The sequence below is a fragment of the Dama dama genome, chromosome 15 (genome assembly GCF_033118175.1).
Source record: "Dama dama isolate Ldn47 chromosome 15, ASM3311817v1, whole genome shotgun sequence".
Classification (NCBI taxonomy): Eukaryota; Metazoa; Chordata; class Mammalia; order Artiodactyla; family Cervidae; genus Dama; species Dama dama.
This window is the reverse complement of record NC_083695.1, coordinates 68099502-68171590: the sequence shown is the minus strand read 5'-3', so window position 1 is coordinate 68171590 and position 72089 is coordinate 68099502.

Genomic DNA, 72089 nt, shown 5'->3' with positions numbered 1-72089 from the left:
GGGACAGTTGCGGGGCAGGGAGAGGATGTCCAAGAGTCAGGGGAAGGCTCAGAGGGTCCTAGCTGCTGGGGGCTGGGGAGAGAAGGCAGCTGGCCAAAGAAGCCCTGGCTGAGTGTCAGACATACTCTTGCCCTCAGGTTCTCTTCTATCTAATGGGAGAGACCCACCATGGAGGTAGGAGGAAAATGGGCTGTTTCCTAGGAATACAAGGCTTGCAATTTGGGAATAGTCTCCATGGAGGGGGATTGTGTGTGCATGTTTATGTGCATGGAGTGAAGGGCCTGTCTTTAATGATAATAGTAGAAGAAAATATGATCTAAAACTATAGCATAGAGATAGTTGGATAGCATCACTGACTCAATGGACATGGATTTGAGCAAACTCCAGGAAATAGTGAAGGACAGGGAAGCCTCGTGTGCTGTAGTCCATGGAGTTGCAAAGAGTTGGACATGACTTAGCAACTGAATGATAAGATTGTAGAAGACCACACAGCTTCCTTCATTCAGTCAACAAATATTTATCAAGCATCTGCTTTGAGCACCTATTGAGGCCCAGTGCTGGACCCAGAGAACACAAAGGTGAATAAAAACACAGTCCTTGGCCTCTTGGAACTTATGGGTTAATGGAAGTGACAGATATTTAAATAATCACACAACTTGCAAACTGGAATCATTGTGCTAAGAATTTCTGAGCTGGAGGCAAAGTACATCCCTGTGGCTTTCAGGGATCCTTCAGAGGCTGGGGGGAGCAAATTGACCACAGGGCTTGATAAGAGCTCCAGAGCCTCTCATCTTCCTCCTCCCACGCCTGCTCCTACTTTACAGAGGGCACTACTCCCCCAATTCATGTGAGTTTTATCAGCTGGTCTTCAAGAAGTCACCCCATCAGATTTCCCTAGGGACTCCCAGATCTGACCACTAAGGTACTCTCCTTCCTCGTAATGCAGAGGGGAGTACTGCCCCACACATGAGAACAGAGATGCCCAACATCTGGAAATCTCAGCCCCAGCAACCGCCGAACATCTGGAGCGCTAATCACAGGAGCCGCGATCGGCCCCGGAGGTGGGGTTGGAGAATGGGACGGGAGGTGGGATAGCTCAGCAAGCGGGGAACTCGAATCCCAGCTCCTCGCCTACTCCAATTTGTACCTGGCCGGGAATGCGCCACAAAGCAATGCTGAGGACCTCCCCCTCCCCGCCAGTGTCCCCGCGTGTACCGTCACCGGCGTAACCCCAGGTCCGCTAGCAAGGGTTAACGGCCCGACGCCTCACTCCCAGCTTCACGTCGGACCAGGAGCATGCAGGTGAGGAAATATCTTTAAACCACGACCGGGGGTTGCGGGGAGAAGAAGAGGGACCGGAGGGGGAGGAGTGGGGCGGGCGTGGTGAAGCGGGGTGGGGGCGCCCCGCGCGCCTGTGCGGAGCGTGGAAGCTGCGAGCGCCCGCGACAGTAAAACATCTGTAATGTGCCATTCGCCGCTGCTCGCTGATTGCTCATGGATTAAAGATTAAAATCTCGGCTTTGGCAGATGGGGAGAGAGAGGAAACTCTTACGAGCACGTTTTGCATCTGCATTTCATTCTGCTCGGTTCCCTGCGCCACGCCTGGTGGCGCCCGCCCCACCCCGCCCACTCCGCTCCCGGTTCCCCCTGCGCCGCCCGCCTGGCCCGGACCTCTCAGACCATTGGTCCTCTTCCCACCGTCTCTGTCGCTCCGAACCCTAGGCGCTTGCCCCCCTCGTCTCATTCTCATTCATTTGGAGTTCTCATCTCTGATCCAGTGTTGGTTCCCCAGCTTCCACCGGAGACTCCAGGCAGGGCAGAATGAACTTTCCACAGAAAAGGGGTACCCTCTCTTCCACTTGGGGGCACCGCCCACACGCCCACCGTACCTGGCTGCCTACCCCTGGGAGAGGTACACAGGCCGAGGATGGCCGGCGTGCGGAAGGTGGATTCAGTGGTGGTACTCCTGGCCCTTGGAAATGGTGAAACTTGATTGCGAGGTGGCCAGGTGGGCTCACCAGGGTGGATGTGTCCCCTCTGTTTTTCACACTGAGCTGCTCTGGAGGCTGGGAGATAGAATAGACAGGGACAGGACGACTCTTAGGAGCTCTTAGGGTAGGGAGGGCTACTCCTGGAACGGGGTCTGTTTTGGTTTTAGGATAATCCCTGTAAATCAGCCTGGTTCTGGACCACAGAGGAGTTGAAACGTGTGCTGGTGTTCTCCACACGCAGAGCAGATCCACTGGCTTCCTCATTTCCCTCTCTCTCCCAGAACGTGTCCCTGGATTAAACTTTGTCTTGGTGGGAAATCCAGGCAGAGAGAACTAGGGACAAAGGGCTGTTAAAAAGACAGACAGGTGTTAAAGAAACAGAAAAAGGAACAAAAAGCTGCAGAGTAGGATGGCAGATGCAAGCAGGTGCATCTGGTGGTGGGGGGAGAAGGCTGGGGAGATGGTGGGAGGGAGCCCTGCCTAGGTTCTCAGGACTCGACTGGGAGGAGGAGGTTGGTTCAGAGTGAACAGAAGAGACGCTGAAGAAGGATGAACGAGAGGAGGGTCGGTGTGGCAGATGTAATTAATTACTGCATATTAAAATGTTTGTTTGCAGAGATGAACAGCGGCCAGAGGTCTGATGGTAATTAATTCACAGCATTTCCCAGCCCTGTTTGAGTCCAGACCCCTCTTAGGGTCTGGGAGTGGACTGGGGTGGATGAGATACTGGCTTGTTCCTGTCCTCCTCTCACCAGGAATTGGAGCCCTGATTGCTGACACTGGAGGGAATCTGAGACAGCATCTCAGTCAGTCTACACACTCAGGGAAACCCAGGCCAGAGTGAATTTGTGACTAGTGATTTGCTCAAGGCCACCAGCTAGTTAGTGATGGAGCTAAGGCTGTAGTCCTTGTTTTTTGCTCTTAGAAATATGTTCAAGGAACACTGAGGAGATGGTGATCTTGGGTAGAGATGATAGAACAGAGGGCAGAAAGGGGGATTGGGGCTGAAGAAAGGACTTGGGAAGAAAGAGACAGACTTAAGACCATGGTGGAGAGGGGACCATAGCCCCTCACTCTGGATAGGTTGGGCCAGACAGCCTGGTTATCAAAAATCAGCTCTATCCCCTCACCCCCCACCCCTGCCACTGCACTATCTTGGGCCATGAGGAAGGAGGCAGGTGCAGCTAGCATCCTGGTCTTAGAGTCTGCCACTCCCAGCCTTGTGACCTTTTGGAAATAATGTAATGTCCCCGAGCCTCTGATTCTTATAAAATGGACACCTCCCAGGTTGGGTAGTTGGGAGGAGTACACTGGTTGTTAGTAGAGAGGGATTGGGAAGTGGTGCTTACTCCATGTAGCTGCCTCTGTGCCCACTTCCTCTTCATTCACACACGATCACACTCTCAACACATGTTCACCCACACCCTTTAACTCATCTATTTGTTCATTAAGATATTGGCTGAGGGACTGCTAGGCAGGTATATGGGGTGAAGGGATGCAAGATGAAGCCAGGATTTGCCCCTGTTTTTTAGGAGCTCATAAGATTCACAACCATGAAGAGAGAATCAAAAGTGAAGGCACAAAAGGAATGTCACCAGAGTGAGGGGTAAGGTCAGCAGATAGGAGTCCCTGGGGGCAGCCAGGCTGCAGGAGGTAAGGCTTCTGGAGAAATCTGGGCCCCAGGATAGCCACAGAGGAGAGGTAGGAAGGAGGTGGGAGGAGTAGGAGTGGAGGAGGAGAAGGCTCTGTAGTGGGACTGGGCAGGTCATCAGTTCATAGGAAGAAGGCAGGAGCCACTGCCCACACCCCACACACACCCCAGCCCAGAGCCCACAGGGATTCCACATAGGCCTCTTATTTGAGGAAGCAAAGTAGGGGGATCCCTCATTTCCCGCCTCAGACCCTGCTCCTTCTGTACCAAATAAAGGGCTGAGGTCAGGTTGTAAAGTGAGCAAAATTTCCGTTGTATCTCAGAACCATGAAATGACAAGAGTTTAAGAGAGAGGGAAAGGAGACGCCAATGGTGGGGAGAGAGAGGGGTTGAGGTAAGTCGCTAAAGAACTGGAGAAGGATGAATGAGGGTGTTTGAGGAGAATAAGGCCTTTGCTCCCTTCTGAAGGGCCAGGGCTGGAGGAAGGATGCGAGTAGGAGGCCATGACTGGTGGTGTGTGATGGGGGCTGTGAGGACAGGCTGTGTGTGAGTGCTCCTGTGAGCGCATACCTGTGCATGAGTGCATTCTTGGGTGTGTGGCTGTGGCTGCAAGGATATGTTTATAGGTGTGTGAATGCGTGTGTGAGTGAGTGTGGCTGTGTGCCAGCATGTCAGCATGCCCCTGACTGTCCCTGAGTGTTCACGTGTGAGGACATGTGAGGCTCCTTTTGTACATCTGGGCCTTTCTCCTATAGCCACCGCCCATCCCCACGCACCCTCAGCCTCGGCAGGTAAAGTGGGAGGAGGGTAGGGTTCCCCAGGGAGGGGTCTATCACCCAGGGCCCTTCCAGAGTGCACTGGCCTCCCTCCCTGTGGCTGAATCAGTGTCAGAGCCTGGGGTCTGGGCCAGAGCGTCCCTCCAACAGCCCCTCTGTCCTTGTGTGGCTTTTATACCTCTGGAGGTGGGGGGGGGTCACACATGATATGTTTATTGCAAACACACAAAGACAAAAGAAACTCAGGAGATGCAGATAAGTGAAAAGAAGGAAAAACTCACCTGTCAACTTACACCCAGGGAAACCCACTCTACAAGTTGGTATATTTCTTTCCGATCTTTTCTATGTGAACAGGGTGAAAGCAGAAGCGGGGTCGTGCAACCCAAACTGTTCAGTTGGCTGCTTGCCCCCTGCCATCGTGGCTGCCTCGTGCCTCTCTGGGGCCCCTCTCGCCCCCATTCCCCTCATCCCGGCTCTGAGGTTGCAGCGAGGGAGATGCTTCTCCCGCCTGCCCCCCCCCCCCCCCCCCACCAAACCCCAGAACGCATGGGAGGACTGGGTGACGACTTGTCCTTGTCGGGCGGGGGTGAGGGGGCCGGGGGCACCTGCTGGGCGCCCAGCAGGGGAGTGTTGGGCCTGCAGCTGGCGGTGAGCGAGGCGCGGGGGAGGAGCCGACGGAGGGAAGGGAGCGGAGGGAGGCGGAGCGGGGCTGTCGCTTCCCATCAGGCGGAGGATTGTTCCCGACACGCGCAGGCCCCGCGGCGTTTCTGTGTCAGGGAGTTTTGCCGGCGCCGTGACCCATGCGAGGGGGGTCGGGCTGCGCGCGGGGAGCGGCCAAGAGTGACCAGCGCGGCCGGCCGCATCATCACCACCTGGCCGGGTCACTGCTTCCCTCTCCAGCCGGGAGCGCCGCCGAGTGGGGGCGGGGCTGAAGGATGGGAGGGGGCGTGTTTCTCCCAGTGTCCCTGACCCTCCCTCTCCCTTGGGGAAGGTCGAGTGGGAGAAGCATTTCCCACGTGGATAGAGCATCGGGAGAAGTCACCACGCAGGGTCTCCGTGTCTTCCTTTTGGAATGGAGGGGAGGTCTCTCCTAGTCTTGAATTAAGGATGTCCTGTTCCCTGAGAAGTGGATGAGGCCACTGGCTAGAGAATGGAGTGCCTGAGGGTGAGAAGGCCCTCCGATAGGAGGGAGGAGGCCCAGTCAATCCCAGGTTGGCCCCAGAGCCAGAGCTGCTCAAATAGAACTGGAACCTGGACTCTTAGTGGAGTGAGATCAGGGACCAGGAAGGCTGGGGTGGGGCATCAATGCAAATAAGATGATAACGGGGGTGTGGGTGGCCGAGTTTCCCAAGCGGGGATGGCGGGTGGAGGGATGGAGCGGGGCTGCAGGGAGAGCGGGGCAGGCTCCTGACCTCTTCCCCCCACCCACGGGTCCCATCTGAAGTCTGCTGCTCCCATCTTCGGCACTTAATGATTTTGACGGGCCCCACCCGCGTACCATCCGGGCCTTTGTGTCTGCCAGACCAATGGCCCCTCTCCCGGGCCCACCCATCAGTCACCCGGAGCTCCAGCTGTTCCCAGTCTTTGGAGCAACCTCGGCAGTCACCACTACAAATTGGCTCTCAACAGCCGCTCAGAGACCCCTTCTCTGCCATTGTCTCGGGACAAATGGCCCTTCCCCTGCACACCGCCCCTCAGGCCCAGCCCAGGCTGCCTGCTGCTCCTGGGAAGGGGAGGGAATGCCCACAGAGCTCTTCTGGGAAGCCTTCCTCCTTCTTTAACCCCACCGTTCTAGCTTGGCTGGGCTGGTAGTTGGGTCCCCACAGCCCAGTTCTGGCCTAGACACCCTGTGGCCTTTCCCCAGACAGATATGGGCTCCATGCTGTTAAAGACTGAAACTCCTCCTTCTGTTTCTGTCACAGCCCCCAGAGCTGAAGAAGTCTCAGTAGGGACTTGTTGACTGAGGCTGAAGAGAGGCGTAAAAGGGCAGGGAGGGAAGGACTGATGGAGGAAGGCATGGAAACTGGAAGCCAAGGTTCCCAGGAGCCACCACAGCCAAGCACATAGCCAAGACAATTACATGCCTAGTTTTGCTGATTGCATTAAAATCATTAGAATGAGGGATCTGAAAATCATACATTAAGGGGTAGAATTAGAAAGGGCTTTAGCGACTGGCACAGGCATCCCCAAAGTGAATCTGGTACAATTAGCTCAAATTGTGTTACACGGATACTTCCGCATACTACCTCAATGACCTTCTCAGGACACCATCTCAAACTCCCTTCCCCTCTTTCTTTCTGTTCCACCTGCAGGATCTCAAACTCTCTCCTCACTCCTCCTCCTCTTTGGCTTTCCTCTCTCACATGCCACGTTGCTTCTTCAGCTGCCTACTTTGTATGCATTGCAGTGAGTTAGATGAGAGGATACAGTAGGTGGGGTGTTTGGCTTTGAGGGTGGGAGACAGACAGACCAAGACATCCCCTGTGGAGCTCGCCCTTAGTCAAATGCCCCTCCTAGCATCTGTCCCAGCATCAGTGCCAGGGTGGCAGGAGAGTTAAAATGCCCTGGTTTGGGGCAGGGAGGGGGTGGGCCTGTCTGCTAGTGTCTGTGTGAGAGGTGGCCTGAATATCAGAGTCTGGATGGAATTGAGTCTATGGCTGCCTTTGTGAGGGTATCTGTGTGTGTGTGTGTCTGTGTGTGTGTGTGTCCTGGCTATGCCTTAATCCTGTGGGTAGCCAGACTTCCTCCAATGGGCGTCTGTCAGAGTTCTGGGGAAGGGAGCCAGAGTGCCTCTCTTGTGATCTCATGGAGCAGCGGGCTGGGGGCTGGGCTGGAACCGGCCGGGCTCAGGCCCGGCCAGACCAGGCTGCCTTGTGGAGAGTCTGATGAAGTACTGGTGAATGGGCCTCTCTGGCTAGGGGAAGGGTGGAGAAAGGATGGGGCGTGAGTGGGGGTGGAAAATGGAATTGCCAGCCTGGAATGAATGGATGGTGGAGTTTCTCTTTTGTAACCAGGAATAATTAAGATAGATGTGCGGATGGATTAGCTGTCCTGCAAGGTCAGGAGCGCATTGCCGGATCACTCTATTATTTCGCTGCGCCACAGCTACCCGGCTAACGCCTTTTTCATGATATTTTGAACATCCGCACAGAAAAAAACCAAGTGAGTGCACGAGAGATACAAATGGATCGTTTGGTGGAGAAATCCGTCTTCGTCACTGCCGCCAGGCTGGGATTAATGCGATTGAAGGCTCCTCCAGGCTCCGCCAGGGAGCCGGGCTCTGGAAAGCAAGAGAAATTGGTTTGTACCCCTGGGAGCACGATTGATGGGCTGGGCCGCCAGGCCGGGTCGGGCCACCGAGTTCTCTGACTAGTCTGGGGGCAGGGAATGGGTCTGGGCCCTGGCCTTGGCTCTGATGGGGCCCTGTCCTGGAGGAGAGGCCTAAACAGGATGGAACCTACAGGAGCTTGGAACCTAAAGGAGAGACTTTAGGTTTAGGGAAAGAATAATAAGGTGGTGGTGGTGGGGCTAGTCCCCAGTGACATCCCTCTTCCTAGAGTGGTCAACAAGGCTGCTAAAGTATTAACAGGACATAGGATTGGCAGGGTGGGGGGGTTGGGGGGGGGAAGAGGTGAGGAGTGGGTTTTCTGGAAGAGGGCATGTCCTTTTACTCTCAGAGAGTATTTACTGAGCTTGAACCATGTGGCAAGCACTGTGCTAGGTGTGAAAAGCCCTGTAGGGTTCCTGTCCTCAGGGAGGCTGTAGTCTAACTGGGAAGGGAAACACTGAACAAATCATGCCAACCAAGTGTGATGGGGCTTGTGACAACATTTAATCTCCTTGACTAAGAGATCAGGGAGGTTTTCCTCCAAGGGTGACATGAAAACTGAGTCTTGAAGAATGGCTGGGAGTTAACAAGTTAGGGGAGGGAACAGTATTTTATAGGCAGAAGGGTCAGACTGTTTGAAGATCTTGAAGTTAGGAGGCTGATGGAGAACTCTTCACCTACCTGATAGAGGAGACAAAACTTACCTGCAGAGAGGTCCAATGACTTGTCCAGGGTTATAAAGCTAGCAGCGAATGGCAGAGCCAGGGCTAGAACGAAAGTCCTTGGCCTTCAAGTGACTACAGAATCTGCTATTCTGGTGGAAGAGACCAGGTCTTCTGTGTTTGAAAATGGTCCATGGGTTAGGCTTATTTGAGAGGTCCCTATCAGAAGAGGGGAACCGGGCACATACCTCTGTACCCCTAGGTACACACACACTTTCACGTAATAGAATGAAGATGGGCTCAGGGAGATGATCAGAGAAAGTCCAGAAGATTTTGTTTTTGTTTTTGTTTTTACTTGTTAAGGGTGTGGGTATGGTAAAAATTTAAATATTATACATGGAAATACAGTGAAAATTACATCTCTTTTTACCCTTCACTTTTCATTCCTATATTCTCCTTTCTAGAAGAGGCTACTGGTATTATTTTCTGTGCAAAAATATTGTACACATGTATTGTAGAAATATTATCTACTTTCACAAATGATGGCAAACTATACCCATTGTTCTACATCTTAGTTTTTTTTTAACACATTATTTAAGGGGTTATTCCAGAACAATACATGAAGATTTCCCTTATTGTTTAGAAAAGCCATATAGAATCCCATTGTGAAGATGTACTGTCACATTTTTTATTTTTAAAATTAAAAAAATTATTTTTTTCTATTCTTTTTCAGATTATTTTCTCATTTACATTTTTTCAGAATACTGAGCAGTGTTCCCTGTGCTAAACAGTTGGTCCTTGTTGGTTATCTGTTTTAAATATAGCAGTGTGTCCATGTCAGTCCCAACGAGTGTGAAGGGAGAAAGCTCTGATGTAAAAGGAATAGGAGGAAAGGGAGAGGGAAAAGGGCCAGGATGGATGGTGAGAGTGAGGGGCTCTGAGCTGGGGAGGCTGGAGGCTTGTATCTCCATCTTGGTCTGTTTTTTTTCTTTTTTTTTTTCTTTACTGGTTCTGTGTGATCTTGAGCAAGCTGTTGAACTTATCTGAACTCTTTTTTAAAAATGAGATTTTGTGTGATGTTTAAATATCTTCCATGATTATGTATGAGAAGAAGAGTAGATATACTCTACAATAAAATTAGCAACTACTGCTGGGGAGTAGTATTTGAAATGTTTTTATTTTTTCTTTTATATTTTTTGCATTATCTATGTTATCTAAAATGTCTACAATGTGCACACATTATTTTGACAATCAGAAAGGAGTCATACAAACTTAGATGCTTATGATGGAGAAGGGGGAGGAATGGACATGGAAGACTCTGCAGGCTCATGTATTGGGCAAGATTACTTGGCAGGACTTTCCAGGAGTGGGTTGGATTCGCAGGAAGCAGAGTTGGCAAGAAAGTATATCAAGTGGAGGGACATAAGTGAGTAAAGGTGTGGACGAGAAAGCATCTGTGGGAAAATCAATCCAGTTGGGCAGATTATACTTGTTTCTTTCATTCAGTCATTTAACATGCATTTATTGAGGTCAGATTCTGGGCCAGACACGGCTTTGCCCTTTGGACATGATGATGATCAGAAACAGAAACAGTCCCACATTTTGTGGTGTGGGAATAAGTACAATGAAGAGGTATGAGTTACCTTTTTATTATTATTATTTTTTGTTGTGCTGAGTCTTCGTTGCTGTGCATGGGCTTTTGCTAGTTGCAGAGAGCAGGGGTTACTGTTTGTTTCAGTGTGCTGTGTTCTCGTTGCAGTGGCTTCTCTTGGGTTGTAGGCACATGGGCTTCCGTAGTTGCAGCACACAGGCTCAGTATTGTGGTTCCCGGGCTTTGTTGTTCTATGGCATGTGTAATCTTCCCGGACCAGGGATCGAACCCATGTCCCCTGCATCAACAGGCAGATTCTCATCCACTGTGCCAACAGGGAAGTCCTACATCTTTTTTTTTTTTTTTAAGATTTTTTGATGAGGATCATTTTTAAAGTCTTTTTTGAATTTGTTACAATGTTGCTTCTGTTTTCTGTTTTGTTTTTTTGGCCAGGAGGTATGTGGGATCTTAGTGTCTCGACCAGAGACTGAACCAGCACCCTGTACATTGGAAGGAGAAGTCTTAACCCCTGGACTGGCAGGGAAGTCCAAGTTACCTTCTTTTTTCTCTTTTTTTTTTATGAGAAAATCTACAAATAGGCAGGCCTTTGCAGCTTCTAATAGAGAGGTTTGGCCTCACCAGGGAGGTCAGGGAAGGCTTTGTAGAGGAAGCGCCCACTAAATTATGGATTGGAAGGACAAGTAGGTGTCAGGTAGGCAAAGAGGAAAGAGAGTAATATTCTAGGAAGAGGGAACAGCATGGTGGGTTACCCAGTGTCAGCAGGAACCTAGTGAGTATGAAAGACAAGGGCAGAAAGCAAGGGAAGGGGGCTGGAGATGTTGGCATGTCAGGCTGTCCAGGGCCTTCCCAGCTGTGGGAAGAATTTTGGATTTATATATTAAAGGCAACGAGGAGCCATGGAAGGATTTAAACCTACAAGTGACAGGGTCAAGCTTGTGTTTTCAGCAGTCCCTGCTGGCTGCAGAGAAATGGAGGTCAGTGAATATGAGGAGACCACTCAGAATAGAAGGTGATAATGTATCAGAGGGGAGTGATGATGAAGATGGAAGGAAAAGAGTGGGACTAACAGAATAAGTATTCTTGCCTAGAGAATCCTGTGGACAGAGGAACCTGGTGGACTGCTGTCCACAGGGTCGCATGGAGTCGGACATGACTGAAGCGACTCAGCGTGCATGCATGCATTGGAGAAGGAAATGGCAACCCACTCCAGTATTCTTGCCTGGAGAATCCCAGGAACAGAGGAGCCTGGTGCGCTGCCGTCTATGGGGTTGCACAGGGTCGGACACGACTGAAGCGACTTAGCAGCAGCAGCAGCAGAAGCAACAAAATAAGAGTGGGAGAAAAGGCTGGAGAGATTGTGTGTGTGTGTGTGTGTGTGTGTGTGTAGCCTGTGAGGTGTGAATGTAAGGCCAAGATGAAAAGTTTAATCACTTGGCCACCTGGAGTTTTTTATAGTCTTTGATCCATAGAGTGAAGTACCTACCTTTTCTGGGCCACACATAACTAGTTTTCACATGCATGTCTCATTTAATCCTTGCAGCTACCCTATAATGATGGTGCTGTTATGCCCAAGTTATGGACAGAGTTAAGTGATTTTTTAAGTTTTTAAAAAAATTTTTATTTTGGCTATGCTGAGTCGTCATTGCTGCAACAGTTTTTCTCTAGTTGTGGCAAGCAGGGGCTACTCTCTAGTTCCAGTGCGTGGGCTTCTTATTGTGGTGGCTTCTCTTGTTTCAGAACATGGGCTTTAGATACATGGGGTCAGTAGTTGTTGCTCACCGGCTTAGTTGCTCTGAGGTTTGTGGGATCTTCTCAGACCAGGGTTTGAATCTGTGTCTCCTGTATTGTCTGGCAGATTCTTCACCACTGAGCCATCAGGGAAGCCTTGAAGTTAAGCAATTTGATCTGGGTTACCTGCTACCTAAGGGACTTCCCTGGTGGCTCAATAGTAAAGAATCTGCCTGCAATGCAGGAGTCACAGGAGATGCAAGTTCAATCCCTGGGTCAGGAAGATCCCCTGGAGGAGGGCATGGCAACCCACTCCAGTATTCTTGCCTGGAAGATCCCATGGACAGAGGAGTCTGTTAGGCTACAGTCCATAGGGTTGGAAAGAGTAGGACATGACTGCAGTGACTCAACGCGCACACGCACACGCACACACACACTCCATGCACCTGCTACTTAGAGGTGGAACTGGGCCTTATATCACTTAACTTTGTCCTATGTTCTGGTTTTCAGAGTGTAATGAACAGGCTCTACTGTCATGGAAGCTTTTTGAGCAAAAGAAGGATGTGATCAGGGTTGTAACTTTGGAAAATTAATCCGGTGGCAGTGAGTTGGACAGATGAGTTGGGGAGAGAGGTCCAGAGATTAGTATTTCAGTTGAGCAGCAGTGCGGTCATAGAGTCTGAGCCATAGTGAGATCAAAATATTGGAAAGGAAGGAATGACAACAAAGGTTGCTATGAGTAGTTGGGATTTAAGTTGGTATTAGTTCAGTATTGCTGCTGTAACAATTTACTGTATACTTAGTGATTTAAAACAACATTCACTTTAAGATCTCATAGTTGTATAGATCAAAGTCTGAGTGGGTTGGATTGGTTTCTTTTTTAGAGTGAGAAAGCTGAAATCAATGTGTCAGCTAGTCTAGGTTCTTCTCTGGAGGCTCTGGGAAAGAATCTGTTTCCATGCACACTCAGGTTGACAGAATTCAGTTTCTTGTGGTTGTAAGACTTAGGTTCCTGTTTTCTTACTGGCTGTTAGCTGGGATTCACTCTTAGTTCCTGAAACACTCACCAGTCCTTGCATGTAGCCACTACATCTTCAAAGGCAGCAACAGTGCATCGTTCTTGTGCTTTGAATATCTCTGACTTCCTCTTCAGCTAGCAGCAAAATTTTAAACTCAGAAACTTCTTCAACTTTAAAGAGCTCTGTGATTAGATTAGCATCCCCTAAACACTTAGTTTCCCTTTTGCCCTATAACATAAACACAGGAGTAACATTAGTGATGAAAGTCATGGGGCCATCTTAAAATTTTGTATAACCATGGAACCACTTGTGTTTACATGCCTTGGAAAGCTAGGTGAGGCAGGATAGACAAAGGGGTGGTATGGGGACAAGATGGTGCTAAGGTTTGGAAACTAAATAATTGGGAGCACAGTGGTGACAACACTGGGAAGGGGAATCAGGAGGAGGGCTGATCTGGGAGGCTGGGAAAGGTCATGAGGTAGACATCTAGGTGTACCTACAAAGCAGTTAGAAATTAGGGATTCCCACTCAGGAGAATGGTGGTATTGTAATTTTTTCCCCTTTTTATTGAGTTATACCATTATCACATACAATAAAACTCGAGGCTTAGAGCTCAGTGAGTTTTTACATATGCAAATACATGTGCTGCCACCCTCAGATCAAGATTTCTAGTCCCTGTGAGTTCCCTTGAGCTCCTGTTCAGTCAGTGTCTCCCCACAGGCAGCCACTCTTCTGACATTGATCACTATAGAGTCTTTCTGTGTGCTCCTAAGCTTCATATTAACACAATCATACAGTATATAGTGCCACCAAATAATTTACTGGGTGCCTGCTGGGTGCCAGGCACTATGCCAACCCCTGGGGATGCAACAGTGATGAGACAGACAAAATCCCAACCTTCGTGGAACTTAAATTCTGCTCAGAAGGGAGAGATCAATAGTGTGGGAGGCAACAGGATGACCAAGGGGGAGAGTGCGGACAAAGAAGAAAGAGGATGAAGACGAAACAATAAGAAATATTTAAAATGGGGTGGTGGGAGGGTGGAGTTGTCAGAGGATTGAGAAGCCTAAGCAAACAGCCGCACAGAAGCCTGAGAACAAGGAGGGAATGATCCACAGTGTCACATGCTGCTGAGAGGTTAATCAACACATATTTATGGAGCACCTGCTTGGTACAAGGCTAGGCATGGAGTGGAATGGAGGGTGGCATAAAACTCCCTGTAATAATGATCTCTAACATGTCTATAGAGAGAAGGGAAGGCCCTGGCAGGGGAAAACACCATAAAATTCCAATATGATCATGTCACTGCCCTGCTTAAAATCTTCCTTTGGCTTCTCACTGCGATTGAGATTAAGATCAAAACCTCACCACGGCTTCCTGGGCTCTGGTGATCTGACTCAATGGACTCCTCCAGCCTCAGCTCTCTTTTCCTGTCACTCTGACTCTCCTGGCATCCTGGCCTTCTTTTTTCCTCTTGTTCTGCTCCCTCCTGCCCCAGGGCCTTGGTACACACCATTCTGCAGCCTAAAACACTTTTCTCCTTTGCTCTGCCCCTAGATAGATCTAGTTACTTCTACTCACCATTATTCACATCTCTGCTCGATGGTTGCCTCTTCAGAGAAGCCTTCCCTGGTTTTCCAGTTTAGAATAGTTCCTTGTGTTTTGTTTATTTCCACAACTCACTTTATACCTTCTTTCCTAGCACTTATCATGGTGAATGATGATATATCTGTGTGGTTATTGTATAAATGTTTGTTTTTCTCCAAAGCAGAGCCCCCTGTGAGAGCAGAGACCTTTATCTGCTTTTGATTGTCAATGATTCCCAGCACCTGCCTTAATGCTGGGCCCATCGTGAGGGCTCGATAAGTATTTACTGAATGAATGAGCTTATGAATTTGAAGTCAGAAGACTGTCTTTAAGTCCGAGCTATGTGACTTTGGATAAGTGACTTTTTTCCCTTCCTCAAGCCTCAGTTTCATCATCCATAAAATGAAGGGATAGACTCTCTAAGGGCCTTTCCTGCCTTATGTCCTCGGATTCGATGATTCACACTCATAAAAATGTCACTGGGCTGCCTGCCAACACATTAGCACCGATATTAGTGCTGAATGAGAAGGTGCAAAACATCAAGTGCTGTAGAGATAAGATAGAGCACTGTGATCCACGATGATCAGAGAAGACTTCCCGGAAGAGGTGGGTAGAAATGACTTAAATAGATGGGGAGAAAAGAGATTTTTTGATGAACCAGAGAAGCACAGAGGCATGAAACATGATGGAAGACCACAAGGAGACTGGTCTGGCTGTAGTCTATGGAAAACATCCAGCTTCTTTAAAATGAGAGAGGCCCTCTGTACTACTTTTCTAGTGCTTAGTGGCTTAAAATAACACATTTTATTATCTTACAGCTCCAGAGATCAATAGTCCAAAACAGGTCTCACCAGGCTAAATTCAAGGTGTTGATGGAGCCAGTTCCTCCTGTATGCTCTGGGGGAGGATCTCTTTCCTTGTCTTTTCCAGCTTCTACAGGCTGTCCTCATTCCTTGGTTCATGGGCCTGCCTCCCCTCACCATTTTTTCTGACTTTGACCCCGATGTCTCCCTCTCATGAAGGTCCTTGTGATTACACTGGGCCCACTCAGATAATCCAGGATAATCTCCTGATTGCACAACTGTTAACATAATCACATCTGCAAAGGCCCTTTTATCATGTTCATGGGTTCTGGGGATAAGGGTGAGGACTCATCTGAGGGGCCCTTTTCCAGCTTATCACACCCTAGTGGTTATTCCTGAGGTCTTTGGAGTCAGAGTGCCTCAGCTCAAGCCTTGGCCTTGTCACTCATTAGTGGCTAAACCCTATGTGATTTATTTTATCCCTCTCTGCCTCATTTTTCTCATTTGTAAAATAAGTAACTAGTATTATACACCTTATTTGTTTCACCTATCTACTGCCATATGACAAACCATGCCAGATCTTAGTGGCTGTAAACAGCAATGATTTAAAAAATTTTTTTTTCATGATGGAAGGTTCTTCTGCTCTCCGTGGTTGCTGCTGTGTTCACTCTTGCAGATGCATTTATCTGGAAACTCAGCTGGGATCACAGCATCTAAGTTGGCCTCACTAACACATCTGATGCTTGACGTTGGTGATTGGCTGGAAGGCCTTAGTTCTCCAGGGGGCTTTCAAACTGTGGTACTGGAGAAGATTCTTGAGAGTCCTTTGGACCGCAAGGAGATCAAACCAGTCAATCCTAAAGGAAATCAACCCTGAATATTCATTGGAAGGATTGATGCTAAAGCTGTAGCTCCAATCCTTTGGCTCCCTGATGTCAAGAGCTGACTCACTGGAAAGGACTCTGACTGGGAAAGATTGAGGGCAAGAGGAGAAGACGGTCGCAGAGGATGAGCTGGTTAGATAGTGTCACTGACTCAATGGACATGAATCTGAGCAAACTCCAGGAGATAGTGAAGGACAGGGAAGGCTGGAGTGCTGCAGTCCATGGGGTTGCAAAGAGTCAGACACAACTGAGCAACTGAACAACAATGGGGGCCTCTCATCCCACAGGGCCTCCCTCCCTCCACTGGCCTCTCCAGCAGGACAGTTCAGACTTTTTTACATGGTAGCTGACTTCCAAAGGGTGATTATGGAACTGCAAGATTTTTCAAGGCCTCAAACCAGTGGTCACAAGGTGTCACTTCTGTCAAAGTCTATTGGTCAAATAAATCACATGGCCAGCCCAGATTCAAAGGGAGGGGAAATAGACTTCACCTCATGTGAAAATCGCATTGCACAAGTCTTGTGAGATATGCCATTTGCCATGGTAACTGTGAGGATTGTATGAATTAAAACATGTAAAAGGACTTAGAACTTTGGCTGGTATTTAGTAATTGCTCAATGTTTTTAAAAAGGAAGGATCTGGTGTTCAGCTGCCTAGGTTTAAAACCTAACTCCACAGCTTATGGTTTTGTGACCTTTGGCAAATTGCTTAAGCCTCAGGGTCCTCATCTGTAAATGAGATTAATGGTAAAGATTCCTTTCCAGGGTTGGTACAAGGAGGGAATGCAGTGATAAATGCAAACTCTCAGTTCAGGGCCTAGTGTATAGTTAATACTCAATAAGCATTCACTTTTGATATTACCAAAGTTCTGTCAAGTACAATATAAGGATTTTTTTTTTCTGCACTGCATGGCCTGTGAGATCTTATTTCCCCAACCAGGGATTGAACCCTTGACCCTGCATTGGAAGTGTGGAGTCTTAACCACTGGACCACCAGGGAAGTCCTATATATATATATATATATATATATATATATATTTTAAGCCTAATGTCAACCCTATATGTCCATGTATACACACACACACATATATATATTTATACACATATATATGAGGAAACAGGCCCAAAGTACTTCAGAAACTTGGGACTGGAATCTAGGTCTTTGTGACTCTTTCCACTTTACTAATCATTTACTAATGATTTCAAAATTTTCTTTTTAGTAGAGTACCTCCCCTCCTCCTTTTCAAACAAACTCAATTGATAAAACTGGGAAAGACAGTATTTTCCTAGCACATATTATAAAGGCTCACATTTTAGCTTTCTAGACATTAGAGGGAAAACATGTTGGTTAGCACACACATTGTCTAATGTGTTAAAATTCAATTCATAACACTTCTGTGAACACGTGATCTGTAATTGAAGTTTCAAAGAGTTTATCCTGATACAAAACTTAAATCAAAACTCTGTGGACCCTCTAGATACCTCAAGGGAACTTAGGTTTCCATGGACCCCAGATTGAAAACCCCTCCATCAGATGACATTCTTCCACATGAGGGAGGAGTAGATGGAGCATCTGGGTTCTAGCAACTGGGGTCTCAAGAACCTGACAAAGGAGCTTCAAGTCATTTTGTAAGCAATATTGTATCATTTAATGTCTTGTAATCCATTATTTATTGGATTTTTGAGGATTCGTGATCAAGAAGAATAAAAGCAGGGGCAAACAATCACGCCATTATTTATTAAAGGCTTACTGTGTACCATGTACTACACTCTTTCCTTGTTTCATCTCATTGACTTGTTACGGTGCTATGAGGTATGTCCTTTTATCATTTCTGTTTGACAGATGATGAAACTGAAGCTCAGACTGAATAAGTAATTTACCAAGCTATTAAATAATGGAGCTGGATTGCAAACCTATAAGAAGTCATTGGAACTTTTTTTTTTTAATCAGGAGATCATCAGTGACCTGGTGAGTGGGAGCTGAGGGGTCAGGGAAGGAAGACATGGTGGCAGGCACCCTCCCAGGCATTTCTCTCCTTAGGAAGGCATCCTTGTTTGTGCTAAGCATCTCCAGGTCTTCCTACTACTACTCCCTACCCACCTCACAATATTTTGACTGACAACTGAGACCTAATGGGTCCATTCCTATTGCTCAATCCCTTTTCCAAGGAAAAGTTCATTTTCCAATTGCCAACGCAGGTTTCCTCAATTGATATAAACAGCAGGAAACTGTTTTCCTCTGCCTATTAATATGTCAGATTAAAGAGTCAATCATATAATCAGCACAGCATTTCTTACTGGCCCTTGAATAAGCTCAGAGACCCATCTGGGACATGAAGCTCTCCTTGACAATAAGCAAGCTGAAAGACAGCCCAAGGAAGCATGTGGGTAAGCAGCCAAATGTGGGGGAATCATAGGAATAAGAAAATGTTTCCTCAAGAGTTTCTGCCTTATAGAACAATTGCAAACCCATTATCTCAGGTGACTCTCATAACACTCCTGTCCTAGTTATCTGCATTGGGCAGATGGGAAACTGAGGCTTGGAGAGGTGAAGTCACTTGCCAATGTTGGATAGCCAATAAGTGACAAAACCAGAATGGAAGGAGTGACTTATTTGGGAGTCTTCTGCTGGCTGAGTCCTGGCTGTGAGCTGTGGACTCTGCAGTTTGTGGGTGCACTCCCCCTGGCCCCACCCCAAGCCCTCCATGAGAATCCTTCTACCCTACTGCCAGGGTTCTGGGCTGGGAGGACAGGAAGGGCTCTCAGGCCCCAGGCCACTTCCCAGCTTCCCCTGCTGTACCCCCCACAATGATCTCTATTGCTTTTTGAGCCAAAGGTGCCTTCAGAATCCTGGTGCCTCCCTCCTGGTCCCACAGGCCAGTCTGCACCCCTTGCCCATATCCTGAGACCCTGAGAAAAATCCTTAGCCATCCATCTGGGTCCCCTCCCTGCAGGTCAGTGCTCCCCCCGCCACGGACAGGCTCCTGTGATGATGGATCGCTGGCCCCAACGCACATATTATTATGAAATGGGTTTATTACACTCTAAATCTCTCACTAATGTGCGCTGTTTAATCCCTTTATCCAATTCTCAGTCTCTCAGGCTCAGCCACAGCTCTCTCCACCCAGGACTAGGTTTGAATGGTTTATTGGATGATTTCTGACTTGAGGGGACTAGGGTGGGGGCTGTTTAGAGGAGGGGAAAGACAGAGAGCCATGCAGCCCTTGAGAGAAGAAGTCCCAGGGCTTGTCTGGGGGCTTCTAACCTGGAGGCTTCGTGGCCCTGCTGTGGGTCTGTTGGCCACTTCCCATCTTCTCCATCTCAGTCTCTCTGACTTGGGGCCTCCCTCCATCTCCACCTCTTGACTCTCATCACTTTCTCACCTCCTCTCTGACTGCCTCTTTTTGTCACTCTGTCTTCTCTTGAAGCCAGACGGTGGTTAGGGTGATGGCATCTAGTTACCTTCTGCCATGAGGAGGGCAATGATCCCCGGGCTTTCCCACTCCACCTCCAGTCCCCTCTTTTCCAGAAGTTCCTTTAATTCTGCTGGGTTTCTGTCCTCTCAGGTCACGTCTTTACCACAGCTCCACCGACCAGCCACCTCCTACTTTTGACTTCTGCCACTGACGTTCCCCTCAGGCTATCCTCTCGTACCCCCAGCTTCTCCATCTGCCCTGCTCCTGGGCCCACGCCCAGGTCCCTGCTCACACCTCAGCCTCCCTTCCTCCTCACCCATCTTGAGCCTCTGCCTCCCCATGGTGGTTGACACTCAGCTCCCAAGGCCTTCCCGTCCCTCCTCACTCTAGCTCTGGCCACCTCTGGGATGGCCTTCTCTCCCTCCGTCCGCCTCTATCTCTGTCTCCCCCAGTATCTCTCTCTGAGCAGTCCCTCCCCGCTCTGACACACCAGCCGGTACAGCAGCCAAGGCTTCCTGCTGTCAGCTGGGGAATAGATAAAGATAAATGATATTATGTTAAATTCCACTTAATGACAAATTTTTAATTTTCTGAACATGGTCATTTTCTGGCTAGTGAATCAAGTGGAGGGAGCTAATTACATGAAGATCTGAACAAAAATAACTCCTAATTTTCAAGGATAATGGAAGAGAAATGTTGGAGATTAATGGCACTATTTATCTTTTTTAAATTTCTATCTTTCTCTGTGATAGCCGTGCTCCCCAAGGAAAATATTCATAAAATGAAATTGAAGTCGTAACTTAATAGGTTATTAAAATTTTTGAGTGCATATCACTTTCCTTCCGCAGCACTGTAAATTTAAATTGAAGTTTGCGGCTCCCCGAGTCACCAGCGGAGTTTTTTTTATGATGGCACAATAGAGAGAAACATGCATCTTTGTCAGGAGGTATTTGCTAGTCTAATTTTATGGCAGGCCGGATTATCAGACGGGAATGGCAGCGCCGGGGGAAGCTGACAAGCCCGCAGCCGGCAGCCATGTGTTTCCATTAGCGCCCCGAGCCGTCCGGGGTTTCTCTGGACTCTCATTTTCCACTTCAGTCTTTTATCTTGATTTAAAGTGAGGGCGCCCAATATTCAGGGCCTGTCATTTTTCTCTCTCATACACTCTCACGGCGCTTCCTCACTTCTCCCCTCCCACTTCCTCTCGCCAGGGCCTGCTCCCTTTCATCTTGAGTCCTCCATCGTGGGTTCTGCCCCCCCTCACCCAGCCTCACCCAACCCTCTGGGCTCCACCCCGGGAGAAAGAAGAGAGAGGAGGCAGGAAAGGCTGGCAAAGCAACCGCTGGAGTTAGTCGTAAATTTGAGTGAAGCCTTCTCCCCAGGGGCCCATCAGAGGAACCCTGGAATGGGGACTGTGTGTAGGAGGTGGGGAGGGGCTCCCTGGCTTGAGCCCATCAGGCCCTCTAATTGAGTGTTAATGGAGTTTCAAGGGGGAGGGGGCGCAGCTGTTGGCTCCAGGACCGAGGGCAGGGAGGATTGTGGCCAGTTCCTTTCCCAGTCCCTGTCCCTGTTTCCCTGCCAGTCTCTGTCCTGGCTTTGTTTCTGAGTCTCAGAACCCTCCACACAGAGGGAAACTTAAAAAAACCGAGACCAACCACCACATTTTAGAGACGGACAAACTGAGGCCCCGACATGGGGAGCTTCTTGCCCAAGGTCTCATGGTTAATTAGTGGCTAAGCCTGACAAGTTGGATATCACAGATGCATGCACTTTCCACTGGACCACACTGTCTCGTGTACCCCTCTTTCTGCCCTGTTGGATGGAAACCAACATCTCCATGTCTGCCTCAGCGCCCATCCAATGTTGCCCACCTTGTTATTGGTGCTAGTGTTTTCCAAAGAGCTGGCCTCAACACTCCAAGGTCATCATTTAACTCCCGTCCTACCCTCAGCCCCCAAACCATGTCAGTTACCACGTTCTGCCATCACTTTCCTATCTGATACTTTCTCTCCTCTTCCCTGAGGTTCACCCACCCTATCACATCAGCCCCTCCCTATTCACTTGTTTCCATGTTCATTTCCCAATCCTGTTCCATAATGACCTTCCCCAGATCCCCCAGATCCCCAAACACTCTCCTGCCCTTGTTCAGAAACCCCTATACGCCCTCAACCCTATGTCTACAGGATTGAGGTCCAACTTCTCACTCAAGCCTCATAGCCCTGAGTGACCATGGCCCACCATTTCCCCTGTTCTCCCTCCCTCTTGCCCACCATATACTCATGTATATAACTAGAACCAGGGTAACACCTTTGCTCCTGGTGTCCTCCCTAGGAGCATCCTCTACCCTTCAGCTCTATCCACCATTCATGAGCCCCCCCTCAATCCACCTACTTGCTGGGCCTCCCTAGGCCACACCAATTTACCCTCTTCTCTGGCCTCAGCATCCAGACATTCATCTATCTGCTCACCCACTACTTGAAACTCACTATACTTATTGACTTATACCCTGCTGGGCCAGGGACCCTAAATTCAGTTTGCGTAGCTTATGGTCACAGATGCTTGCTGAGTCACACACCTTGTACCCTGAACCCCAAGCACACAGCAGAGAACCTGGGATAAAACCTCAGACAGGAAGTCTGCCTACATGGCGTCATAGTATATTGGAGCTGGAAGTGATTATGAGACCTTAGCTCTCTCATTTTATTGATGAGGTAACTGAGGCCCAGCAAGAGGGGCAATGCTCAGGGTTCTGCCAGGAGGTAGGAAGGGAGTTGAGACTCACATCCAGGTCTCCAGACTCAGGTTTCAGTCCTCTCTCCACCTTACCATTCAGCTTCTAAGGTTCAGGTCATCATTGTCATTCAGGTGTAAACTGGCAATAGTTTTCTTTTCTTTTCTTTTTTAATGCAATAGTTCTTTTTATCTCGGAGCTTTGGTTTCTCCACAATGGAGAAAAGGAGTCCTGGACCATGCTTCTTCCTAAAGCGGGGTCAGGGATCATTGGAGAACCCTGTGGCAGTGGCAGGACTTTTCAGTGCGGTATCTACTTGTCCCTCCCACCCTCCCCTGATCCCAGACTGCTCAACCCTGCCCCATGCCCCCTGGCCTGGCCACTTTCAAGGACTGTGACCCCTCCTCCCCTCTCTACCAGTCCTCCACTGGGCAACCCACCATTGTGTCCCATGTCACAGCAATGTTGTAGGCATGTTGCAAGCATGGTCAGGCATGTTTCAGGCATGGCCATTTCCACTTGGCTGCCTGTGCCACACAGGTCAGGTGGCGAGTGGCTCCGGCCACCCCCACGCCGTGTTTAGCAGTGGAGCTGAGTGGAGGCGGTGCCTGGTTCCCCAGCCACAGTCTCTCGTTAGAAAGAAATTAAAAGCCACTCAATTTTGGCTAATATCCCTCTGAAGGCCTTTAACTCCACCTGTGACTAACCCATTCATAATCGCTCAGTTTTAGTGGCTCAGGCTGATGTAGCCTCAATTAATTTGGGAGGAGAGATAAACGGCCATTCCTCTTTGTCTCCCATCCCTTCCTCCCTTCCTGCCCTCTCTGTCATCTCCCCCACAGCCTCTCTGTCTCTCTGTCTCTCTCTGCCTCTAGCTCAGTTTTTCTTTCTCCCTTTCTCCATCTCACCTTTTTCTCATCCTGATCCTGTGACTCTGCTTCTGTCTCTCTAACTCTCTTTTGTGTCTCTTTCAAAGTCTGTCTTAGTTTCTGTTCTCTTTCTACTTCCTTCTCTTTTCCTCTTTCTGCCTCTTCCTCTTTCTTCCTGCATTTCTCTGTCTGGGCCTCTGCTCTTTTGTCTCTGTCTCTTGCTCCTGTTTCCTTTGGTCCCCTGCTTTTGGTCACTTTGACCATGACTCTCTCATCTTTGAAGCTACCTTGCTCGCCCACCAGTGGGTTTCTGTTGCTGACACTGTTTCTTTCCGGTTCCCTCTGCCCATCTCTGTCTCTGTTCTTTATTGTCTCTTTGTCTCAACCACTATCTCTGCATCTCCTGTCAATCACTTCCTTCCCAGCCCCTACAGCGTCCCTTCTTTCTCCCTTTCCCTCTTGCTTCCTCTCCTTCCTTTTTAAAAAATTCTGCCTCTGTCTCTCCATTTGTCTGTTTCTGCTGTATTTCCTGAGTTTTTCTGTCACTGAGATGACTCTTCTCTCACCCTCCCCCATGGCTCAAGCACCTTCTCTCCTGGTGCCTCAAACTACCCCCACCCCAAGCCCAGGAGTCCTTTTGTCTTCTTCTCCCCTCTCGATTATTATTAATGATAAAAGCTCAAACATCACATCAGTAATTTCTGAGTGAGTTTTGCAATGAAACTGGGGCCTTCTCAGCCCCTCCCGAGTCCCACAAATTTTACTTTTGTAATTTCACGCCTCTGGTTATCACCACGCAGCTCCGTCCCTCTCTGCCTCTCAACTCCCCTCCCCTCCCCCCACCCCCCCGGAGAGAGCACTTAAACTTGTTTTCATTCCCTTATTCTTTATTTTTTTAATGTCCACTCTCTCCGGAGTCAGTAATGTTCTTCCTCTCTTTCCTCTCCCATTTTCTGTTAATTCTGCGCCATCTGCCTTAGCATCTGTTAAAAATAAAATTTCCCTCACACAATGAGAAGCCTCCCTGCTCCTCCCTCCCCTCTGCAGCCCCCCAGGTTTGGTGCTGGGGCCGTCAGATGCCACTTCCTCTCCTGGGATGTTTCCCCCTCCCCCCAGTCCCTAGTCTGGTTTTCAGAGGAGAGATGCAGCACTGGGTGAGCAGGCGGTGGGAAGGAGGGGGCTGCCCAGGGGGCCTGGAGCCGGAGGGGGCAGCTGCAGAGGGAACCAGAACGGGGTGGGGGCGGTGGGGGACGTGCAGAGGATGGAACCAGGCTCCACCCACTTGCCTCCGGGACCTTGCCCAGGCTGGAGCTCTGACCTGCTAAGACTGAACACCTGGCGCAGGTAGGTGACAACAGGTGGGGGAGAGATTTGAGGAGAGAGTCCTTTTTCCCCAGGGAAGGAGGTCACTGATGAATCCATTTACTCTTTCCCTAAAGCTGATGCTGGGGGCCTGAGGCTGGGACGGTGGTGGGAGTGAATTTAGGAGATGGGAGAACTGCCCCCAAGACCCAGTGGTTGTCCCCCGCTTGGAATGAATATGGTGTTGGACAATGTATCCTCAAGATTGGCTGTCCAGAAACCGCCCCCCCAACTTATGTGCTGAAGGACTTTGTCCCTGCTGTCCTGGGCTCAGCTGGGAGAAGGGAGAGAAAGGGAATCAACTGACCCCCAAGCCCTGAAGACTTTAGGAGGCAGGAAACTCTTGGCTTTAAGCCAGCTGGCCAGAGGATTTGGGAAGAGACTCAGTGTGTGTCTGCTTGTGAGCATGTGTGTGTGTGTGCCTGTGAGATTAGTGTCATCACTGATCTGTGTAGGTGTGTTTGAGGAGTGTGTCTATATGAACTGGGTTATGATTGATTTTCTTTCTGTGTCATACTATGTCTGGCTACGTCTCTCAGGTATGAGTGTATTGTGTATGTTATAGTGGGTGTGGAGCTATACTGCTCTATAGATGGTGTGACTGTATGGTAGTGGATATAGTGTAACCATGTATTTTTGTGTGTATTTGTATAAATGGTGTCTTGCAAAAAACTATCTTCCTGTGTAGGTGATGATGTATGTAATTGTTCTTGTCTTTCTATCTTGGTTTATTTGTATGTGAAAGTCTACATACTTTGTTTATTTTGTACATTACTTTCTCTCTCCTGTGATGCTGGATGTAACTCTTTCTCTAGGCAGTAATTCCTTTTCTCTTGTGATGGGGTACTCTGTATGTGATCAGTGCCAGGTAGGTACCTCTGTGAGTGTTGCTTAACTTCTGAGTGATGTGAGTATGGGAGTATCTTTCTGATCACCACCTGGTAGGGTGATCATGTATGATTGACTCTGGCAATACGTGCATGTGTGTGTGTGTGTGTGTGTGTGTGTGTGTGTGCTGTATGCTTCCTTTTACTCATCGCCACACAAAGATATGGTTATCAGATACGGGCTTGGTTGTGTCAGGGAGGGTGAGGCAAGGCATGCATGGTTATGTTGGTGGGTCTAGTGAGGTCAACTGAGATAAAAGGTCACAGGTAGGGGACTGAGGCAGCTCCGCAATGGGATGGTGAAAAGGTACAGGCTTTAATATCACAGTCCTGAGTTCAATTCCTCGATCTGTCCCTGATCAGGTCAATGGCATAGCAAGTTACTTAAACTGTGTCTCGCTTTCCACATCTGTAAAATGGGGATAATCATAGCTATGGCATATAGTCGTTGCAGGATTAGGGACACAGGATGTTAGACAACTTCCCTGGCACCTAAGAGTAATAAAACAGTAGTAGCAGTAACAGTAGTAGTAGTAATAATAATAAGAAATTACTAAGTGCTTACTATTACATATTTAATCCTTTACTTCTCACATCAATTCTAGAAGGGTTCTTACTCTTTTGGAGATGAGTAAACTGAGGCACAGAGTATAAATAACCAAGATCAGACAGCTAGGAAAGGCAGAGTACCTGCTCAGCAAACGATAGCTTTATTTGGATAGTAGATGCTTCCTGCAACTACTGCTGTTATTCATGTGAGCATTGGAGGGGAGGGCGCATTAGGCCCATAGCACTTCATTCCTACTTATAGGGGCATCCTTCTCAAGTCACCCCTCACCCTCGGTGCCCCACAGCCCAGCGGAGTTGTTGCCTCCTGGGACTGTTTTGGGGGCTGGACAAAAGGGAGAGTCTGAGGAGGAAGCAACGCCCCCACGCTCCTGTCCGCCTCTTTCCAGCCTTGATCGACACCAAAGACTCTGTAATCTCTCTCTGCCCCGAGGGGAGCAGCAGCGTTTGTGAAACAGATTTTTACAAAATGTTTTGACCCTGCTCTCCCCTACCGCCTCCCCCTTCCCCCGCATCCCTGCCTGGCACCGTGTCACCTAATTAAATCAGCCTTCGCGGGCGTCTCTGCTCCCTGCTAATTGTGCCCTGGGCCGGCTTCCGGAGGTCGCTCTCCCCATCCCAGTACCCGCCCCCGACAACTCCCGAGGACAACAGGGGCTGGGATAGGCGCCTGCTGGGGGCCGTGTGGCGGGCAAAGATCTCCTAGGGGCCTCCCGTGGCGATTTCCGTGATCGTCCCCTTGTAACTATTCTGCAACTCTGGAGACTGAGTCATCGGTTCTAACCCCCGCCTAGCCCTGCTTCCTGATCAAGGACAGGGGCCCAGTCTGAAATGACCCGGGGCCTCGGGGAGGCCAGCCGGAGCGTATCCGGGTAATTGTCCCTGCCAGACACATTGCCGAAGCAGGCGGCTTGGAAAATCCCGGATTTCTTTCCCCTTCACCGGCGTGCCGGGCCGGCCGGAAGCCAGGCGGCTTTATTTACAGATCCTCTCTCAGGCGGTGGTAGAGGCTGGGCTGGGAGGATGCCGGCCGTCGTCACCTCTGTCCAGGGTGCTGATCGCACGCAGTGCTGAGTGTCTCTCCTGAGTTTGCCGGGATGTTAACAATGACTAAAAATCATTATAGGCGACTGTTATTGAAAGATTACCAGAAGCCAGGCACTGAGCTAAGGGCTTCCAAATTCTGTATAACTTAATGCTCACAGCAACCTTAAAAAGAAAGATTTTCCCATTTTAAAGATGAGAAAACTGAGACTTCTACAGGTTAAAGAGCTGGAGTTGGGGATGGTTAGGGGAGAATTTCACTCTCTGTCATGTCTGATTTCTTCCATTATTTTCTTCTTTTAATAACCAAAAATATGTTCATGTAATACTTGTGCATTAAAAATAAGCTTAAAAAATTTGAAATTTTTTTTCTTCACTTCAGATATTCTTCTGGGCAAATGACAGGTTCTTCAAAGAGAAGGGAAAGAGAGAGATAATAATCAAACACATTGTGGGTGGACCTTGTTTAGTTCCTTACTGAACAAGCTAAATGTAAAAAAAAAAAGAAATATTTGAATATGGACTGAGTATTTGATGATTTATGAAATTATTGCCAGTTTTCTTAGATATGATAATAACATTTTGTGTGTGTGTGTGTGTGTTTTAACTCATTCTGGGGAGGAAAGGCAAGAAAACCTCTTTAACTGTTAAATTTTTGGTTAAAAAGAGCTGTTAAGTGACCTGCCCAAGATTACTTAAGAGTCCCTTCTCTCAACCACTCTGGCAGCTCACCATCAGCAGATCTGAGCAGATCTACAGCTTGGTGTGTTATACAAGTCTGTCTACAAGTTTGTGTGGTCATTTCTGCTTGGGTTGACATAAGTGTTGGTGTTGTTTCTTTGTGTGTGAGATCTCTGTGTGGCAAATTTTGAGTGCCAACTGTATGCCAGATTTTCTATAATAATATCTTATGGCACTTTAAACTCAGAACAATCCTGGGAGGGAAGACTTGCTATTCCAATATTGCAGATACAAGGAACTGAGGCAGAGAAAGTAATCTTCCTGTGGTCTTATACTAAGAGATGGAACTGGAACCCAGGTATTTTCACTCTACTCCCTAATGTTCTTGGTAATTGCTTAAACCACAGTGGCCTTAATAGTGTATGCAAGACTTGTGCCTGAGTATGACTTCATCTAGTGGGTGGAAGTAAGGAACTGTGTATGTAGTCACAGCAGGACCCCTCTTCCTGTGATGCCCTGGGGTGGAAGATGCAGGGGATTACAGATTAGCAAGAAAAGAGAGTTGATTTGAAATGAACTAATCAATGGGAATGATCAAGTCCACTAAAGATGATATGATCTGAAGAATTTATCTGGTGACAAAACAGATCTAACTTTGATTTGGAAACTGGAATCTTTCTCTCCATAATGATAAAGTCATCTTGAGCACCTGCCAGGCCCCAGTCTCTCTCATCTATAGATACCTAGAAACTATGTATATATAGCACAGCATCTGGGACAGAATAAGAATTCAGTAAAAAAAAAAAAAATGACCTTTGTTATCAATGAAAGAAGCACAATATAATTCATGGGGTCAGAGAGGGGATAATCTCAAAACCCACTAGTTGAGTGACCTTGGGCAAGCAATTTAACCTCCCCAGGCCTCACTTCCCTTTTCTGTGATAAAGAGATAATCACACTTAAAGAGACTGTAAAAATTAAATGAGATAATGCATAAAGTGCTTGGCATAGTGCCTAGCACATAGTAAGTGTCCAATAAATGTTAGCAGTTATTACTCTGTGCTAGGTGCTTTACATACATTCTCTCTGAACCCTGTCATCACCCCATAAGGTATTTGATATTCCAATTCAGGCTTCTTTGTATTCCAGATTCATACTTGTTCCATTCACCCAGCTGCCTTCCTCCTTAAGAGCTGTCTGTTTTATTTGAATGTCGGTCCGTCTAGTCAAAGCTATGGTTTTTCCAGTAGTCATGTATGGATGTGAGAGTTGGACTATAAAGAAAGCTGAGCACCTAAGAATTGATGCTTTTGAACTGTGGTTTTGGAGAAGACTCTTGAGAGTCCCTTGGACTGCAAGGAGATCCAACCAGTCCATCCTAAGGGACATTGGTCCTGAATATTCATTGGAAGGACTGATGCTGAAGCTGAAACTCCAATACTTTGGCCACCTGATGTCAAGAACTGACTCATTGGAAAAGACCCTGATGCTGGGAAAGATTGAAGGCAGGAGGAGAAAGGGGATGACAGAAGATGAGATGGTTGGATGGCATCACCGACTCAATGGACATGAGTTTGAGTAAACTCCAGGAGTTGGTGATAGACAGGGAGGCCTGGCGTGCTGCAGTCCATGGGGTCGCAAGGAGTCAGACACAAATGAGCGACTGAACTGAACTGAACTGAGAGTCAGTGTTGGGGACTGGCATAGGGGATTGGAAGGGGGACTAAATGGGGGGGGGCACTGGCATTGGAGAAAGAGCACTAGGGTGGGAGTCATGAGATTGGAATTGACATCCTAGATTTGCCATTAACTAATTGTGTGACCTTGGTCAAGTTTTTCTTCTCAGAGTTTCAGTTAACCCATCTGTAAAATTAGATGGGTAGACTGGATGAGCTAAGACATTCTAAGACTGGTAACTGGATGTGTTCAAGAGACTTTGAGTAAGATCTGAGAGTATGACTGAATTTTGTGGGACTCTGAGATAGTGTGAAAGGGGAGTGTTGGGCAGAGCTGTAGGGTATGGAGTTGTGGTTGCAATTATATAAATGACAATAACTAGGAGGGACATGTGACTAGGCTTCCTTAGGACATGACAGTGTGAGACTGTGGGGGAGTGAATATTGGGTGACTGGGTGTGTTTATGTAAGTGGGTGTGTGTAAGCATCAAGTTCTATGAATGTATTGTATGCAAGGATGTGGGTGTAATGGTATGAAAATTATTATAGTCAAATTTTGTGAGAATGTGAGCACAATTGTAAGGGAAGTATATGGGTTGTGGATTATATGTGAATATGCAAGTGTAGGGGTGATATATATGAGACGGAGACTGACCATGGGTTGATATGGAGAGAGGGATGGTGGAGAGATCTGTAAAGTAGGCACCACAAGTAGGAAGACCCTAAACCGCATCATCCTCCCCCTTTCCTAACCTATGGAGCCCTCTGGAATGATCTACAACTGATTCAGACGTATTGATTTGGGACAATCTGTTCACTGTTTCCCCCACAAAGAGCTGGAGACCCAGTTTTATGCTCCTCAGCTGTGGTGTCAGGGACACCTTCTGAATTTACACTTGAAGTCCCACCATGAGCAAACCCAGTTGAGCCTCCCTCCTACTCTCTCCCTAACAACCTTGGCCAGGAGACTTCAAGAACAGTGGCAAGACTGACAATGGATGCACATCCTTGGGGCCAGGAAGGCTGCAACAGACCTCATCCCTGCACTGAAGGGGCAGAGAAAGATTTGGTAGAGAACTTTTCATGTAGGACTTCAGTTTATGAGATAGTGATTGTATACAGAACACATACAGATACACAACCACATTTGTATAGAAGGTTTACTTAAACCTTCTTAATCTCACACACACACACACACACACATACAAACTGGTCTGAAGAATTAGGGGTTTTGTTGTTCTTTCGCCCTTGAAGAAAGAGCCCTTTCATTTAAGCAAATGGTAAAGGGCTGATGATACCCTCTTATGGTAAGAATATAGAGTGGTACAACCTTTTGAGAAGGTAGTTTGACAATGTGTACCCAAATGTAAAATGTGTATTTTTTCAATCCAATACTTCCATTTCTAAGAACTTGCCCTAAGGGGAGAATCGTACAAATGTGAAAAGATCTGTCCACAAATATATTCATCTCAGTGTGTTTAAAACAGTGCAAAACTAGAAATATCCTAAATGTGTAGCAACAGAAGGCTGACTCAATACATCATACAGTGGAATATACTACAGCTATTACAACAATCACATAGTTCTATATTCATTGAAACAGAATGGCATCTATCATATATTTTTATGTAAGAGAAGATTACAGAACAGAACATAGAATTTGATCCTGTTTGTGTCATATTATGCACCTGTGTCTATGTTTATTTACAGGCAGAAAGAGTTGTTTGGTGAATGGTCATTAAAATAGCAGCTGGGGTTGTCTGACTTATGTGGGCATTATTTTTGTCTTTCCTCTCTGTATTTTCTGTGTAGGAAGGAAAGGTGAAAGAAGAAAAAGAAAAAGATGTTCCCTATGTGCCTTCTGTTCACCGGTCTCTGCACTCAACACAGGGGGCATAGCAATAAGTGAGGTGCCAATCCCCTTAGGAACCACCCAGGATTAAACCTCCACATCAAAGGTGTTGGGGCTGACAGTATATCGTCAAATGTGCTATAACTTGATATAGCTTGACTATCATCAAATGTGCTATATCTACAAACTGTGTCATCTTCCTCCCTCAGCCTGCTCCTTGCTGGATCCATGTTCATCTTTGAGAAGACAGTGAGAAGATGGGTATCCCCTGGAGAGTCCATGGGCTTGGCAGTAGGGGAAAAGAGATCCTTGGATAAGGCTGGAACCACTGTGGAGACACCCTTTGGGGAGGGAAGTTTCTGTCCTCAATGCCCCTTCCCATAATAAGAGATCACTGAGTCCAACCTCAATCATTTTTTAACTTCCTCAGTCAAAATAACCCTCTTGAAAGTGCCTGAAATCATCATCCCCTGGGGAGAAACTTCTTAGGGCCTTGGGCCTATGATACTAGAGGCCAAGGATTTCACTGCTCCCGTAGTAGTCTCATGTTGAGGATCTTCTGCTTGAACTCCTGCAGGGCAGGAGACTTGCTTCTGCCTGAGATGGGCTATTTGGTTTCAGGCAGCTCTGATGATTAGAAAATTCTTTCTTAAAGAAATGCAGTAACCCAAATCTACCTTCTGGAAGGTGTTTATCCTCCATTCCCACTAAGGAGATGTTCTTCAAAGATGGTAGAAGGTAAAGTAGTGTCTGCTGAGAGTCCTGAGGTCAAAGGGAGATGTGAGCCAGGATAGTGCAAGGAAACGAGTGGGAACCAACTCAGTCACTGCCATTGTACCTCAGTTGTCATCATGCCAACATGTGGGTCAACATGTGGGCTCAGGGATTTCCATTGTGGGAAAAAAGCTACCCATATCCTAACATTGTTGGGGAGACAGACATTATGACAGAGAAAGCAAATGGTGCCAAATTCCAATAATCACTTATTAAATTAAGGTGACATTGGGCTGGTCCCTCTTTGGACTGGTCACCTCTTGGTCTGGTGGCCCATATTAAAAAAACACAGAACTTTCTAATATTCATAAGATTTGAAAAATCTCTTTTAAATTTGAGATCCTATATGAAGGAAGGAGGAGTCCTTTATTTGACCTAATTTTACTCCACGAAAATAATACACCAAGGATCAAGTTCAAGTCCCTTTCCTGGATATGTTCAATGGACATGATGCAATCTCCTCCCTTCTCCACCTCCCTGCCTTCCTCAAACACCACATACCAGAGGGTCACATTCTTCCTCATCTCTGCTCTTCTGCATCTATTGTGCCCTCTGCCTTGGTTTGTAAACTCCTCCTTTTGCTCAGACTCAATTCTTGCTGAGCCCTGCTATACCTGCATTTGACTCCTTCCTGTTGACCCAGGGCATCTTGGGTTACTCAGACCTGCATCTTGCTCATTGCTTTGTGGTTGATTGACTTGTAAGTCTTCCTCACTCATTAGAACTGTGAGTTCCCCCCAGTGCCAACCCAATGCCTTACACCTAGTAAATAAGCAGAAAACAGTTGAATGATGAACAGATGTTGAGAAGGGGATCATGACCTTTATCAGAGACAAATTTAGCCTCTTTTCAAAGTTGCTCTTGGAATGACAGGGAGAGAGGGGGAGGCATTCTACTTCATCTAGTGTCAATACTAGGATGGTTGTGTGGCCATGGGCAAGTTACTGGATTTCTTTGAGCCTTAGCTTCCTTATCAGTCAGGTGGAGGGGATACATAATAGTATTTTCCCCGGAGAGTTGTTGTGACAAATTGAAAGTAGCAGTTTAGTGTGAAGTGCCTAATATAGCACCTGCCACAGAAGTGCTATTATCATCCTTGTAATTGTCATTATTTGCAGTGGTCATAGGGATTATTATTGTTACTATGTAGCAGCCTATTTCTCTCCCTTGGGAAACTCTGCCCCTTCCTTCAAGGTCCCAGATCAAATGCCACCTCCTTTAAGAAACCTTCCCAGACGCCTTCAGGAAGTCATTGAATGTGCAGCACTTCCTATGTGTTTCTATTTCAGTGCTCATAGGGCATTGCAATGTTGGTAAAAATCTGTCCCCCTGCTTGATGGTGAATCCCAGGAAGGCTAGGGTAGTCTTGGCTTTCCTTTGCCCTCAGCAGCTCTGACACATGGGAGAATTCAAAAGTGCTGGGTGAGTTGGAGGAACTTCCAAGTTCCTGAAAACACGAACACGTACCAGAAACCAGTGAATATGCAGTATTAATGATGATTCAGGGCACTGAGTTGCCACTGCTCCACAGATTTGAGTTCCAAGGCCTAAAATATTTAATGCAGATAATGGTACAATCTCAATATATTTATAGAATTTTTTTAAGAAGGGAGGGAAGAAACTCAGTCTGAGAGATAACATTACCACAAAGGAGGAAGCTGTTCCCCTTTGCTTTCTTCTTCCCCCTGCCCCACTTGGTCCCCTCACCGCCCCCCCAGCACAAGGCTCTCAGTTTTGTTCCTGCTCTGGTGCAGGTATGCTGTAAGTATGCTTTTGAAGGAGCTGTCCTGAAGCACTCCCTCCACTACCAGACTAGCCCATAGGTGTTTATTTACGCCAAGTGAGCTTAACAGCGGCAAAATGAGGAGGGTTGGGAGAAATGCGTCTCAAACTCAGAGAGAGCTGTGATTGAGGTCTTATTTTCCATGCACCGGTGAATCGGGTTTGTGGCCTTGCACACAGGTATTTCCTGTGGACACAGCAGGATGTTAATAATAACTAATGCACGATAATACTCCTCACCTGTACTGCATTTAATGACCTCTCGGATCAGGTTTACATGGCCTCACTGTTCCCACTAGTCTAGAGAGTGAGGTATGTGGGACAGATATTCCCATTTTACAGATTGGGAAACTGAGACCAAGAGGACTTGCAGAGAGCCACCCCAATACTTAGAAGCAGATCTGAGAGGTGAAGTCGGGGCCCTGCAAATTCGTGGTCAAATTGACATTTGTGCTCCTGCAACTGTAGGTTTGTTGCAGGCGTACACCTGGGGGAGCTCTTTAGGACCTGGCAGCAGCCCTAAAAGGGTGGAGACCCAACTGTCTCGAGTCTTACAATTAGTCCTTTTCTAGGGGGACCTCGGACCCTGGGCGGGTTCCCCTGCGGGACCGCTGAGCGAGGGCCAGGGAGCCGGGGAGAAGGGCCACGCGGACCTGACGGGCGCCGGCGAGTGCGAGGAAGGCGCGAGCGGGGCCACCCACCCACTTTCTGGGCGGGAAGACTGAGGCTCGGGCGGCTGGCGGCCGCCCCCTGGTGGCGGCGGGGCGGGCGGACAGCGGGGCCCGGCCCGACCGTGGCGCGTCCTCGCTCCCGGCCCGGCGGAGGCGCATCGGCTCTCGTGGCGCCCGCTCCCCCCGCCGCCTCCCCCGCTCACTCCACTTTGGGGATAATTTAACATGTTTCACACTAACTTTCCCGTAATGGCCACGGAGCCTTTAGAAGTGCAGCCTCCCCGCTTTATCGGCGGCCGCGCTAATGGTTATCTCGCAGCCGTGCCCCCGGCGATCCTGTCAGGAGTAAATAGAAGCTGACACAGTCATTTGCTTAAATCTTCTCCACACTTTTGCCGCATTTCCCTCCAGAGGATACCCCTGAAACAACAATTATTTGAAATGTCACGCGTTTCTGCCCCTGGGCTACCAACAAATGAACATTAAATCTATTAACAGCAAAAAAAATTAAATGTTTACTTTTCCGCGAAGGTGTGAGGGGCCGGAGTCAGGCAGGGGCCGAGGCAGAGACAGGGACGGAAACCCGAGAAAGAGACCGAGAAACCGACAAACCCAGGCGTGCGAGGAGACAGGAGGCTGGAGAGAGACAGCAAGACAGACTGAAATACAGAAAGACAGACTCGGAGCAGGCAACCGGGGACCCACGGAATGGCAGCGGGGAGCGACATGGGGAGGAAGGGCCCAAAACACAGAGTAAGACAGAACAGAGATTGAGACCCAAAAAAAAAAAAAAAAAAAAAAAGACTCCCAGGAGAGTAGCAAGGAGGGCCAAGAAGGATGCCCACAAAATGAGACATGAGAAAAAGCAGAAAGAAGCATTGCCGGCTCATAATGCTGCCACCCTCCCAGTTTAAACAACAAAATGAAAAGCAGAACTGGGGCAGGTTGGCGGGTGGGGCGGGCTGCATTTCCCAGGGGAGTGCTGGAGTGAGCAGGGGTGTGTTCTGGGAACAGTACTCTCTTAGGCCTTACCCTGCAACCTGGTGTCCTTTGGGCCTTGCAAGCGCTGGCCTGGGCTTGCATTGAAGTGGGGGACGGCTCTGCCCTCCATGCCCCTCATTTGTCCAGCGGCTGAGGTGTCCAGCGGGTGAGGTTTTGTATGACAGGTCCGGAGTGCCTGCAGCTGGAGACTCAGGGGACAGCAGGTGTGGGATGAAGCAGATAGGCAAGCGTCTGGGTCCATGGCCTGGGGCCAATGGCCATCCTGGCTGCCCCTGTGACTTAGCGTCCCAGTCTGTATAATAAGAAGCAGACCTCTGGACCTCCACTCCTCAGTCACCTGAGGGCCAGACTGTCCTGAGTACAGTGTCTCCGTTGCCCTCCCCTGGGCCTGTGTGACATCTGAGAGATGTCATACCTGGTACTGTGGAAGGATCTGGGGTATATATGATCCTGTTTTTTGGTTCCCCAAGGTCAGTGCCTCACTACAGGTGATGTGTTCACAGAGCGCCCATGGTGGGGAGGAGCCCAAGGGAGGACCACTCGTTTCCCCACACCTCCAACCAGAATCAGGGCTCAGTGAGAGGCCAGTAAAAGGGTCAAGGGCCAGGCAGCCAGAAGGCCAGTGAGGAGGTTCTCCAACAGTTGGAGGTGTTAGTGGGGTTGAGGGAGGTGAGGGAGGTGGGGGTGTCTGAGGGGACAGTGTAAGCTCTTTTCATCTCCCAGCTCTCCCTTCCTCTTACATCTCCTGGCCCTCCATGGACTGTGTTCCTGTGACATTTTCAGTTACAGCAAATGGGTTAAGTTTCATTTCAGTGCGAAGTGAGGGCTCTCATCCTGGGCCGACTCAGCATGGCCAGATGATTCTGGATTCTGGTTTCACTGCTCTCCTGGGGACATGTGTCCAAGCTGAGACTGCACGCCAGGGCTCTTGGTTAGTGCGTAACTGGGTGTGAACACTAGCTCCATACACACACATCTGCCTGCACCAGTAACACATACAAACACAGAAGTGAGGCTATGAATTTGCTCTCACACTACTGCTTTAAATGTTGACATTTTTAGCCTCATATGAACCCAACTTTGAGATACACATGCAGAGCACATTCATGTGGGTACACAGATGATCACCTTCCCTGTTCAAACATAACCTTGCACATTCAGATATACATTCAAGGTGGCTCCATCCCCCTGCCCTTCACCCTGACAACACCCACCTCCACTCTTCTTACTCCAAAGGAGAATAGCAAAAGGGTACGTATGTCTGGGTCACAGAGCCTGTGTTCTTTGTCTGAATGTAAGGTTGTGTATATGTGCCTATGTGTGGATGGCAAAGAAAATGTACATGTATTTCTTTGCTTTGAACGTGGACATGTTTGCTGTGTACAAGGCTAGTGTGTATGTGTTTGTGTGTGTCTCTTGGAGTGTTGTGTGCCCCTGTGGTTGTGTGTGACTGAAAGTGTGTGGTGGGGGGTGTGTGGGGGGGTGAGTGCTATTTAAATAAAAAAGAAAGGAAGTGAATCAGGGTCGTTTCCATTTTAATTGTAAAACAGATAAGCACTAAACACTTTGAAAAAGTAAATGACTTGAGAATAATTACTCTCTATTACCCAGCGTCCCAGGGGGGCAGTTGGAGGAGCCCAGATGGCTACAAAAATGGGATTTAGCAGAAAATTGAAGACATTATTCACCGTAACACATTATCAATTACCTTCATATCAATTACAATAACCTTACATTAGCGAGGGGCCCCGAGACCCTCAAGCCCTGAGACTGTGGAATCACTGCAGCCCCATGGGGGAGGGGTTGGGAGGAGGGGTAAGAGGATGGGAGGGGACTGGGAGGGTCTTGCTTCCATCTCTCTCTTGGAGATGCTTCTGGCTTAGGCCCTCACACCCCATTCCAGGTCTCTACTCCTCAAATTTTTCCTGGTCCCAGCACTCTCGGCTGGGGGTCGAATGGAAAATAATGAGTAGGAGCAGGTAGTGAGCTGAAGAGTGAAGGATTGAGAAGCTGATGGAGATCTACAGAGGCCAAGAAGTGCAGGTGATAAGAGGCTGAGAAGTGAGGGAAATAAAGGGATGGGGGTGGCCTAAATAGGCCCGAGAAATCTAAGAGGCTGAGATTGAAAATCTGAAGGGGTAAGAGGGCTAAGATGCTGAAGAGTCACCTTCTAGAAATTTTGCTTTTATTCTGTGGTCACTTCCTAGTCCATCCACCTCTCTTAGACTTAGGGCTTTTCTAGGCTTTCCCTTCTCCCATCTCTCCCTCCCTGCCCACTGCGGTTTCTGCTGGTTCTTTCCTCCCACCCCAAAGTCTCTTAGATGGAGTAGAATGGGAGGTGGGTGTAGGGGGCCTCTTGAGAATGAGTTGCATAAGACATTCTAAACTGAAAGTCATGAGTCTTAGTCCCCTGCAGTAGGAAGCACAGAAGTGAGATTAATGGAAGAACTTCCTAGAGTAAGACTCTGAGACTGAATCCATGTGTCTCCTCTGTGACCTGGGAACCAGTCAGTGGGGAAAGGAGCCAGAAGATCCTGCAAGGGCAGGCTCTGAGATAGAGTTAGAATGAAGAGTGCAGCCCTGACTTCTCCTTTATCTCCTCAGTGGCACACACAGCACCCTTCACTGACTTGGGAGGAACCAGCCAATCCAGTCCTGCCCAATATGGCAGCCATGTGCCACATGTGGTCACTGAGTGCTTGAAACATGGCTAATCCTGATGGAGATGTGCTGCAAACAAAAAATACACACTGATTTTTAAAGAGTTAGTATTGATAAAAAAGGTAAAATGTCTCATTTTCACTTTAAAAATATTGGCTACATGCTAAGGTGGTATATTTTAAATATTTATTTAAATTGTAACTAAATATTAATTTAAAACTTAATAAAATGAAATGAATTAATTTCATCTGTTTCCTTTAATGCTTTTTTAAAATATAGCCACTAGAAAAATTTAAATTGTGTATGTGGCCCACACACATTTTATTGATATTTCTGTTGGACGGTGTTGAGCTAAAGTTCCTGGGAAGGAAAGGGGTTTTGGGAGGGGAGCAATTCTGGGGGTCCCTCCCTGGGATTCACTTCAAAAGGGCCCTCTTTTTCCTAGAGGACAGGGCCCCCTAAGGAGCAGAACTTCTGAGATGAATCGGGGCAGGAATCTTTTCCTTTTCCTCTCTGAAACCTAACCCCCTAAATCAGCCACTTGGTTCAGGATTCCCAAGGAAACAGAAACCCATGTAGTCACAAGTTCCCAAGTCCAGTTCATCCCTTCTCAATGCCGATCCTCAACATGTACACGCATACGTTCTGTGCTCATGTGCTCATTTGTGCATTAACATGTTCTCCCACAGGGCATGCATATGTCCATCTCTCTCACAAGTGCACACACATTCACACGGCTGTGCACGTGTTCTCACACTTTCTGCCATGTGACAGCTTCATGTGGACACACATGCATTCACACACCGCATCCTTGTAGATGTGTGCATCCCACTTCACACACATAGCAGGGCCAGGAGGGCAGGCTCAGACAGAGTTGTCAGCTTGATTCATGGTGTGTGTGTGTGTCCAGGGGAGTGAGAGCTAATAGTGCCCCCCTCCCTCAGGCTGGGCCCAGAGGACTAATTGCCAGTAATGAGCTAAAAGGAGCTCAGAGCTGGCCTCAGGCACCGGATGAAGATGTTTCCAGAGACCAGCCAGAAGCTGTCCTGCTGTTTTGTTGATAGAAAATCCTTCTCCCCCAGCGTCCCCTCTCTGTCTCTGTCTCCCCTCCTGTGGCTCCCTCTGGTTCCCACAGCCTCTGAGACGTCCAGCCATATCCCAACCCTGATTCTCCCATTAGCCTCTCTGCCTCCTCCCAAAGGTCCTACCCCATCACAGCATGTGCCCTCTTCTCTCTCCTCCCTGATGGGGGCCTCCCAAGGTACCCACTGAACAGGAGACAGATTTCCAGAGGCTCCAAAGGTCAGATCTAGGGCTAATGGGAAAGGTTGCAAGGATGCTCATTGTAACTGGACCTGAGGAAAACCTTTCTGGTAATGAGATCTGCCCAATAATGGAAGAGGACCGTGCTGAGCTCCCCATTGCTGAAGTATTCAACAGCACTCACTGAGGATGCTGTAAAGAATACAATCCACAGGAAGGGAAGTTGCACAGAATGACCCATGAGGCCTCTTCCTGGGATTATTATTATAATTACTTATAAATTATTAATACAATTATTCACCAGTATTATTATAGCCACCATAGGTCAAGTGCCTATAAAATGCAGGTACTTTACATTTTTAGCTGTCTCCATTCATCCTCACAAACATCTACCTGTAAAGTAGACATTATTATCCTCATTTTGCAGATGAATAAACTGAGGCTCAGAGAAGTCAAAGCAGGTGCCAGGGCCACATGGCCAGTCAGTTACAGAGCAAGGATTTGAATCAAGTGTGTCTTATCTTCATACTCATACAATTTCCACTAAAACTCTTTCATTCATTCTCTCAACAAACATTCATTCATCAAATAGAGAACCTCCAATTTAGCAAGTAAAGACTGAAAGGGACCAGAGTCTTTAAACTTAAAGGAATTTGGGGTTGGTGGGAACCAATGCCTCAGTTTAGAAACAGAAAAAGAAAAATCCTCAACAGATTCCCTCCGCCATCCCCTAAGTGGCTATATGTGCCTGGTGTGGGCAGGCATATCTCTGTGTATATGAAACCACCTGGGAACACACAAAGAACCAGCAGCCATAGGGGTTTTGGGGAGAACTGGAGGGCATGAAAGCCCAGTACCATGCTTTGTCAGTCTGAGGGAGGGATCTGGGTCCAGGGAAACCCATCCCTCATATTGGCACATTAGTCATTCAACAAAGACCAGGCAGGATCTGAGGGCCTTCAAAGCACACTTCATTCTCCTTTCTCCACTCTCAAGCAGATATTTGGAGCAGGGGGCGGGCAGAAGGGAGGGAAGGAAGGAGAGAAAAGGAGGGTCAGGTGCTGGAGTGGGACAGGGCAGGGGTGACACCCAGAGATTTGGAGGCTGTTTATGATGCAAATATGTGTAAAAGCTTTGCATTGTCTCCCCTGAGAAAGGAGTCTAAAATTGAAGTCTAATTATAACGAATGATTGTTAATGAGTTGTCTAAACATAATAGATGGAAAGAATTAAACACCCAGAAGAAACAGGGTTTCATTAACACACAATAAAGAAACCACAAGTGGGGTGATCAGAGGCCCCCCCTTCATGGAAGACAACCCTTCCTTCCCCTCCCCCATGGATGGGGCTGGCAGGTGGGAGCAAGACCAGGATCCCATAACTGGAAAACTTGGGATCATTGGGTGACCCTGATTGTTGAGGGCACCTGTCTACAAGGGTGGGCATTGTCTGGGCCCACACCTGCTTGGGTACACATGAGTGCCTGCCTTAGAAAGGCATGTCTGCAGCCCTGTAGGCATTTAATCAAAGTGTCTTTCCTATGAGTGGACTCTGGTAGATGGTGGAAGGTGAAATCTCAGAAAGGGACATGAGGTCAAGAGCAGTCTCTGGGCTTTGGTGGTCCTCCTGAAGCCAGCCTCCTGCCCCCCCCCCCCCCCAACATTTTGGCTCCCAGGGAGGGAAAACAGATGAGAAAGGACATGTGCACCACATACACATGTGTACAACTCTGAAGGTTGAGAATCAACCACACCCATCTGAACTCACAAGGCCAGAGGAGGAAGGACATCAGAGATCATCTGATCCAAACCAGCTGACCTAACACAGATGACGCCCTTTGAGGCCCAGAGAGGGAAGGTGACAATTCCAAGGTCACACAGCTCAGAGTTAGATGTCATACTAGTCCAGAGTGCTCTAGATGTTAAAGCATCCATCTCTCACAAAGGATGAGATGTGGCATGGCTTGGAGCAAGGCCACTCAAAGATAATGTTCTACATACACACATGTCACACATAGGTAGCATGGGACTCTTCCAGGTAAGACGAGAATGTTTAGGGGTTCTGAGGGAGGCAACAGGAACCATGTTTGTGTAGGGAGAGACTGGGCAATGCCAAGCGGCCCCAGAACGGCAAAATGTGCAGGAGCACACATACATATGGGTTATTGGAGGGCAGAACACAAGAGCTGGAGAGAGGGCTTTGACTGACAGATTAATGAAGCGCTTTATACTGGTGGTATAACTGCAGAGGCAGGCTGTGAGCGGGCACACACATACACATACACACACACACAAACATACACACCCTGATCCGCAAGCAACACCCAGCAGGGCAGAAGCCAGGCTGGCCAATCTCCAGAGTGATCTTCCGGAATCCAGAAGGATACGCACCTTTACCCCTGATTTTCTTGCGGGTTTGGTGCAGTCCTGCAGTTACATTGATTTAGTCCAGGTCATGCATGGATAGGGAGGTGAGGGAACCAACAGGACCTGGAATCCCTGGTTCTTTGTGTTCAGCATTGAGGTGACCTCACCGCAGAGGGAGTACAGACAAGGCTGAGACTCCCTCCAAGACTGAGTTCAAACACCCAGGCAGGCACCATGGTAAGCATGAGGGTGAGGTGGGCTTGGGAGTTAAATTCTAGATGGACGCACAGGTCCTCAGCTTATCGTCCGGACCCACCCCAGACCAGACAGCCTCCCCTCCCCCTACCTTCGCCCTTCTTTTGACCCCGCCCCCCTTGGAGCCAACAGTGATTGGCTGCCGTGTAGCCAGTGCCGGCCAACCAGCCCCCGCAGCGCCAAGAAAAGTTAATTTGGAGTTCTGGTCTCTTCCCAGGATGCATTTGGGCCGCCGCCCGTAATGAGATGCATAATTGCGGAGGCCTGCCAACAAAAGCAGGCTGGATTTAATTGAGTCAACGCATGGCCATTAATAATCTGACGGCAGTCCTCCCCCACCCTCACCCCACCCCCACCCGCCATCATCCAATGCTCTGCAGCCCCCGCTGGGCTCACTGGGCTCCCGTCCCAGGCTGGTCTCCTGTTCAGGGGGAAGCAGGTCTGACCATTCCCCAGCCTGCTCCAGTGCTAGAGAGGCTGAAGGGAGAACCCACTCTCCCCTAAACTATCTTATCATCATCCTGACCACCTCTCCTGTATACCTTGGTTGGCACCTGTCTCCCATCAATCCCTTTCCCCAATTCAGTCATTAAACCAATATATCCTGAACTCCTATCATGTGCCAGGCACTGGGAACACAGCAGCTACTGCAGACCAAAATCAACCTCTTGGAGCTTAGAGTCATCATTCACTTGTCTTCTCACACTCTTTCCATGAGCCTGACCCTCATACCTGTGCCCACACCCCCACACCCATGCTTGACTCTAGCCCTCACACACCTTCCCCACTTGCCTGCCCCCTAAACTTGTCCTCATGCCCTTTCCCCATACCTTTCCCTTTTATGTCTTATTCAGACACCTATCTACAATACAGCCTTTCCCATAGTCCAGTCCCCAGCATCTATTCCCCCATGGTGGTGGTGGTTTAGTCACCAAGTCATGTCCGACTCTTGCGACCCCATGGACTGTAGCCTGCCAGGCTCCCCTATCCATGGGATTCTCCAGGCAAGAATACTGGAGTGGGTTGCCATTTCCTTCTCCACTATTCCCCCATACATGTCCCCAAATCTCCCATTTATCTTCATACTCAAGTCCTGTGGAGAACTCTGTCCACACACACCCTTCCCCACACATCTGCTCCTCTCCCCTCACACCAGTAACTCTGGTGTGACTGCTTCACTGGTACCCTCTCCTTGCCACTAATCCCTTCCGCACCCTCCCCCCATTCCTCCCTTCCTCCCAGGCCCACAAACCTCAACCAAAACTCTCCAAGTGGTCCCAACTCCTAGAGCTGCTGCTGTTTCAGTAAAATGGGGATAGTATTAGTCAATGCCTCATGGGATTGTTGAAGTGATTATTTCATGAGATAATCCAGGCAGAGGGCACCTGGGAGCACTCTCCAGTGGTGGTTGTTGACTCTTGCGGGGTGGAGATAATCTGATTAACTGCCCCACAGTGAGCTTGGACTGCCCCAGCTCCCAAGTGACCTCTTAGGATAATCTGCTTTTACCAAATTAGCCTGGAGTGGGCCTGACCTAATCCCAGTGGCTGAAGCACAAATGGTGACAACCTAGGCAGTGACCAGCTTTTCATACCTCCCCAGGAAGGTGTGCTCCTTTGCATCCTTACCTGTTCCATACGAACCTGTTTATCCGTGGTTCCCCGGGGGGGAATGGAGAGGCCTAGTATCCCCCGAAGTGGACAATGGGGCTTGTGGGAGGAGGGCACAGGGCACTACTCTTCTATCCACTCTCCCCTTTTAGTAAATCTCTGGTAGAGCAGGAGAGGTCAGTCTGAAGGTGTGGGTGGACTTTTGGGCAGGAGAGGTCAGTCTGAGGGTGGGGGTGGACTTTTGTGGGACCCTGGGAGGCAAAGTTCCTTATGAAAGGAGAAGAGGATTCTCCTTCCCATTCATTCCTCAGTTTCTCTCTAAGGCCAGAGGAGGCAAAAGAAGAAGGGAAAAGAGCCACTACTTGGGGGAGAGGTGGATCTGGAACGCCACTCCCCCCCCCCCCACTTCCGACCCTTCCCCCCCAGCTTCCTTGGTGGGTGGCAGGCGCTGCGGTTAGCTGTGGGTGCTTAGCAGAGGAAGATACCCTCCGCATCCCACCCCATTCCCGGCTCACCGCCCCCGCCCCCGCCCCAGCCTCTCTTCTCAATCCGTCTGCCCTCTGGCTTCCGGGAGGTGGTGTCGGGGCCGCGCTCGGCTGGGGCGACCGGCGGGCGCGCGCGCGCGGGCACGCGACTCCTCAGAGAATCCCCGTCACCGCCGAAATCGCCGAAATTGGCTGCAACTAGTAAAGATGCCAGGAATTTGCACCTTGCTCTGTGACCTAAAGCAAAAATGACATGAACATTGACAAATTTGACAAGGAAATTTGTGCAAAAAACAACTTCTATTTGGCTAGCCAAGCAGCAAATATGCCGGATGATACGCTTTATTAAGCAATCCATTTCTCAGCAATAGCGGCGCCATCTGCAAAGGTTACCGCGCATCAGGCTCGGCACAGAATTTCATCTGCGTCTGCAGTCGGGGCCGCACGCGGACACATTTTTCATGTACATGCGATTCCGGATGCAAATAGAATCCGTGATGAAGGAGGTGACCTTCTGGGCCGAGCCGCGCGCGCTAAAGTCACGCGAGAGCCCGCGGGGAGCGGGCGGGGCAGGAGACAGGAGGGTGGGGGTGGGGTGTGTGGGGTGGCTGGGGCTGAGGATTGACCACAAAAGAGGGTATGAAAGGGATCAGGGAGGGAGGTCCGTGGGGAAGGAATCACAGATGGTAGCGCTTTGGGTCTGGAAAGGATTTAGGGGAGTCTCGGTCCAATCCTCTCACTTTACAGATGCGGAAACTGAGGCCCAGGACAGGAAGGGGCGTGGCCAAGGTCATACAGCCCGGGAATGGTAGGCCTGCAGCTGGGACCCGGTGCCTTGATTCCCAGTCGGGTGTTGACGCTGAGGGTTCTGAGCATAGTGAGTGAGAGTATGCCTGGGTTCAGCCCGTTTCACCACTGCTAACTGGATAGCCTTGAGCAAATTAATAAAGTTCTCTGTGACTCAGTTTCCTGTTCTGTACAATGGAGATATGCTATTATCTACCCCATAGCTTTGTTATGGAGGACTGAGTTAATATACATAAAGTGTTCGGAACAGCGCCTTTCAAGGAGTAAACTCTATAAAATCATTTGTTAAGTATTGATAAATGTGTGTTTCTATCCCTCCTGGGCTGATGGGAGATGGAAGAGGGAAGCACAGAGGGAAGCTCCTGTTGAGGCAGAATGGGTGCAGATGGGGAGAAATGAGTGAGCTAGGACTCTTACATTGGAGTTGGGATGGATACCTCATCCCTCTCAAAGGGAAGTCCTCTGCTCCCTTCTCCCATCTCTTCATCCCTCTATCTCCCCATTTCCCTGGTCTTCTTTCTCCCTTCATGCACACAAATAAAGTACATCTTCATTTCTCACGCCTAGTTCTGTTCACATATCCTTTTCTGCTTGTCATCCATTGGGTCTTCAGGATCTTTCTTGTAGGACCTCCTTTCATACTCGTGCCTTCAGATGTGCTCATTCCTGTGGGCTTTCAATTGGGTGAGGGGGTCACTTAGGGAGGAGCTGTGCTTGTCACTGATGAAGCTACTCTATTGAAGTCTGTCTCTCCCACCACAAATGACCTCACTCCCACACCCTTGGTAACTTAATGCCTAGTCTTTGATTTGAGATAAAACTACTCTGGTCTACATGTTTCACCACCATTTGTCCTTTGCCTGAAGTCCCCTCCTCTCCTCCAAGCCAGGACAGATGTCCTGATGGCACTATCAAAATCACTGTGATAAGTTTATTCTCTGGTGCCTACACCCAACACACACATTGGACCCCTGGGGAAGGTTTAAGCACCAGGCCCACCCTTTGGAACAGACAAGGTTTGCTGCTTACCAGGTCTGATTCCCTTGCGTTTCTCACACTGTCTCTCCACCACCACTGTGCAGTTTCTGAAACCACTGCAGTGTCTTGCCAAGACTAATGAGAGAGGTTTGGAGTATGACAGACACAGCCTCAAAGTTGGGCCTCCCAACCTAACAACACAGTGACTTTGAGTTAATCACTTAACCCCTGGAAACTCAATTTTCCCATCTGTAAAATGGGTGATATTAATAGTAATAACCTCCTTAGGTTATTGGATGGATCTTCTGAAATAAACATGTTAAAATCAACCAATAAGTAAATAAATGACTTTCTTTCCTCCTCTTTACCTTTGGGCCCCCATCACCCACTCTGAGGGCCCCTTCATCTCTCCATTCCTTTGCTGCTCCAACCCCTATTAGGAAGAATGTTTCTTCCAAAGGGCCAGGTTTTCAATTGAAAGAAAATCCAGTCCTGCCCCAAGTACTCACATGGGCTCTGAGCCCGGATGACCGGGTAGAAGTCAGAAGCTGTAATGTGTGTTGGTTTATTTAACTTTTATTGAGGACCTACTATGAAGACCTCAGCTCCACTTCCTGAGGACTGACTGAGGCGGCTCTCATTTATCCCTGTCTCGGAGATAGCTGCTGAGTACAGGTTAGCTCCATGAAGTGGTAGTTTTGGAGTGCCCTGCGTCCCTCCACGTACCCCAAACCTGGTAGCCGAGAACTTGCCTAGGCAGGGAACCACTCTAAAACATTCGCAAGGCCAGAGAGGCCCTATCCAGGACCTTGACTCTCTTCTTCCGGTCTGCCATCCCCCTCTTCCCCAACTCCCTGTCCGGGTAGCTCGCCCAGCGTCAGAGGGTCCTCGACTGCCGGATGCAGGGGTTCTGAGGATTGGAGGTCGGCGAGCCCACCTCCCCAGGCTGGTGCAGAAGAAGTGCCCAGTGGTGCAAAACGACCCCCGGGTCCCGGCAAGTTTCAGACCCAGCCTAGGGGCCTTAGGGGCGGGGCCTTGGCGAGGGGCGGAGCCATTCCCGGCTCTGCCCGCCCCTCCCTCCACGGCTCCGCCCCTCCCTTCCCGGCCCTCGCTGGCCGGCCCGCCCCTTCCCCGGCCCCGGCACGCTACAGTAATCCAGAATGTGTATTTCTGCAGATGATTAAATCAATACAATCCTGACAGGACTTGTTGGAACATGCTTCTTTATTTTGCGCAATTCCTTCCCCGCGTCGCCGGCATTTATCACCCGCTCGGCTGTCAGAACCGAGATTGTGCGGGGCGAGGGCGGGGTGGGTGGGGGAGGGTCTCGCTGGGTCGGGGGCAGGGGCTGCCTTTAGGCTGGCGGAGCAGACCCGCGGCCCCCCTACACTAACACAGACAAACCAACTTAGGGGTCGGACTACGCCCCCAACCACACACTGTCCGCGCCCGGCTCCCCTACGGTTGGGTTAGCAGGGGAGGGGAACAGGGAGATTGGGGTTGGGGGAAGGAGGCAGGGGAGGCCGTCGAAACGGGGACCGAGGGCCTCAGGCCTCACACAAACTCCACTTTACACGCTGAGCTCCTACTCGAGGTCACGGGACGGACAGACCGTGCTTCCGCGAATCCTCTCTCACCCTCTTCTGACCTCGGTCCTGGCAGCTGGGGACCCTCGATGGTGGGATGGGGGAGGATGGGGATCAGATCCTTGGCCCTACGCCAGGCCCGGGGAGGAGGGGAGAGAAGGCTGGGGAGGAGGAAGAAGAACAGGGGGATGATGAGAAGGAGGGAAGAGGAAGGTTGGAGGGTGAGGAAGAGGAGTGGGGGGAGGAGGGTGAAGGGAGGAAGGCGAGGAGGAGGACGATGGGGAGGAAGTCTGCTGGCTGCGGCGGCGGCCGGTGACAGGTGCCGCGGCGGTGGCGGCCCTCGGCAGACGTGATTGCCGCCGTGGCTGCGCGCCGGAGCGTGACTTTACAACTAATCCTGTTTGTAAGTTATTATTTATCTTCAGGAAAGTTTGTCAAACTTGGGCTTTGATTTTTCGCCCTGATTTCCCTCTTGTGGCGCGCTCTCGCACGCGCTCCCATATAATTTATGACTGCCTCTGGTCCTGATGACAGATTATTAAAAGTAGAATTAGTTTTTCGCGCAGAATTTTTCCACTGGGAATTGGGAAGGCAGCGCTCTCCGCGGAAGGTCTCCGGCGAGGTCTCCATTACTAATAGAAGTTTTTTGATGGGGTGAGGAGACTAATGATTTGAATTTACTGTGGCAGCAGTCACGTGGGCGGGAAGGCATCAGCCGAAGAGACAAGAGGTTAACTTTCTCCCTGTGGAGAGGTTTATTGGATTGTTTAGCAGCAGAAGGATAATGTTTTTGTCATAGACTGCTGGTGCCGCGCTGCAGTGCGGTGGCCGCCAGCGCCGGGAGAGGGGAGAGAGGGGGAGAGGGGGAGCCGGGGAGACCGCGAGAGGCAGACAGACCGACGGACAAACCCGGGAGAGCGAGGGAGTTACGGAGGGACACACGGAGACACGGGGAAGCAGGGCGAGTCTGGGAAGGACTCGAGAGAGAAGGAGAGCAGAGTGACAGACAGAAAGAAAGACGAGAGCCCCAAGAAATACGAAGAGGGAAGGAGAGGCAGGATGAAGAGAAAAAGCAGGGGCAGAAACCCAGAGACAAGGAGGAGAGAGGGAGGGAGGGAGGGGTGCTGCCAGCTCCCGGGACTGAGAGGGGCGACTCAGCCGGGAGGACGGGGTCCCTGGGGGTGTGCGATCCACGCGCCCAGCCTTGGGAGGGGGCGGGGGTGGGGGATGATAGTGACCCCGGGGCCCGGCTGCCCTCATCCTGCGGATGTATTTGGGAATCCGGAGACGCGGGCCACGCGGGCGCCCCCAGTCGGGCGGGGATGGGCCTGGCGGGTCCCGGGGGAGGGGGAGAGGGGGGCGGGGGCGCGCGGCGGCGGCGCGTTCACCTGGCCGTGCGCTCGGAACTTGTACTCCCAGCATGCCTCGACAACATGGGAACCGGAGGGGAGTCGCTGCGCAGCTGAGAGCCTCGGCTTAATCTTATGCACCATTAAGCACTCAGCAGCAAGCCCGTCCTGTTCATATACATCATCCACGCTTAATAAACATAATGATGACATAAGATGTAATTCTAGATGAATTTTCATTTTATAGGGAAATGGAGAATTCCTGTAGAAGGGAAAAAAAGTAAATTATCTGGGAAGTGCAAAATAAATGATGTTGCTCCCAGAGATGAATAGAGGTGTTAGAGGGAGAGAGGGAGAGAAGGAGGAAGGAGGGAGGGAGGGAGGGGAGGGAGGGAGAGTGAGAGATAGCGTGCAGAGACGGAGAGATAGAGTCACACAGAGAGAGGCAGAGACCTGGACTGAGAAAGACACGAGGGTATGGGGGTGGGGCGGGCTGCTGGATGTGGGGGAAGTACCCGATGGGATGAAGGCGGCAGGGGTCCCCGGGTGGGAGCTGTGGGGGGTCGGGGCCGGCGCCTGATGGAGGGGCCGAGGCTGGGGGTGGGGTGGGGGGTGGCAGCGGCCCGGGCCGAGACGAGGGTGACGGTGACGGACGGGGCCGGGCCGGGCGGCTCATTCATCAAGAGAAGGATCAGGGGCCCGCGGAGTCACTTACGGGCGGAAATTGAATTCTGATGAAAGCGCGGAGAGGCGAGGGCGGGGGAGCGAGGACCAAGCTCGGGCCGAGTTCCCAGACTTGCCAAGGGGAGGGGGAAGGGCCCACAGAGACCTTCCAGATTGAGGTCCACGCCTCCTTCCTGTCTGGAACCCACCAGACCCCACAGCCCCCGCCCCAGGCATCTGGCAGGGATGTCGGCTCTGGTTGGGAAGGTGTGGGACCTGAGGGTGTACCTAGAAATGTAGCTAGAGTCCTCTTCCTGAGGATCTTGACCACAAGGTGCCTCAGACTGGCCAGAGGATGGCTGTGGTGATGGGGAAAGAGGCGGGAGGGTAGGGGGTTCGGTGAGAGAATTAGAGGAAAACAACCGGCAAGAAGGGTTAGTGGAGATTGATGGTGGCTCTTCTGTGAGAGTCAGGGAGGGGAAGGATGGGATGAATATGGGGGGCAGTTACAGAAAGATCAGGGGTGGTTTATGGGGGAAATCACTGAGAGGGTCTTAGGGTCAAGGAAATGTAGTGGAGGGCCTGTCAATGGGCTCTTGGACTCTGGTGGGATGAATGGTGAAGCTAATATGGAAGGCAGGCCCAGGACAGGAGAAGTGGGACTGTCACACATTAACTACAGAGTCTTCTCCTATTGAGAGGGAAGGACATCACTAATGAAAGTAGCAGCCTGGATAACACTGATAGAGTTCCCAGGAGGCAGGATGAGACCACCCCCCCCCCCCCACTACCACTGCCACCCCAATCAGGGCAGCATGGAGGAGAATCAATTCTATCCAGAGTCTTCCCAGTAGGATAGGGACCTCTCAGCTAGCTGGTAGAGAGCCCCTAGCCCCTCCTGCCAAGAGCATGGAGTAGACATTTCCTGCTGCCACAGAGAAACAGGATAAAGATGGATGCCCTGGAGAACTGGGGCTGGGGCTTAAATCTGCTGGATTGGAACAGGGAGAAGAGCTCCAGACATGAGCTTCCCACCCCACCCACCTCCTTGAAACGTGTGCCTAAACCCACCCTAACTCTCCACATCTTTTCTGCAGTCAATTGGTATCTTATTCACAAAACCTTTGTGATATGCTCTCTACCTTCACTCAGGGGTGTTCAAAGCCTGGTGCCCAAAGAGACTGGAGCCCAGTAGGTCTGGTTCCCAGCAGGCAAAGAGAAGGGACAAGAACTTCATGTCAGAGAGACAGATAAACCATTCTGCAGGAGTCAGTGGTGCTGTGGATGGTAGGCACAATGAGGACCAGCATAAAAATCTCAGAGAAAGTGGGATCCACTGGAGGATCCTTAGGGTCCCACCAGGCAGAAATTGGAATGGGGGTGAGGCTAATGGTGGCATTTGAGGTAGAAAGAAGAACAGAAGTGGGAAAGAGGGGAAACTGGAGGAGGTTGGGGAAATATCTAGTTTCCCTATTTGCTTGGATGGGGCTTAGGAGGTATATCGAGGGGGTCAAGGAGCATCCCTGAGAGGCAAGGCTAGAAAAGCAGATTGAAGGGGAAAGGAGTGTCCTATTGCGAAGGGCTTCTTTGTCTGATAGCAAAAGGAATATGACCTTTTTCTTTGGGCAATAGGGAGCCATTGATCCTTTCTGAGCTGTAGAAGCAGAAGTCAGAGCTGTGCTTTGGGGTTGATCCCATGGATAAGAGGACAGATATGGGAAAGAGACAAAATGGGGAAGTTGTGACCAGGATGATTCTTTGCCCCCATGCCTGTATGTCTCACCTCCCCCAAGACATCAAAGAGGTGTGAGAAAATCAGCCCTCCGGAGGACAGCCTTCACTCTTAATTGATTGATTCATCTCTCACCCCTCCTAAATTCCTTTCTTTCTGGAGTTCACCTACCAGAATAATAATGAATAATGAATAATGTTCCCTACCAGACCTTCAGCAAACATCCCAAATCTCTTCCAGCTCTTCCACCAATGTCCTGCAGCGAGCAATGTGTTGAGGAAAGGGTGGTGGTCTTAAGTCTGTGGATAAGAAGATGGTATCATGGTAGTTACATGATAGGTTGGTTTTGTCCCATCCAGGCTGGAGGTGAACTGGAACAAGGTGAGCAGCAGATGATTAGATTGTGAAGGTGTTATATCCACAAAGACCAAAGATGCATAACCTGCTACCAGGACATGATGTCACTCAGTCTTTTGCCTCCAGAACCCGGGTTTTCAGAATTCTAAAGCTTCAAGTACCCTTAGTGGAGATCCCAGATCAGAGGAGTCACTGGGAGGCCTTGGTGGGTGGGGCCATCATTCCTGTCCTCTCCTCAACGCTACTTCACCCCATTCCCAACTTTCCCGGCTAATCCAAGTGAGCACGTGTGTGCGTGCTAAGTTGCTTCGGTCATGTTTGACTCTTTGCAACCCAGTGGACTGTGTCCCACCAGGCTCCTCTGTCCATGGAATTCTCCAGGCAAGAATACTGGAGTTGGTAGCCATGCCCTCCTCCAGGGGATCTTCCTGACCCAAGGATCCAGTCTGCATCTTCTATGTCTCCTACATTGGCAGGCAAGTTCTTTATGACTAACGCCACCTGGGAAACCTGATCCAAGTGAGGGTAATGCGCAATTCAGTTTTAGGCTCCACCCCAAAGTGACCCTCAGGCAGGTGCCATTTGGCACTAGAAGGGGGTGGAACTTTGAGGGATTGGAGGCTTGAGAGTCTCCTATCATCAGGAGTGCCTTTGTTCAAGGGCCAAATATGGAGCTGGAAGCTGAAAGGTCAGTCCTGTCATCGGTCCTCACAGGGCCAGAGGGCACTGTTGGGTATGGAGCACTAGGAGGTGATTCCTTTAATCCTGAGACCCCAGTTCCATCAGCTGTTGGGGGGGTAAAGGGTCAGCCATGCACCTCTCAGAAAGGAGTAGGTCCTAGCAATAGAGCTAAGTACACCACTCAGGACAATGGAGAAACTACACAAATACCCATAATCTCCCCACTACACTCTCTCTTTATCTAGAGTCTATGTAACTATCCATCTTAGACACATACAATACACCCAACACATAAAGCTAGACACGTAGTACACAAATCCACATACATACATAGGCAGGGGTGCAAACCTAATCACGCACACTTTCCCATTTGTGTGTATGTTGTTACACTATGTGTTTGTGTGAATCTCTGGGTTTCAGTTGTCACAGTGTGTGACTGTATGCCACAATTTCACAGTACGCACATGACTGTGCATATAAGTCATACAGGGGTGCACATACATATGCATGAACAAATGCATCATGCCCAGTTCCCATACCCCAGGGATTCAACTAAAGAAGGGGGAGGCAAAGGGGAGCAAGAACATGATGGGGGCAAGTGAGGGTGGGGAACATGGCGGGGGCAGGACTTGAAATTGCAAGAACTACAGGGGAGCAATGAGCTGAAAAACCCAGGCCTGGCTCCTCTTGCCCCCCACCTCTCCAGAGGCCCTCCCAGAAGGGCCCAAATGCTGCCGTCCCCTCACCTCCCTTGGAGCCCGAGTTTTAATTTGGGCGGTGTAATTTTGGTGCAAACGGTTGGGCGCCTTTCGTTGGGAAATTGGGAGGAATGCAAACAAGATTTCACTTCATTAAACAGGGGCAAACAGTAGAGAAATTGCACTTACTTATGGAAATGACTTTTAAACATGCACAGCATTTACTGGCACTGCCCGCGCTGAAATTCTGTGCGGATTATACATGTGAATAATTCACCACGGGCCAATTAGAGCTCACTCTGACCCTAACCCCCACCAGCCCCCATCCCACCCATCCAGATTATGGCTCAGCCTCCTCCCTCCTCCGGCTCCCCCTCTTTCCCTCTCATTCCTAGGGTTTTCCTTTTGAACCCATGCTGAGAAATCAGTTGTCACACACATTTTAAGAGACACCTCAAACATGGTGACATACAGGTATTGAAATACCTTGAACATGCTCAGATACACATGGGCACAAATGTGCACACCCACAGGGTGAAACACTCTGGTGCCTCAGGCATGGCAACACACAAATATTTTGACAACTCAAATGTGTTAATACACTCAATTGTGACAAACAGGCTTTGTGACTAATGGGCTTTATAACACCTTAAACATGGCAATACACATCGTGACAATGTAAACATGATATTCACAGACACCTATTGTAACACCGCCACATAAATACAGATGCATAATTCATACATGATGACATACAACCATACACAACTGAAACAATAATTCACACAGACACACACTGTAACAACATTAACATTTGGTAACACATGCTCAAACATGATGGCATATAGATTGTGCCAACTCAGAGAGATATGTGTACCATGTTGTTAAAATGCACATACATTGTCACATACAAATAACCCATAACAACTCAAACTTAGAGTCATACAGAGATAAACTGTGAACATTCAAACTTGGTGAGACCCTCACAACTTGGGGACAACTGAAAGAAAAGTGACACAATTACACACACTGTTATCAACTCAAAACTGATTGCATACAACAATACAGGAAATACAATAATATCCCTGATAATCCAAACCTAGCAACACATACATTATAAATACAATGGCATAGTCATGGTGACAATTTAAACATAATGACGGACACTTGGCCTGCTGAAACAGGCTTGCTCATGAGAACACACAATGACAACTCAAGCATAGAGACACACATTGGGCTATTCAAACAGTGAGATAGATTTAGGCACAGATTATATCAACTCAGACATCACGATGGCTCCGGTGTGATGGCACACACATTTTGACAACTCAGACATAGTAACACACAGAATATATTTAAAAATTCCAACATGATGACATCAGGTATTCACATATTCACATGTATGAAATACAGCATAGGGACACAGAATGTCATACAGAATGTCACATTCCTAGAATACCACTCACATGAAGGCAACATTGAAATAAAATAGCTGAAAAAGAAGAAAAAAATATATGGTGCATTGATACAGAAACGATAAACTGAAACAGCAGACACAAACACACCCTAATCCATGGACATACAAATGAGCCAACAACACATGAATGACAAGGAGAAACACTTTGAGCCATAATGACACTCATAATAAATGCATAGTAGCATTCATGCACAAGTACACTGCCACATCCTCACTGACAGATACACTGACTCCTGACACCCCTCCGCCCCCCCCCACCGCGAAGCCCTACTAAACTCCTGGTCACTATCTAATCAACAGTACAGAGGAATAGACCTCTGGACTCCAAGTATGAGGCGGGGTGCTGAAAAAGAGTGTAAAGCCCAGACGAGGCTTACACAGGAAAGGAAAATGATAAGGATGCTTGTCCCGCACCCTTCACAAGCACCCTTGAGGATTCATGTTGACATCTCAGGAGAGGCACGGACCTCTTCTCTGCCCCCACCACCGTGGAAGAGGGACCCACCATATTGCTCTGTGCCATTCACACAGACAGAGCCACGGGGCCTTAGTGGTAGGTGGGGGCTGTGGAGGAGGGGAGGGTTTGGGGGGAGCTGGTCTACACTAGCGAGGTAACCTCCTGAGAGTTTGGGGAACAGTTTCACGGCATAGGTGGTCTTTCCCCCTTACATTTGCCCATCTTTTCATGCTGTAGAATCACTTCTGCTCCAAGTACCAGGATCTTTGTCTTGCTCCAGAAAACATTGAGGGCAAGGCCAAATTAACATCAGCCAGGATCTGACCAGTAAACAGGGGCACCATTTCTGCTAGGAGCTTCCTGGATCACCAAGTTTGCTTCAAGAGTCTGTGAGGGTGTGCATCAGGCAATGTAACTTGTGTGTTGACATGTCAGTGTTAATGTGTGTTCGACTTTGAACATAGCATGCGTTGGGATGTGTACACCACTAGGAATCAATGTCCCTTGAGCCCAGGTGTGTCCAGATTACATTTTAAATGTTCTCATATTTGCATGCACACCTGAGTGTTTGTATTTATGTAGCCTTTATGGGGGTCCCTGAGAGTAACTGGGTCCATGTTTAATAGTCACTAGGTATGTTTAGACTATTTTAACAGTATGTGCATGACTGTATCATCTCTGATACAAATGCATGTGTCAATATGAGTGCATCATTATCATATTAGCATTGTGCCTGGGATCGGGTCAGCAGGTTTTTATTGTCACCTGGTGGGTGGTGAAATTTCTTCTGCCAGGTCCTCGAGACCATTAAAGACAAAACAGGTGCCACAACAGGTCACCTTGCCATGGGGTTTGAGGTCCTCTCAGAGGACTGTGCTGTATCAGGAGTCTTGGTCCCCAAAGTGGTCAGCACCTTTGGGTTACTCCTGTTTCACCTAAGGAGATATTGAGGACATGTGGCCAGCAAGGTCATGCTGTGTGGGCAGTGGAGAGGCAGTGAAATCTGAGCTAGAGAGAGGCACAGGGAGAAGGCAGAGGTACAGACCCGACCACCCTTCCCACCCATGGCGGTGAGCACCTGGGCCGCAGCTGCTCTGCTGCCCTCCACCACCCTGCCTTCCCTTCTCCCTGTCCCAAGTCCCAGCCCACTCCCGTCCTCCCCTCCCCTCAGTCCCAGTCCTAGCCCCCCTCTCCCTGCCCCTCCCCACTTTCTCCCTTGCTCTCTCTCCAACGGGCACATGTCAGGGAACATTATGTGCACCGTGGATTTGCATAATTCAAGAAGCATCAAATTAAATTTGCATAATTCCTTTGATTACACTTGTTATTAAATGTAAGTGACATTGATTTACAAAATGGCCCAATATAAGGTTAATAGCAAATGTCACCTTCCAACAGGGTGAGTGTGGGTGAGTGTGTGTGTGAGTGTGTGTGTGGCAGGGGCAGGGGGATTGAGGGAGGATGGACCTGAGTCCTAGCATTTCTTTTCTGCCAAGCTCAGCCTCTCTATGCCTGCTCCTTCCTTTCCCTCCCCTCAGCTGTCCTCAGTGCCCCCAGTCTCCCCTCTCCAGGTTCTGAGTCCCAGCATAAGGGGAAACAACTGGCCATGTAGTTCCCCTTTTCTTTCCCTTTCTTCCAGGGCTGAATTCAGTGAAGGGAGGGGCAGATGCTATAAGTCAAAGGAGAGAGTGTCAAAAGTTGTGGGGTTAATGGGTAAGTGGTTAGGGGTCAAAAGCTATGAAGTGTGAGGGCACTTTGGAATTTGCCCCCAAAGACATCCGTGTCACAGAGTGAGTCACTACATGGATGCGGGTGGCTTCTGGTCTGAGTGGGCAGAACACGAATGGACTTCATTCCCAAAGCTCCAGGCTTGGGGGCACCCCTGGGCAATGAGGAGACCCAGGTTCAAGACCATGAGGATCCAGAAGCCTAGTAGGGAGGGCCTGAGTGAGCCAAGACTGGAGATGGGGTCAAGGATCCAGACCTTGGTGCCTGAATACCATGACAAGTCCTTCGAGGCTCAGAGGGAAGGGGAGGGGTGGAAGCTTCATCCAGCCCCTCCTCAGCAAGAGACGACTGGCCAGCTCCTTCCTATAATGTCAAGAAGTGGGTTCTGGACCCAGAACAGGACGGGAAGAGAGCTGCCCTTGACAATTGTAAAGGACAAGGACACAGAAGTACGCACACATACACAGACACCCCACACACATACACATATCTATGTACGCATGCCCATACATACAGACACTGATGTTCCCCCAGGGATACATGTGTGGGTACACACACGGTCATGGACATGCAGCTACATTTGAATGTGGAGGGACAGAAGGCCCAAATAATGTTTATGGACTGGATTACACGTGTAGATACATGGATGGTTGGCCACCAAAGTGCATGAAAATGGAAACTCACAAAGACACAAAACTGTATAGATACATGCACATTGAAACACGACAATGAGAACTGAGACAGGCCTGCTTTCCCACCTCAAGAAAGGCTTCCCCTCACCAGAACGTCTTCCCACAGACTCCCAGAACCTGGGGGAGTTGGAGAAGAGAGGACTAGGGGGAGGGGGAGGAGGGGCTTGTCCTGCCACCACCTATGTGGGGGCAGCTGGAGAATCACAGGAGAAGGCCCTTCCAAGATCCGTGCTGAGCTTCTCCGGAGCCACCCGCCCCTAAACTCTCTTGCTGAAGGGTCCCTTCCCTCATCCTTAATCTGCCACAGAATGTGTGTGTGTGTCAGGGGCGGGGGCAGTGCCTGGCCATTCATCCTCTCCCCGGGTGAGAATATCGACAAGGCGGTAACTAATCATTAAACCCACTGGCCCCTTTAAACAAGGAAGGAGAATTATGGGCAGAACTGTGGGGGGCAGGGACCCCTCATGGGCCTTCTGAAGGGGAGGGGGCTCAGGATTGAGCTCTGAACACACCTGAGAGCCAAGTTCCACCAGCAGAGAGAAACTGGGTGCTCAAACCTGGGGACAGAGTGTGGAACACCATCTTAGGCTGAAACCCACAAGACTGCACAATTGAACACAGGTGTACTCTTCATACATGTGTGCATGCACACACATAACTACAAATGCATGCAGCTGTGGACACTCACAAATACAGGCAGAATAGTACAGTACACAGACACAGGTTCCCTTCACCCTCAACTCCTACCTTCTTGGAGTTTAATGATCCTAACAGCCAAGGATAAGAATTCTAGAGGCTCACAAATCTTGGTTCAAATCTTGCTCCTACCATTTCCTGATTGAGTGGCCTTTGGAAACTCACTAAATGACTTGGAACTCTTACTTTCTCATCTGTTAAGTGGGGATAATAATACTATCTACCTATGGAGCTATTGTATTAAATATGATAATAAACATGAAAAATGAAAGTGATAGTCACTCAGTGTCTGACTCTTAGGGACCCGGTAGACTGTAGCCCTCCAGGCTCCTCTGTCCATGGAATTCTCCAGGCAATAATACTGGAGTGGGTTGCCATGCCCTCCTCCAGGGGACCATCTCAACCCAGGGACTGAACCCGGGTCTCCTGCATTGCAGACAAATTCTTCACCATCTGAGCCACCTGGGAAGCCCATAAACATGAAATGCCTGGCAAATAGTAAGTGCTTAGCTGATCTTAGCTTTTGGTGGTGATGTAGTCATTGTTATTTCCATTGTAAGTATTGACCGAGCACCTCCTAGGTACCAGACACTGATTCAGGCCTTGGGGATACAGTGATAAACAAGACTGACAGTAGCGGAGTCTCCACATGGACTAAAGGATTGAGGACCAGGTCCAGATCACCTTCCCCCACTGAGGGGCAGGCATGACAGAAACCTCCACAGACAAGGGGCCTCTAGGATCCCAGAGCCTCTCATTTGCTTGGGGCATCACTGCCCACAACCATCCACCAGAGAAGATTCATCTGAGACTAAAAATTACTCTCCTTTTCCCTGAGCCAGCTTTTTCCAGCCCCACATCTAGTCATCTCCCCACTTGCAGACCCTGAGTCCTGACCCATGCACCCACCCCTGTCCCAGCATGCTTTTGTTTTGTTTTTTTCTATTTCTCATAGACTGACCCACACAGAGGTGAAGTGGGCGAGTGTGTGCACAGGTGCATATGTGTAGGTAAACTCTTTGCCCGGAGTAGGCGCCCCTCACCTCCTCCTGCCCTGACCAGGTGGGGACACCGCCACTGGTCTCCTAATTAGCAAATCCACAGGCCTCTCAGTATGTCTTCTCTTCGACCTCTGCAGCATTTGGCAGCAGCTCCGCCCCTCCTCCTTGAAACGTCTCCTTTCTTGATTTCCTTGACATTGCACCTCCCTCCTTCCCCTCCTCCATCTCTGAAGGTCCTTGCCTGGTCTTCTACCAGCCACTCTGCCATCTCCCATCCCTTAAATGTAATGTAACGGTGCCCCGGGATTCTGCCTTCAAATCTCTTCACTCCCCTCTCTGCATTTTCATAAGTTCTATCAATTCTAGCTTGACCTGTAATCCCTCTAGAAATGAGCACCCAACTGAGATTTCTAATCCCAAACACTTTCTACCAAAAGCCAAGTTTGAATTTCCACTTGCTTGTTTCCACTGGAATGTCAAATTCTCCATGTGCAAAACTGAATGCATTTGTTTCCTTGGCAAACATTTCTCAAGGGCTTATGATATGCAGCTGCTGTGCCAGGCACTGAGGGAGGACACCCCATGAAGGACACAGTCCTTGCCTTCCAAGAGCTTAGAGTCTACTGTGCTCTCCTCCTTCTGCTCCCTCCTCATCCCTTCATTCTTTCCTTTATAAAACCTCTGGACACTCCCTTCTCCCCACTTCCTCTTCCTAACTGTCAGGTTCTATTGCCACTATTCTCATTGCCAGTTCTATTCTCATTGCCACTGGTCCAAAATAGATCCTTTCATTTCTTGCTCCCTGAGTGGTCTCCTTGCCACTTGTCCCTCTAGGATGTATTTTGTCCCACTCACTCCTACTAAATTAATCTATCAAAGCACAACTCTGACCGTGTCTGTTTTGGGTTGAGTTGTGTGTGCATGTGTGTGCGTGTATGTGTTCAGCTGCCCAGTCATGTCCGACTCTTTGCAATCCCATGGACTGTAGCCCGCTAGGCTCCTCTGTCCATTTTTGGATTTTTCAGGTAAGCATACAGTAGTCATTTATGGAGTTGAGAGTTGGACTATAAAGAAAGCTGAGCGCCAAAGAATTGATACTTTTGAACTGTGGTGTTGGAGAAGACTCTCCAAGGACTCTCAGTCCCTTGGACTGCAAGGAGATCCAACCAGTCCATCCTAAAGGAGATCAGTCCTGAATATTCATTGGAAGGACTGATGTTGAAGTTGAAACTCCAATACTTTGGCCACCTGATGCGAAGAGCTGATTCATTTGAAAAGACCCTGATGCTGGGAAAGACTGAAGGCAAAGGGGATGACAAAAGATGAGATGGTTGGATGGCATCACCAACTCAATGGACATGAGTTTGAGTAAACTCCAGGAGTTGGTGATAGACAGGGAGGCCTGGCGTGCTGCAGTCTATGGGGTTGCAAAGAGCCGGACACGACTGAGCGACTGAACTGAACTGAACCTGAAAACTGGAATGGGTTGCCATTCCCTTCTCGACTGATGGTTGTCCAAGCCCTAATCCCTGAAACCTGTGAATGTGAACTTATTTGGAAGTAGGGTCTTTGTGGATGTAATTAAGATGTAAATTAAGATCAGGTTGTGCTGTGAAATTTCCTGGTAGTCCAGTGGTTAGGACTTGCTGCTTTCATTGCTGAGGCCCAGGTTCAATACTATAAGCTGTGTGAAAGTCGCTCAGTTGTGTCCGACTCTTTGCAACCCCATGGACTGTATAGTCCATGGAATTCTCCAGGCCAGAATACTGGAGTAGGTAGCCTTTCCCTTCTCCAGCAGATCTCCTGACCCAGGAATTGAACCGGGGTCTCCTGCATTGCAGGAAAATTCTTTACCAACTGAGCTATGAGGGAAGCTGCAAGCTGCATGGCACCAAAAAAAAGAAAAAACAAAAAAGATCAGGTCACATTAGAGTAGAGCAAGCCCCTAATTCAAAAGGATTGATGGCCTTATAAGCATAGATTGATCTGCTGGGTGAAGACACCGACACAGAGGGAAGACAGCCGTGTGAATATTGAGGCAAAGATCTGAATGATGCTTCCACAAGCCAAGAAATACCTGGGGCTTCCAGAAGCTGGAAAAGGCAAGGAAGGCTCTTCCTCTAAAGGCTTTGGAGCAAGACTAGCCCTGCTCTCACCTTGATTTTCATCTTTGAGCCCCCAGATCTGTAAGATAATAAATAAATAATAAATAATAATAAATTTCTATTGTTTTAAGCCACCAGTTTTTTCCATCTCTCAAAGAAATCAGTGTTACACATGTCAAGAGCATGGGTTTTGGAGTCAAACAGACCTAACTTTGAATCTTGGCTCTAGGCTAATTAGTCTATGTCCCGAGTCTCAGTTTACCCACTTGTAAGATGGGGATAATAACAGTTCTTACCTCACAGACTTGTGAAGATTTAAAGATGTATTATAGTAGACAGCTGGTATTGTATTGTTGGTTAAGCCCCTCCCGGAGTGGCAGTCTCTTCTTTAGGAAACCAACATAAGGTCTTAGAGAGTCTCCCGACCCTATCCCACCTCTGACCAGAGTCACCTGTCCTAGACTAAGCATCTGACCTGTGGGGATCAACCTGGGTCCCTCTCTGGGATCCTTCACACTGGAACTGAGAGGAGAGTTTGTCCTTTCTTTTAGTGGAAGCTGCATGTGACACTAGAGACAGAGCATCCTGTGTCCATACAGGTCGGTTCCTGAAGCTCTGCACCAACTCTCCTTCTAGCTCTCTGATTAGTTGAACCGTGCTTTGACTACATAGATGACCATGTCCCTCCCAGTAGATTTCCCTCTTTGCTAAACTGGTTCAGATTGGGTTCTTATCACTTGTGACTAAGTGAGCCCTGACTGACACAACATATAAGGGCTCTGATCCATAGTAGGGGCCCAATAATTGCTAATTCCCTCCCCTACAGAAGAGACTAGTATAATCCTAAGTCCCAGAGAGGTGTCTCTTGGGGGTGTCCCAGAGGCAAGTAAAATCTCCACTTGATTTTCAGGTGTTTACTTCTTCTAATGGGTTGGATGCTCAAAATGTTCCAGGCCTCATGTCACTATGAAATTCCTAAAAGTTTATTCATACCTTTCAATTCCTAGCAAAAATAATTTGAGTGAAAACAAACAAGCCGAACTAAATTTTAAAGACAAAAACTTGTAAAACTAAAAATGGGGCATAGATTTAATAAAAACAGAAGATTTTTTTCTTAATACTTGAGAAATGGTAAAGGTGGGTCGAAAGGGGACCTTTCCATGGGATTTACAGCCTGGGACCACGGGCGGAGGAGAACTGTGTGTGAGTCTCGCTGGGCTCCAGGGAAAGCCCAGCTTAAGACCAGCTTGACAGGACTGTGACTGACAGCTGGTCCACCTTGGATTTACAATAGAAACTGGACTTTGCCCGAGGCCAGTGTTAAAAATAAATGCTTCTGAAAAAGGAAGTTGGGGGTTGCTGCGGGCTAGGGGGAATTTTCATATTTTACTCTGCATACTTCTGTATGGTTTACTCCTTTACTTTTGTACTCCTTTTACTTTCACCATGTACTATGGTGAAATTGAAAAATATTTGGAAAACCCAGATAGTGACTTGACGATGCATGTGAACACGTGCGGGCTGTGGGTGTGCTGCTGGTTCACACCCGCCATGGAGTCCTCAGCGGGACACTTGCTGAATTGAGAGCTCTCCTCCTTCTGCTCCTTTCCTGCCGCAGCAGCTCGGAGGGCTCCGGCTCTGGCTCCGACATTCAGCTGACGGTGCTGCCCGCCACAGAGGCCCCAGGACCGAGTGAGGAGGGGCGGCCCCGTCTGCTTCCCATATGGGGACATTGTCTGTCCCTGCCCGAGGGTCACCCCCTCCTGCCTCACATTGTCCCCTTGCTGTCTCCTGCTGGCCCAAGCCCCGGCCTGCCTCTTCCCTTTTCATTAGCCTCCTAGTGGCAGCCCCGGGCAGGACACAGGGAGGGGAGATGGGTGGAGGGGGAGGGGGGGGTGGGGGGGAAGGGAGCTGGGATTGGGCTTGCTCTTCCCCAGCCCTGGAGACCCTGGCCCGCTCACCCTGGACTCTTCCCAGCCCAGTTCTTCTCAGCCTCAGGGTGCACACATGGGGTGGACACGGAGGAAATGCCGTGCTGGGCGGGGCCGCTGGCTGCATGCTGCTGGCCCTGGCTTGGGTGACTCTGCGGGCCCTGGCTCAGGCCCCAGGGAAGTGGGGAGGAGAAGGCCACAGTTGCCTCCATCCTCGATGCAAAATATCCCCTCACTTTGTGAATATGGGCCTGATGGGAATAAGGATGCCCCCTACCCCCAACCCCGTGCAGTCATTCAAGGCTGAGGGCCGCCACTTTGGAGACAAATCTAGGGAGCGTGGTGGTAGGAGGGCATCCCCCACTCTAGTGATGTTCTGACCTGGGGCTGACTGGGGCTGACCGAGAGGACAAATTCCCACAAAGCCTCTCTCCAGATATTCAAGGACCAACCATTTAATAGGATACGGTGTCCAGGAGGGACCAAAAGCCACACGCCAAATGACTTCAGCTTCAGCACTTTCACTGCAACGGGCCAGACTCCTCAGCTACTCTCGCCAGATGGTATTCATCTTGACCTCGTCACAGCTCTCTATTCTGCACCTTGTTCAAGGCCCAGGTCCAGCTTCTCCTCTTCCAGATGCATCCCTCAGCCCACCCTGTTCTCCTGAACGGCCATAGCACTTAGTGCTAAGTCCATACCCACAGTTTTTAATTCAGCAGCTGAAGGGGGGCTAAGAAAGGACATTTCTAACAAGTTCCCAGATGCTGCTGATGCTGCAGGTGGGCACCACACTTTGAGAACTACTGCTTTGACCAATCCCTAGGGACAGGGACCCTTTAAGGGGAGATGAGAGGGATGAAGGAGGGTTGGAGAGTCCGATCCAAAGGCAGAGCAAGCCTCCTTAGCTTACACACCTACACACACACTCTATTCAGGTGTATGTTGCTTAGTGAAAAGAATATGGAACTTAAAGCAAAGAGACTTGGCTTATCTACCGCTCACTTGCTCACTTGCTATTGGGCTAGTACAAATCATTAATCTCTTTTAGCCTAAGTTTCCTCATCTGGAAACAGGGTGATAATAATACTGTCTTAAAGTTTATTGAAAATATCTATAAGATTATACATGTGACAGTGCTCTGCAAATTCTCGGAGCTAGACAGTTATTAATTTTTAGAAGACTGTGAAATTTATTTCTGTTTATCAAACACACAGTGTTTTATAAATAGTAACTAATTTAACCTTCACAATAATCCTATAAAGGAGGAGCTAGTATTACTATTCCTATCTTATAGGTGAGAAAACTAAAATTAAGTAACTTGCTCTAAATCACACAGCCTGTAAAAGGCAGAGCTTGGATTTGAACTGTCTGGCTCCTGAGTGTACTCCTAGCCACTGCTCCATGCCACCTCCATATGTCAGCCTAGACTTTGGTCAGCCGGTGCATGTCTGCACAAGTGGGTGCATTATTCAAGTTTAGAAGAGGTTCTGATTTGCTTAAGTGCCTACATAAAGTATATATAATGTGATGGTATTAGTTACTGAATGCTTAACTGTATGCCAGGAACTGCATTGTGGCTATCACTGAATCCTCACAGTCCCACAAGGTATATCCTATTATTACTCTCGTTTTCCTTTTGAAAAATGCTGAGTGCTAATTTATCTGAGGTCATACAACTAGAGCATGCGTGTTGTGTCACTAAGTCATGTCTAACTATTTGCGACCCTATGGACTGTAGCCCACCAGGCTCCTCTGTCCACGAAATTTTCCTGGCAAGAATACTGGAGCAGGTTGCCATTTCCTCCTCTAAGGGATCTTCTCAACCCAGGGATCAAACCCATGCCTCCTGTGTCTTCTGCATTGGCAGGAAGATTCTTTACCACCAAGCCACCACTGGAATCCAAATTAGTTCATATCTTCAAGAGTGATTTCCTTCATGTTTCTTCTTAGCACTTATTAACTTCTGGCATGGGTGCTAAATCTGGCTTTAAACAGATAGAAAGCTGATAGGCAGAATTGAGAATGCTTCAAGGAAAGTGAGTCTGGTAGACAAAAGAATAAAAAGATTTGGGAGATCAGAAGGGGACTGACCAGTATGACTAATATGTTACTTTGGGGGCTGGGGGCCAAATCACCTGGATGTAATGGGGTAAGTATTATTTTCTATCTTGAAGAAAAATGTGTGATGTTTATACTGTCTCAGGACAAATAGGCCTGTGACTGATGGATAGTTTACCATTCATGGAGCTGGTTTCATGTACTTTTGACAGCTCAATCAGGATTCCAACAGTTATAAAAAATGATTTTCTTCTTGGAAGTTGCAGAAGGGAAACGTGTACCCCTTGCCCCCGCCCTGTGCCCACTCAGCACTGTACTTCTAAGTGAAGGAAGACAGGGTGTTCAGAGCACCCTGAGGAGTAGGAAGAGGTCTGTGGGTGCCCCTGAATCTTCCTGGGTTGGAGATGGAGTATCTCACTTCTCAAGGGTTGCCTTGGGACTCTTTGGCTTAACTGAGGCCTGGAGTGCCATTTAGGAAGGTCCATGAGCTCTCATTGACCCTAGGACTGGGATGGGGAGGGGACCATGGACATGAGGAAGAGGGGATAAGCTCATGAGAAACCCAGGAGAGTCAGACCCAGATGAAGACTGGCTTCGAGGTTGTGCAGAGGATTGGGGTTCATGTGGCTCCTCTACCTGGATCCAACCTCTGACCAAGCCACTATCTCAGCTGACCTGCTTCCCAGCAAGAAGGGGACCATGGGGAGAAGGGCTGCGGTATCCTGGCCTTCAAGGGGTGGCAGTAAAAACAACAGTGGCCAAAGCAGGAAAGTGGAAGGTAGGAGGTAGTATCTTGCCATGTACATGTGCCCGGGGTATTTCGGTTTGGGTTCATCCCCCTTAAAACTAGGAGTTTAGTTGGCACCAGAGATCAGTTTGAGGCTGATGAGACGGTGAAGCTGGAAGCACAGAGTGGTCTCAGCCAAGTTTGGAGGTTTTGCCCACACTGGGTGAAAGTTCTGAGAGTTCCCCAGAGCCAGCACTGCCCACTTACCTGGCACAGACCTGCCACCAGACTATGTCATCAAGACTATAGCCTATGACTTTGGTAGGGTTAGTGGGACCTTCAAAGAGGTGACTTCAAGGAGGCAGCCTCAAGGCACAAGTGGCTCAGCCCCAAGGAGACATGGCTTCTCCTGAAGAGTAAGGCTGTTTCCGTACTTTTTTCAGCATCACCCACAACCTGAACAGGCCCTGGAGTCAGATCACCTGGGTTCAGTGCCTCCCGTCCACTTCCTGGCTATGTGACCTTGGACAAGCCACTTCTCTCTGCGCCTACTTCATTTACAAATGGACATGATTAGCCCATTCTCAGAAACTTGCTGAGAAGAGTCTATAAAATAACCTGTATCTGTTTAGCACAGTGCTTGGCACATTGCAAGCATCATCATTTCTCTGCTTTCCTCTTTCTAATTGGAGAAGGGAATGGCTACCCACTCCAGTATTCTGACCTGGAGAATTCCATGGACTGTATAGTTCATGGGGTTGCAAAGAGTCAGACATGACTGAGCGACTTTCACTATTAATATTGACTATGTACTAAGCATAATTTAACATACAGGTACTTTAAAATGCACATCAAGCCCTATACAAGGCATTGAGGATAAAGTAGTGGGTGCCTATTGTGATATTATGCAGCATTTATTAAGCACCTACTTATGCCAAAGCTCTATTAATTACTCAACATACATGACCTCATTCACAAATGTCCTTACCTTCATGGAGCTAACAGTTTAAAAAGTTTTTTATTTTATTTTATTTTGTGAGGCAGGACTTCCCTGGTGGCGCAGAGGATAAGAATCTGCCTGCCAATGCAGGGGACACGGGTTCAATCCCTGGTCGCAGAAGGTTCCACATGCCTTGGAGCATGTAACTAAGCCCGTGTTCTGTAACTACTGAGCCCTTATGCTGCAACTACTGAAGCTCATGAGCCTAGAGGCCATGATCCACAAGGGAAGCCACCGCAGTGAGAAGCCCAGGCACCACCTCGAAGAGTAGCCCCTGCTCCACAACTAGAGAAAGCCCGTGTCAGCAACAGACATCTGACATCTGACTAACAAAGTGCAGCCATAAATAAATGAATATATATATATATATATATATATATATATATATATATATATATATATATATATATATGAAACCCATGTGACAAATGTGGCTCCATTTCTACAGAGGAGGAAATTGAGACTGAGGAAGGTCAAGCAGATTGGAGATAATGAGATTTAGATTCAAACCCAGCTCTGTAGCCGAAGCCCATGCTATTTCTACCACACCACGCCTACATTACCAAATACTGACAGATTAATTGCCATGCCTATAGAAGCATGGGTCTCATGTCCAGGATGTGTGCTCCTGTGTGTTTGGACACCCGGACCTGGATGCATCTCTGTGACTGGATACCTTATATTAGTAGCATAGAGGATGTGTGTAGCTATATTTCTGCATCTTATGCCTGAAGGGAGACTGTTTCATGTGACTTTGTATGGTGAGGTGGCTAAGTGCAGCTGTGCTCTGGTAAAGGGTCTGTGTGACTGTGTGTGTAGGGGTATGGGGGTGTCTGCTCAGATGCCTGTCCATCTGAGTGGCTCTTGTGGGCTCAGGTTGGCCGCTGGGTTGTGTTGGACTGAGTGACTCTCTGACTCTCCCCTTAAAGGAAGGGAGAGGGGTGCTGGGAGCCCTGAGGGGGTGACCTGCCAGACAGACCCTCCCAGCTGAGGACATCCGCTGGGCCTGGGCCTCGCTTCTGACTCCAGTGCCTGGTGCTGGGCTTTGGGATGAGAGATGGAGAAGCTCATTTCTCCTTAAACACCGCAGATGAAGGGCCTGCAGTGGGCACGGGCGGGAGGGCGCTGTGTCGCTCACGTTACAAATCAATTCATTACCGGCACTCTCAGTCGCCTCCGATCTTCAAGGATCGGGGGTTTGATGAAGAGGATTCATTTCAAGAAATAAACCTTTTAAATTAACCAAGAGATGAGGGGAATTTCTTTATTTAAAAAATGCTCAGGCCCTGCTGGCCTTGTTTTCTCTCTCTTATTAGCATTGTTATTAATAATCTCACCCTTTCTCTCCAAGGGGTGGTTCACCCTGTTCCAGGAGGCACAGTGAGCCACTCGGATTTGGCAGCAGACCCCCGGCCCCAGGTACCCCTGGCCCCAGCCTTGTCTGCTCACCAGGTCTCTGAGGTCCAACAGCAGGGCCCCAGGCAGGTGGCCATGAACCGGCTGGTGTAACCTTGGGCAAGTCTCTTGATCTCTCTTTCCTCAACAGCAAAATGAATATAGACTCACCAGTTTCTACAACTGGACCTTAAAGACAGGTGTTTAGCCCTCACACATTGTCAGTGAGAAACCAGGCTCAGAGAAAGGAAATGACTTACCTAAGGTCACACAGAATCTTCATAGCAGAGATGGTTTTGACATCTACCTAATTTCCGATCTAATTTCTACCTGGAAACAAGCATTTGGACTTGTGATCTATAAATTACAAAGCACCTTGATATGTATGATCTCACTGGATGTGTACTAATAACTTGGCAGCCGTGTATTATTATCCCTGTTTACAATGAGGAAAATGAGATGCTCTGGAAATGTGCCAGCCAGAGTTTTGACAGGAAATGTATGGCATATCCTATTGGGTCATCTGAAAAGAGTTTAATAAAACAACTATTTATAAAGGTATAGACAGGGATTAGGAAAGGTATCAGCGATGGTGCAGTACCCTGGGGCTGGTAATGGTGGAAAGCCATGACCAACCCAAGTTTAAAAGGGACAAAGATGGAGAAATGTGACCAGAATCAAGAGAGAGAGAGAGAGAGCTGAGTGGAGAGGTGGGGAGAACTGTGGCCTCTGGTAGGGAGGTGCAGCCAACCTGGGTGTGAGGCAGCCAAGGAAGGAAATACCCTGACTCCGCTCTCCTCTCCTTCTAGTGGAACCCAAGGTGGCCAGTGCGTGCAGACTGCACAGGCCAGGCTCCCAGGCACACAGCAGGGAGGAGGAGGGTGGGAAAGGATCTGGAGGACAGACATCCAGGAGGACAGCAACTTGCCAGTAAATGGCAGAGAGGGAATGTGACCTCAGGACTCCTGAGCCTATAGGGTCTCCTAAGTCCAGACCCATAGTCTTTTCTGTCACCTTGGTCTGTCCCCATGCCATCTGACCCTGGCTCCCGGAGTTCTGCACAACTCAAATGCAGTCTTGGGTCTGGAGGTATAGCTTAGCATGAGGAAAGGCTGTCCCTCCCGATGGTCACTCCAGGAGGGACCAAATGCTGGCATGGAGCAATGACAGGTGACAGTGTCTCACCTCCCAGGGAGCAGATATGCATCAGAGGAGGGACTTTCTGGGAACCCATGGCATTCACCCAGCCAAGTAGCCTATGCGGAGTCCCTGGGCTCCTTTCAGAGGCCCACCCTGCCAACAAAGGTTAGCCCTACAAGTCTGCACAACATAGAGCTTGCACAGGAATCAAATTGAACAGATGGTCTCCTGTCTGCACCCCCTGCCACATACACAGAGAAAAGTGGGGTTCACAGAGGATGCCATTCACCACTCCTTTGGGGTTCACTCCCCACTTGATGTAGGATGGGTTGGAGGATCCCAGTGAAACCCAGAGTAGAGACCCCTTTTCTTTGCCATCCCCTCAAAAGAAAAACTAGGCTGACAGGTTAAGGTCCTAGAGAAACTAGAGAGAGTGGCATACAGAAGGATATAGAGCTTAGACTTTTGAGGCCTCCCAGGGCTTGTGGGCAGAACACTGGGCTTAGAGTCAAGGGATCAAGTTCTTGTACCAGCTCTACCTCTCACCTGCTGGGAGACTTTAAGCAAGAGACACTATCTTTGAAAAAAAAGAAAAAGGAGCTCTGTCAAGTTCTGGAGAATCCAGGGCCTGGGGGACACCAGGGAATCTGAGGATCTACAGCATGGAAGAAGGAGGAGACAGAAGTTGTTAGAGATAGGGTGCAACTAGGCTATTTAAACTCTATTTTCCAGGTCCCATCTCCACTGGTATTTACAGTCATTTCTAGGGTTGTGTGTATGTGGGTGAGCATCTGTCTTCTTCCTTAAAATGGGGCTGCCCAAGGCCAGAACCATATGTTTCATCATCAGACTAGGGGTCTCCAGGAGTGGAGTTTAGCTCATCCTCAGTGGCCTCCTAAGTTCAGCCCAGGGCCCTGATCTCAGATGAGAGCATCATCAGCTCAGCAGACCCTAAGGAAGGCCAACCCCAAGGTTCCCTCTCCCGTCCCAGGTGCCCTCCTGGTCTGCCCCATTGCAGACTGGGTGAAGGAAGGAGAGGAGGAGAATAAGGCCTTCCCAGCCCAGGCGTAGACCTGCCCAGGTGTGTGGGGGGGGACCAGCTCACCATCTCATTAACGTGGAATTGTTTTTAGGTTAATAATCTTGCGTTAATTTCCCCTTAAAATATTGTCTTTGACCGTTAAATGCTCACACTGTTATAAAAAGAACGTAATAAATGATCTTGAAGCAAATTCTCCTGCCAAATGTCATAATTTATTTGCATAATTAGCTCTTAATTTTAATTCAATATGCAAATCCACGCTTCCTTTCCATTGCAGCCGCCTGTTTCCCAGCCGGGCGGCCATGAATTTATTGTGACGCTCTCTCCACGGCTGTCAGAGGCGGGGGTGGGGAGGCAGGCACCTTCTGGGGCTGGTGCCTGAAGGAGGGGTTCAGACACACAGATTCAGATGGACGGGCCCACAGGCCCTGCTACACGGGTGCCGGCTCCCAAGATGGACCAGTGTGGACACCAGAATACCAACATGCAGACTGGCAAGTGCAGAGACCCTCCAACACAAATCCCAGGCAGAGACTCAGAGGTGAAGGCGCATGAACCTAGACTTACAAGCTGACACATTAAGAAACCCATGGGCATCCACTGACACACATTGAACAGGCAGAAACAGGTGAACACTGACTCCCATGAAGTCCATGGCCTCCTGGACCCAGACATGTAAGCTGACATGGGAAGACATGGGCACACCCAGATATACCTACACATGCTGATGAACGCAGAGACCCAGCCCACGAGAAGAGGTACATGGGCACAGATAGCAAGCACTATGGAGAGGTTTCTGAGCCCAGACACAGATGTGCAGGGCCACACTTGCCGAGGCACACAGAGTTGAGACAGTTTCTGTCTAGCCGTACAACAGGACACACCATCCCAGACAGAACCTGCACAACCCTACAGAAAAGCCAGGATGCTGTGTGGACCACCCCCTTCCCACCTCAGCCATGCAAGTAGCACTTGGCCTTCAGGTCTCCATAGACTTTTGAGGCGTTGGAAGGCTTGTGGAAAGAGCACTGAACTTAGAGTCAAGGGACCAAGTTCTTGTACCAGCACCACCACTCACTTGCTGGGAGACCTCAAGCAAGATACAATATCTTTTCTTAAAAAAAAAAATAAGAGCATTATCAAGATATAATTCATCTATCTGAAGTGTGCAAGTCACTATTTTTAGTATATTCACAAGGTTGTGCAACTATCACCATAAGATGTTTTAGAACATTTGAATTATCCCCCCCAAATCTTATACCCACAAGCAGTCATCACTCCTCTTTTCTCCCATACCCACTTCTCCCCCAGTACCCCTCCCCGCCAGCTCTAAACAACGCCTGGTCTATTCTCTTTCTCAGTATATTTGCTTACTCTGGACATTTTCTATAAAAAGAATCATACAATGCACAGCTTTCTGTGACTCGCTTCTTTCACTTAACATGTTTTTGTTATTCATTCATGTTGTCGCATGAATCCGAACTTCATTTCTTTTTAAGGACAGATATTCCATTGTATGGCTGTAGTACCCCATTTATTTATGCATTCATCAGTTGGAAATGTGGATTGTTTCTAGTTTTTGGCTGTTATGAATAATGCTACTATGAACATTCTTGGTTTGGTGGGGACTGATGTTTTCATCTCTCTTGAGTTTATTCCTAGGAGTGGAACTTCAACTTAGAGGTTGGTTTTCCCATCTATAAAATGAGAGGTTTCGTTCTAATAAAATCTCAAAGGCTAATCTAGTTGCATTTGTTTATGACTATCATGCCATTTCCCAGCTGAGATCACG